The sequence below is a fragment of the Etheostoma cragini genome, chromosome 1, assembly GCF_013103735.1.
Source record: "Etheostoma cragini isolate CJK2018 chromosome 1, CSU_Ecrag_1.0, whole genome shotgun sequence".
NCBI lineage: Eukaryota > Metazoa > Chordata > Actinopteri > Perciformes > Percidae > Etheostoma > Etheostoma cragini.
In genome coordinates this window covers 29,723,894-29,777,319 of record NC_048407.1, presented here as the reverse complement: position 1 = coordinate 29,777,319, position 53,426 = coordinate 29,723,894, and the positions used below count along the sequence as shown (strand labels likewise).

Genomic DNA, 53,426 nt, shown 5'->3' with positions numbered 1-53,426 from the left:
CCACCCACCGCTGCCCATGGATTAGCAAATCGTCGCAATCCTCAGTCCCCTCCTCCCGCTTCATGCTTACACTGTTGCGCATTGCACTTTTTGATTCTGTTGCAGACTGCTAACCAACCCTTCCTTCCTCCTCTTTGATGCTCCCTGCAAGCCTCACTGCAGATAATCTGTTGACAAGATTAATGCATCTGTATCAAAAGTCTAGGGCCGCTTTACTTTGTGTTTTTTGCAATCCCTTTTTCCAGGTCAAGACAGATTGCCTTAACTGGGCTATTATGTTGTCATGGCAAATTGAACAGGCGTGCCGGCAACAGGCCTGGCACCTTTGTCTTACTAGCATCCTGTCACCACTTAGATCAGTATCTAGAGGTCTAAAATGATTCTGGGTGTTTCAGCACTGATTAGTGGATGGATGAATGTAAAATTTAGAATTAATCCTGCTTTGGGGCGCCTTAGCTAGCTCACCTGGTTGAGGGTGGTGCACCCCATGTACAAAGGTTCGGTCTCCAACGCAGCGACCGCAGGTTGGAGTCCAACCTTTGGCCCTTTGCTGCTTGTCATTCACCCTCTCTCCCCCATTTCATGTCTTAAACTGTCCTGTCAAATTAAGGCTTAAAGATCTCCAAAAATAATATTTTTCACTATAGCAGCTTTAAATATATGTTCTGTAATGTCTCAGCAGAGAGTAGAGAAATTGTCTGCATTATGGGTTCCATTCCCGTTGGGATTGTCTGTTTAAAAATGCATGCACATGTGATACACAAATGCACTTTGAAGTACATTCATCCACCATAAAGCATTCATTGTGCGCCACTAAGCTATTCCGATTCAGATGTATGATATATAGTGTATTGATTTATTTTATGGTTTTCCTCTCCTCCATAGGAACCCCAGTCAATCGGATCCCCATCATGGCCAAGCAGGTCCTGGATCTGTATATGCTGTACAAGCTGGTGACAGAAAAGGGAGGTCTGGTGGAGGTTATCAACAAAAAGATCTGGAGAGAAATCACTAAGGGACTCAACCTGCCTACCTCCATCACCAGTGCAGCTTTCACCCTGCGCACACAGTAAGTCTCTGCATCTGTGTCACAAAACACACAATTCATTTCATTGGCTATAGTAGCTATACATTGACCCAGTCTCTTTAATGTTAATCCTATGTAAACTCTAATTTAATTTATGGGAACTAAATAAAGAATCTCAAGTATGTGACTTCTCATCTGGAAACAAACCTTTCCTTTTTCTATGAATATGTGTGGGTGTGTGTGTGTGTGTGAAGTAGACCATGTGGATTTTTGTTTGTGGTATGAGTATGGATGTCAATATTAACCCGTGCCTGTGTATTTATACACATGCGGGTTTGTTTCCTACACCAGGCTACCTTCCCTCTTCACATTCAATCCCTCCGTCCATTACATCTCACATAGCGGCCATTGACTTCCATTGATTTTATTGATGTGATTTGGGTCAGAGTTCACAATGTCTAAGGTGAGGTTTTACTGACAGATTGTACGCCAAGCAATGACTAAAATGCCCTTGCTATCTCCATGGAAGTCCTTCCATAGATGTAACACTGTGTCCACTAGCAGGGCGCCCTAATGAGCCTTTATGTATTTTTAATGTTGGTGGGCTGTTGTGTAGCATTGCTTTGCTAGCTTTATATAATGGACACTGCTCTTAGCTTCTTATTGATCTGTTACTCCACCCTTATGCAGTCAGCATGCACAACACTGTATGTTCATTTTACAGAATGCTCATATGGGAAAATACCAGAGCTGTGACTCAGGGGTAAGGGATAAGAGAAACAAACTTAACACTGCTAGATTTCTGCTGGGGAAACTCGATTTTTCACACTGGATATCCATATAACCAGGTGTGAATAAATGTTCAGGATTTACTTCAGACCAGGATATAAACCTCAACCTGAGAAAAAAAAAAAAAGAAGATGATTCTTCATAGCTGTGTATTTTTTATCCAAAATCAAATCCAAACACTGACTAAAACTGACTCTGACATCAACATAATTTAAGGTAGTCTTTACAAACTAATTAAACCATTTTTACACCTCAATTGGTAGACTATTTGTCCCTCTTTCATTCCTTCAACCAGCTTCTTTCAAAGGTCGGGGTAGTGATGTGTGCGCGTATCCAAAAACCTACTGATATCCAAGTCTTTGATAATGTTTAAAAGTAGATGTGTTTCTCTTTCTTATCAAGCCTTCAACCTTGCAAACTGTTGGCTGGTTGGTGTGTGTACAGCAACCATAGTAACACACAGAACTTAGCATAAGACTTAACTTGGCAGAAACTGTGGTAAAGGCCCAGATTGAGACGCATATTCTGAATGCGCTGTATACATGTTGAAAGAATGCCTCTAAACCTGAATAATACCAGAATATCCAACATGTCTTATTCTGAAAATGCTATATTTGGAAAAAGACCTCATTTTGAATATTCAACCAGATATGCTGTTTACATGACCTGTATCAATATTATTGTCATATTCGGAATAATAGTGGAATATTGGTGTCCATGTAAACTCAGTCATTGATCTACTTTAAACAAGACTACCTTGGTTCAGATATATGATTGGTTAGGTGAGAAATCAGTTTACATATTGGCTGAATGTAAAAAATAAAAATAAAAAAATGTACCTGTTTTTGTCCCATAAACCATTCAGTGTTCAGCTGGAAAACAAACATTTTGAAGGCAGAGATTACTATTCATGTTTTTTACCTGCCAACAGCCAGTATAATGTGCTTGTATATAATGTGCTAGTATAATGTATATTACAGTTGTCATGTCAAAACATCAAAAATACTTTTTGATATTGAATTGATTTGAACTGGTTAGGGTAATGTATTTTGAGCTTGATTGAGCTTATGCGTCAAAATGGTAATTTGAATGTTTTTGTGGTGATCTAATGTATTGCTCTGTGTATGTTTGTGTTCTTCTCTGAAGGTACATGAAATACCTGTACCCGTTTGAGTGCGAGAGGAAAGGCCTCAGCTCCCCAGGTGAGCTCCAGGCCGCCATCGACAGTAACCGGCGCGAGGGTCGTCGTCCAAGCTACAGCAGCAGCCTCTTCCGCTTCTCTCCCTCTCCCAGCACAGCTCCTCACATCCTCTCACCTCCCAAGATGCACCTTTCACATCTGGGGGCAGGGGCCTCAGGGGCCCTCAACGGCCTCCAGGCTTCACCAGGTCCCTCTATGAAGAAAGGTAGGAACCATAGAGTCGAAAACCACACATAAAAACCTTTGGTGGCATGACTAAAACCTCTAGCAACAGTAGAGACAGTAACCTCATTACTTACAAAAGTTTAACAAAACATAGTATAATCTTTTTTTTTTTTTTTTTTTTTTAGAAAATAATCACAAAGCGTCAAAGCAGCATAAAGAGGAGGCTAATCTTTATTTCAAAATTAAAAATGTGTGTAAACGTGAAGGGCAAAGGTTGTTGTGTGTTGCTGGAAAAAAACAAGCATATACGCTCAGAAACCTTTCTCTACATCTATAAGGTTGTATCAAACTGGGTAAATGTTTACTACTGACAAAGCAGCCTCTCTATACTGTTTGGATTGAACCGAAGGGTTTCACTTACAGATGTGCTGAGACTTTGGATGTATTTATGGGGAAATACTGCCCTCTGTCGCAGTTAAGAAAAACTGCACCTAGTCGAGGCATTGGATAAACACATTGATGAAACACTACAATGTGGGTCTAGTTTTAATACTTTAAGGAGGCTTTTTTCTCAGTATACAAAGCATTTAACAGACATTACATATAGGCTCTGATACTAGACCAAAATAATTTTCATCCGTGCACCTGTTCCTTTTTTGTCAAATGTGTGTGAATGTGTTTGCATGCGGGTGCATTGGTATGACAGTGTGTGCATGCAGGAATGTTGGTATGAGTGTGTTCTGTTACATTTGGGTATTGCATTCCCACAACAAGTCATGTTCCTTCCCTTCACTGTATCCCGCCGTGTTCGTGCGTGTGTCTGTCTGTGTGCGCATTGTTTTTTGTTTTTATATGCCCTTGTGAGTGTGTGCATGCCTGGATGTGTGTGTGTGTAGCCCATCCAGGTGTTTTAACAGTCCATGTGTGAAGCCATTTGGCCTCAGGCTGCTGAGAGCCCTCAGCTTTTCTACCGATTAATAACATGGTTCCCACGCTGGGGAGTACACTTTATGAACTTTGAAGCCTTTAGTCCACATCAGTAGGATCCTGTTGATAACTGTCATTACCTCGCTGTCTTAGTTGATGTCACTTTGACTCGACTGGAATGTGTCTATGTAGTCTATTACAACTTAAATCACTTGGAGTTCTTTTAAAAAAAGTAAAATTATGTAAATTAAGCTTCGGGGTCTTAACAGACAGCAACCTTTCATGTGCTAAAATCCTGCCTGAGGTCTGTTTTGTAGATGTTTAATTTTGCTACTTTAAAGAACTTTGGATTAAAATACGTTCTGACCGACATAAAAATGTCAATTGATTAGTGTTGAAATATTGCAATTCTCACATAGTAATTTGTGGTAGATAATGCATCCATTTAAAAAACGTACTTATCCTATACAGCATTGCACAGGCTGGACTACCCCAGCTTACGTTGGGCAAGAGTGCACCCTGCAACAGAGCGGACAAATAGACAACCATTCACCTTCACCCAATGTACACTCACCTAAAGGATTATTAGGAACACCATACTTATACTGTGTTTGACCCCCTTTTGCCTTCAGAGCTGCCTTAATCCTACGTGGCATTGATTCAACAAGGTGCTGAAAGCATTCTTTAGAAATGTTGGCCCATATTGATATGATTGCATCTTGCAGTTGATGGAGATTTGTGGGATGCACATCCAGGGCACGAAGCTCCCGTTCCACCACATCCCAAAGATGCTCTACTGGGTTGAGATCTGCTGACTGTGGGGGGTATTTTAGTACAGTGAACTCATTTCATGTTCGAGAAACCAATTTGAAATGATTCAAGCTTGGTGATATGGTGCATTATCCTGCTGGAAGTAGCCATCAGAGTATGGGTACATGGTGGCCATAAAGGGATGGACATGGTCAGGAACAATGCTCAGGTAGGCCGTGGCATTTAAACAATGCCCTAATAATTGGCACTAAGGGGCCTAAAGTACGCCAAGGAAACATCCCCCACACCATTACACCGCCACCACCAGCCTGCACAGTGGTAACAAGGCATAATGGATCCATGTTCTCATTCTGTTTACACCAAATTCTGACTCTACCATCTGAATGTCTCAACAGAAATCGAAACTCATCAGACCAGGCAACATTTTTCCCGTCTTCAACTGTCCAATTTTGGTGAGCTCTTGCAAATTGTAGCATCTTTTTCCTATTTGTAGTGGAGATGAGTGGTACCCGGTGGGATCTTCTGCTGTTGTAGCCTCAAGGTTGTGCGTGTTGGGGCTTCACAAATGCTTTGCTGCATACCTCGGTAGTAACGAGTGGTTATTTTAGTCAAAGTTGCTCTTCTATCAACTTGAATCAGTCGGCCCATTCTCCTCTGACCTCTAGCATCAACAAGGCATTTTCGCCCACGGGACTGCCGCATACTGGATGTTTTTCCCTTTTCACACCATTCTTTGTAAACCCTAGAAATGGTTGTGTGTGAAAATCCCAGTAACTGAGCGGATTGTGAAATGCTCAGACCGGCCCGTCTGGCACCAACAACCATGCCACGCTCAAAATTGCTTAAATCACCTTTCTTTCCATTCTGACATTCAGTTTGGAGTTCAGGAGATTGTCTTGACCTGGACCACACCCATAAATGCATTAAAGCAACTGCCATGTGATTGGTTGATTAGATAATTGCATTAATGAGAAATTGAACAGGTGTTCCTAATAATCCTTTAAGTGAGTGTACATGTCTACATTTATTTTCAGCCCTTGTAGATGAACTAATCGATCCATCACAATTCATCAAACAAACCCTTAGTTTCTTTCTCTTCCAGATGACCTGACCTCCTCTATCCTGGCAGCCAGACCCTCCATGGCACTGGCCCTAGGGCAGCAGCAGGTTGCTGGTTTGGCCAGAGCCGCCACGTTGGAGCAGCTGAGAGAAAAGCTGGAGACCAGTGGCGGAGGAGAGGGGCCAGAGAGGAAGATGGCCCGCATGGCAGAAGAGCAGCAGCGCCTGATGCAGCAAGCTTTCCAACACAACCTGCTGGCCATGGCTTCCCAAATGCCCATGAACCTGCGCCTGGGAGCCCCCACCATCACCACCAGAGGTCAGTGCTGCCACGTTTGTCAAAATACTGTTGAAAGCACGTGGAAATGATGTACTGTACGTTTAGTTTATTTCAATTGAGTCAAAAGAAGAACTTTGTATTAGGCAAGTTGCACTTTGCCTCAATTCTTTCAACAATGTCAAATTTCAAACTAAATTCTACAAATCAAATACATAAATATATACATACATAAAATGCTAAAACTTGATTGAATAAGTATTCAGCTCTTTTAAATTGGTAAATAGTTCATTTCAAATTGATAGTTATTCGGCAGGAATGTTTTTAAGCCTACCCTTTCAAGATAACTACATCTAAATATAACAAATATGCAAAATATGTTGTCACATGAATACACACACACACACACATATATACAGTGTATATATATAAACGGTATACATATTTGTTTCTTCAGATGAGAAGCAGCAGGACATGTCTCTGAGCATCTCAACCAATGGAAATGCCAGCATCACTGTCTCAGTGGAAGTCAATGGCACAATCTACTCAGGTTTGTATGGGGGAGGGGTTATTAAATATAATTGATAAATGGTAATACTGTGGGTGGGCGTGGAGCCCGTTCACGCTTGTGTCATGTTGATACACTGACAGAGTTGTTGTTGGGGGAGACATAAACTACGCACTATAGCTTGTAAGGCCTTATTTTTTGAAAATATTAAATCATTTGAGGACCTTGGGGTTACTTTGCCCTTGTAGTGATAAAGGCACCATGTCTTCCTTTTTTTTGACAGGAACCCTGTTTGCCCAGAAGTCTGGCGGGGGCCCCGCGTCTGCTGTATCAGCTGCTGCTGGAACCAGCACTAGCTTTAACTTCTCTGCACCCCTAGCTCAGACCCTCAGCCCCACGTCCTCCTCCTCCTCCAAGGGTCCCAGCTCGGCTGAGCCGGCCCCCAGCGGGTCCCCCTAGCTCAGGCTACCCTTTGTACCTGCTCCACAGGCCTCTCTTCCACCGGGAGGCCCAGCAAGAATATACAGTACAATGAGAAATTGATAAGAATAACAAACTGTTGCACAACAAATACCTCATCAACCCTGTCAACCTATTGGCTGTCCAATCATGAACACAAAGCCCAAGAATATTATATGACAGCATGTGCCCAAATGCACAGCTATGCATTTTATTCAACATACAAACGCATACACACACTACACTACAAACTCACACAATCGTACATATACAGGCACACAATCTACACATACACACTCGCGCGTTAATCCTAATGTACATGCTAAACACAATCAGCTCAGCCAAAACCCACTGACAGGTGTAGTCACAACTGAACTTGAAAAGTTTTTATCTTAGAACATTTTGTTTGTTTGTTGCCATTTTGTTTTGTTTTTTGATTTTTGTGTTTTTAGAATGATTTTGTTTTTAGTTTTTCTCTTTTTACATACCTCAAATCAAGTAACCTGCAGTGGTGTCTTTACCTCAGGAGCTGTAGTATATTTAACCTGAATCAACTTTATTTTTATATTCTTTTTGACCTAGTTGCAATCAGGGGAAGTCAAGTAACTCTCACCAGTGGAACCTCATGTACAGAGCACCCACCACTCCGTGGCCGGCCGCCAACCCGGGCCGCTCACGTTTCTCCAACACACTGTAGACTCTTGCTGAACTCAAACTGGTGAACGATCAGATGCTGTAGACCAGCAGAAACCTAATTTCATAACTCCGCCCTCAGTTCAGATCATGTTAAGTCCATTATATTGGTTGGAAGTTGAATGATGTATACACAAACCTCCCAATATGGACGGGATTTCTTGAAGCTGTAAACTCTCACTAGCAATGGATGGATTTTTAATGTCCAACTTTAAAATTATTTCAGGTTTGTACAAACACGTAGGGCACAAAGTTTGGGGAACAGCAACTCCAATCCACCCACAGCAGGCCGAGCAGACCCTGAGCTCATTTCTCGGCTCCTGTCTATGTTACATTGAGGTTGTACCGAATCAGGTGTGAGTTTGTTGTCCCCCATTTTGTTTGTGCATTCTTCTTCCAGCCGCAGCCATACAGCTGAATGTCAAACACATGGCATCATCGCCAATGCATAGTTCTCAGACGTCATACCGGCCTCTCTGCACTGGAGAGCGTCTCTCTCAGGAAGAAATGTGACACCTGTAAGGAATCGCCGTTAATTTAAAGAAAACGAAGGGATTCATACGTGAAGAATGCACAAGTCTACTTGACGGTTCAAGAATACCTCATCTGACTCTCTCAAAAGGAGAGCTACACTACTTACCTCATACAGCGCCAAAGCCATCAAGACTTGTCGCCACAACCCGTGATGGAAATCCTACCTGAACTGAAACTGACGTGAAGTACTGACACACTGCTGGTGGTTTCTGGGGACAAACAGAACCGGGGTGGGCTTGCTATCTCTCTCCTCCCGTGTTCACTTGTATTTTTTTGCTTGCTTCCAGTTCCCTTCTTTTCTTTTTCTTTTTTTCTTTTTTTTATTACCTCAAGTTGTTTTTTCAGGAAAGAGGAAAAGAATAGTTCCTCACTGACACGTATAGATTTGTACGATTGTCTAACCTTAAATTTGTCTGCGATACCTAAATCGCAGTCAATGCGCCTTTTTCTTCACGACAGCGGCAAAATGATATGCATGTGTACAATCATGTGACCAGTGTTTTAACACCCTAATCGCCTGGGTCACGTAAGCCTCTGGTTATTGCACAGCTAGATACCAAAGACTAGCCAGGTCGCTCCTCTTGATCTCTCGTACAATCCTGCCACACCTGCTGGGGTCCCGGCGAGGCAGTGTAAGGTCTCTTTTGGACTTCAAAAAAGAAAAGAAAAAAAGAACGTTGCATAATATCGCATTTATCTGCTTTTTGTGTTTTTTCTTAAAGCAAGTGAAAATCTGCAAGCGGTAAATTCCCTTGTTTCACATTTCACAGCATGACTTGATGATTGAAAAGTTACAATGGAAATAACTAATTTAGAACTGGATATAGGGACTCAAAATCTGATGACATGACATGTACAGCTATTGAACAGCTATTTAAGTTTTGTAATCCAGAACAGTAGCCCAGACGCTGTGCTATAGCTGATGTGCTATCTCCCTAATGTAACACTTTAGGCGCATGCCCTCTCCGCCACTGTGGACAGAGGCCCGCACGTCTGGCCCCTTTCTTAAAAAGCCCACTTTCTGATAATCCAGAAAACACTTGGATTATTCCTCCAATTGTAAGTCTTTTTTTTTTTTCTCCCTTTAAATCTTTTGCATTTTGAAATACAACAAAGGTTAACAATGAATTCTCTAGCTTTATCTGTTTTGAATGTGAGGCATTTTAATTGTTTAGAAACCTCTTTAAGCCCAGCGTGAGCCAAGGTGGGCAGCCTTGTTTCTTTTATTAGACTGTATTTTAGCCATTATGTGTCAGCTTTTGCAGTGCAGATCAGAGTTTAGGGTTTTAGGAGGGTGCCGAAATCCTTTTTATGTATCCTTCAGAATCCTGTATGACACACAACTGTATTGTATAAAGGTGAGAACTGTAGATGCTGCTTTTAAGTAGTTGCTGGTGAACTCCAGCCAGTGCAGTTTTTACTACTCAACTGGCTGGGAAAATGTCTCTTTTTAAGCTTAATCCTTTGGAGAGCAATTACTTTTTATTTTCACTTTTCAATTCAATCAGATACTAGACACCAATTGTCATACAACCTGTTGAGTTTTTGCTATTTATTTGTGTTTTTTTTTTTTTTTGTCCTGATGGACCTTGTTTTTAGTAACAGTTCAGCTTAATACATTAGGCTGTGATACTAAAACATTTTCTAGTTTCTAAGTCTTGTTTAATCTGCTTAGTCAGAGCAATGACTGTTTAGCGTAGCTTCACTGCCTGTGTGTGTGTGTGTGTGTGTGTGTGTGTGTGTGTGTGTGTGTGTGTGTGTGTGTGTGTGTGTGTGTGTGTGTGTGTGTGTGTGTGTGTGTGTGTGTGTGTGTGTGTGTGTGTGTGTGTGTGTGTGTGTGTGTGTGTGTGTGTGTGTGTGTGTGTGTGTGTGTGTGTGTGTGTGTGTGTGTGTGTGTGTGTGTGTGTGTGTTATATACAGTATGTGGTTGCTGTACCTACATACACTTGTAATACCATTCAGAATACTGCAGGTGGCGCCACATCTTATATTGCAGGAGGAGGGGAATTCTCAACATTTTTACCCACATCTTAACTTAAATGGGGGTAGTTCTCCAACATCAGCCTCATTGGCATCCATGGGAAAGGCCCATTAAAGCATTGAGGTCTGGCCATTCCCTTCTCTCTCCCAGCCACCTGACTTGCTGTGTGGATGCGTGGATGCGATGTGTTGTGCCTGTGAGCCTGCATCCCTGTATGTGTGTATGTGTGTGTGTTGTTTGTGCAACTATTAGAGACCGCCCCTACCTCGTCATACCACAATACCTCAGGGCAGTGGGCTGCAGTCCCTGTTGTGTTCGATAATGAAGCTGCGTTGAGGGACGAGTACAGACGGAAGCTGGGGTCACTTCGCCAAATGCAACGTCGGCATTGGTTTCGCATTTCCGGATTTGTGTCGTCAGTGACTGTATGCGAGGTCTCGTCACTCAGGAAGCTGTGAAGTTGGGAGTCTGCAGAGCGTTTCGTCTCTCAGATGATTTTGGAGTTAATTCAGTTTTAAATTGTTTAAAAACTAACATGATCTGTGTAAAAACAGGCGCATATGCAAATGGTTATCGAATACCTCATTTATCAATTTTATGTTTTTGGCTTGTACAATGCTCCGTATATAAATTCAACTGTGGGGTTTGTGCATATTTTTGTACTGTTATTATGGACATGGTAATAATTATATTACTGATATTATAGTTTTCTCTTTGATTAAAGCAAACAAAAAATAGGACAAACACATGAATGCTTGTAAAAACTGGTTTGTGCTGATTGTATTTAAGAGGAGCACTTTTCCAAAGTGGTTTTCACACATTCAGTTTTGTTCATATTAGTAATATAAAGATATGGTTCTCAGGGCTTTAAACTTGTATGTCATGATAAAGTTTTACTTTATATCTTATTCCCATGTGTGTTTCATTTCTAGTTCAGTGTGTGTGTATCCCACTCACATTTCAGAAGCATTTTCACATCCTCTCACGTAGCCTTGTGAGGCGAAACGATCACATTCATTTCCACATTTTTCAAAAAATCCACTGGCAGGTTTCTGTGTAAAAAGTTCAGTAAATTCTCTAAGAAGAATTACAACCTTATCATTGACATTTGTCAATTCTGTTAATCCACAAGCACATTGCTGCAGGTTTTTAATGAGTCATTGTAGCATTAGGGAATGTTGATATTTAAGAGCAATACTATTTCTCAAGAGGGCTGTGACACCCTGATTTGACAGTGGACACGTGAGGAAACCAAGTGGCGCAGCCTTACAGCTGTTTCCTTTCATGACATTTAAAGAACTCAACAGGTTGAATGTAACAATCTACAGTAAAAGGCAGAAGGAAAACAGATTGGAATTATGAAAACTTTTTTATTAACATTCTCTTGCAAAAAGGAAATCATTTAAACGGCTTGAGTAAGTGCAGATCAATTACGGAATATTCTGGAAAATCTTGAATGCTTTACCATTGACATACTTTAAGTCTCAGACATGGATATATGTTGGACAAATCCATCGCAGAGTTTTAAAAGCTATGCATAGCTCAACACCATTTGAGGTAAAGAGATTAATTCATTGAACTTCACATAGATGTAACATGTGATTGTAAACTGAGCCTTTAATGGTAACTATCACAACAACATCTCTCCAATCACTCTCAGACATCTCGTTATGAAATGTAGAGTGCTACTAAGACTGCCTGGAGTTAGAGTAACATTAGATATCAAATGAATTTTGTGTTGAAAGATGTAACCTTAAACCATTTAGCAAAATAACATGCTAACACCAGCTATCTAATGACACAAAAGAGGCACAACTGTGTAATCTTTCTACCCGGATTCAGGCTTCACTGACCTAAAAAAATAAGCATTGCTGCAAAATCCCAGCTGTATTTCACAATATATACATGTATCTTGACAGACAGAGAAGACTTATTTCTTTTTGGTGGCATTTTGGGCATTTATTTTTTGAGTGGAACCCGGGGCCGCCGCATCGAGAGGTAAACCCATTTATGGGTGCCCGCTCCGTTTGCCTGACAAAAAAGTCTTAACAAAAATAAAATGTCCAAAGTCGGTTAAGCAAGTCTGAGGTAGTACGCAAGAGAGGAAATTACAGCTAGGACAGAACAAATTTCACATTAAAGGGAAACGGATTGTATCACACGTATTTTACAATAACTCAAATGCAACGCAGTGCAATGCATATTTTAGGCTACCCTGGCTACCCGCAGCTTTTTCTGCGTGTGAAATCACTTAAATTGATCATTTTGTATTAATATATTCCAGCTATAAGCATCTAGTTTTCTGAAAAATAATATAAACCCCAGAGATTTTTGTGTAGACTTCTACCAGTTTCCAAAGCTGAAGATGTACATGGATTTCTTGATCCAAAGATGATGGCAGAAGTGACATAAATTTCAACTAATACATGAATTGTTCTATTTGGCATGGTCTTAAATAATACACATTCAATTGGTCTGCATCTAAAAAGAACAAGGAGTATTTTACAAAGGTTATGTTTTTAACATTAACTTTTTTTTTTTAATTTACCATTTTTTATTCTGTGACCTTATGCAAATGTGATAATACCAAAGAAGGACCTACTCCCTTTTAACGGATTCAGATATGCTAAATGAGGAATAGTAAAATAGCTTTTACAAACATTTTCTGATTCAGATTGATTTGAAAATATGTATTTGAAGGCTCTGCCTAATTTTTACATTCAGTATTTTTGCTATTTTAATTTCTATTATCAAAAAAAAGTTTTGGCAAGATTACAACATCTATTTTTCATTAACTTCTACTGCACTTGAAAATAACGCTGATGCATAGATGCCAAAAGTTCTGCAAAAATGATTTTGTTACATTAAATTAAAGACAAATAACTATAATTCGGACTAAAAGTTCAAAAGTTCAAAATTTCAGTTATAATGTTGCAGCCCTCATTATGAATGCAGACATTAGGAAGTAGGAAGTGTTGTTTACTGGGACTAACAGGCCACACTCTTGATTAGAACAGCCATTAGACAGAGCCATACCAGTGGGCTTGATGACCAGCCAGCCGCCCTGTTCCCCAGCCGTAGTTGGTACTGGGCCAGGACTCTGCTGTAGCCCATCTCCTCTGAAACACATGTGTAAGTGCCCACCTGCTCAGGACCCATGCTATCAATAAGAAAAAGGCACTGCTGCTCCATTGAACTGCAGGATGTGTTGCTTTCAGGGTGACACCAGGTATACTGGGCGTGATGGGACGACATTGGGCACTGGAGGAAATACTTGGAGTCAGGTGGAAGTGTGATGCTGCCCTTGGCCTTGTCTGCAGTTTTGTCAGTGGAATATCTTGACACTGAGAAAAGAACACAAGGTCTGTTTAGCTTTGAGACTTTATGTAATCTTTATTTAACCAAGGAGGTCTCTCATTTCAATTAGAGCATGACATGGTTTGTGCACATAATAGTGAACCAGTGTAAAATGTTTAAAATGTGTGTAGAAGATGCTTTAGGTTCATATTCAATGGCAGAGTGGAACAACAAGGGTCTCATAGTAAAGGGAGCCGAAAAAGAGTATAATATAAATAGGTAAATCACTCTTACAACATTATTATCATCATATGCTGATGATACAGTTATGTATCATCAGCATACAGGAATATAAAAAGATACCTACAGGACATACACTACCGGTCAAAAGTATGGGCTCACTTACAAATTTCCATACCCCTCCATTATAGACAGAATACCAGCTGATCTGACTGGGTGGCTGATCTTTAATGCAATATCTACATTGCCCATCATTAGCAACAATTCATCCAATGTTCCAAAGGAACATTCTGTTTACTAATCTGATACCATTTTAAAAAACTAACTGAGAAAACATTGAAGAACCCTTTTGCAATTGTGTAATCACATAATGTAATCTGAAAACTGCTGTCCTGGTTGAAAAAAAAACTAAAAAAAAATTCAACTGATCTCACCTGGTATTCTGTCTATAATGGAGTGCAACGGAAATTTCTAAGTAACCCCAAACTTTTGACCGGTAGTGTATTTGTTAGTAGTGTGTTATGTAAACACTGTGTACTGCATTAAGAGGGGACCTTTATTAACGGTTGTACCAACATGTCACATTGGCATGCTGGGTACAGCTCGCTCTAGTATACTCTTGACATGATGCATTCAAGAACAGACGAAGAAAGAGAGACTGGTGGTGTTTAATTATAACAAACTCAAACATTTCAATCATCGATGTAACTTTCAGAATTACTTGTTTTATTGCCAGAAACAGCCTCTACCAAATAGCTAGCTGTTGACAAATGAAGCGTGTAATCTAGCATTGCTGGAGGATGCTACTATGTCAAGGCAGGTGTATTGCTGTTTTGAGTGTGAACTTGTTTGGATGACAGGTACCGGAAAAACTGCAAGTAACAATAGCTAAGGCCAGGGAATTGGCCTGTCAAAACAGGCTCGTTTTGAATTGGGACTGCACTAGTTTATGTAAATGAGAAAAAGAAGGTACCTAAAATTGAGCTTTGTTGTACACCCTTGATGACCAGTTGTGGGGGTGATAAAGGTGGAAAATGGGGGAAGAAATAAGTCAGCAAGACTACTTTAATTCTGAAAGACACGTCTAAGCTGTTAAAATTGCAGAATAACATTTTACAGATGTCTGAGGTAACATCATTTTGGCATGAAGAGCAAGATATCACACACTTCTAGGAAGTGACCAGGTCTGTTTGTTAGTGTCCCATTGGAGCATGCGGTAAGATAATATGGTAAGGGTTCAAATCCACCTACATTTGATGTGATGCAGCAGCTGAAGTGTCAAGGGCTGTTACTTTTCAAGATAAAAGCATCACAACTATGCAAGTCAACTTTATTCCTGGAATTCAGAGACAAGCTGCAAAGAGAGATTACAGTATGTAATCGGACTGGCAGCTTCAGAGTGGGTAGTTGAACTTGAAATACTATAGATGTGATATAAAGTGCACATGTTGGCTGTGGATGATTCATTTCCTTACAGTGTCCCACATTTTATAAAAGCCTGCAGCCTTGAAAGACCTTATGATATCATTAGAGCACAAACATACCACTACCAAACCCAAGAGATAGTTCCTTCCTGCTTCTACTGAGATATTAAGGCAGTAAACTATGTAAAGTTCTGTCTAGTTTTAAATTAATTGCATGATTTGCATGTGTATTTGCTTAATTCAGTGTTATTTGCACAAGGAGTTTTCTTATTATGAGCATGAATACAGGTTTCTTGATCTGTTCGACCCATGTTATCCCAGTGCAGACCTGTTCTCCTGTGTGAATCTTAAGCGGATTTGATCAATTGTCAGTACATTGTGATTGTTAGCTAAGCATTTTAAAGTGGTCAGTGGCAGGGCACAGGGGGACCCACAAGCCAGAACCCATGAAGAAGCATTTGGAAGTTGAGCTTCTGCTCACATAATGGAGTGAGTGAAACTGTTTAAGATGGACAAACAGTAAAACCACACAGCAGAGTCTGCATGCTGTAACTAAAGCTTTTCTACAGTGGCTGAATAAATAGTCGTACTTTAATTGTCCAAACAATAGTATGATAGCGAACAGATCCAACACCATGCTGTTTTGTACATTACAGCTGCTTATCTTGTTCCCCATTTTCTGTTCCGCTTCCACTCATAACCAACTTTAGGTAACTGATCACAGAGTCTAGGGTTTATGCTCCATTTATTTTTCTGCAACACTTGGATGAAGAATGTTGTGAGCCAGCATGGCATTGCGCAAACATACACGCCAACTTTCTAAAGCCGAATGGCGTGTTATCTGTATGTATTTTGAGCCTGTATGTCCACTCTGTATACAGCGGGCGTAAACATACACGCCACTCTCCGCATTAACGTCAATTTTAGGAAGTTTAGGAAACGCGAAACGCAGGACACGAACCCCAGTCTCCTGGGTGAAAGTCCTGTATTTTACCCATCCACCACCCTGACATACCGCCCTGCGTTGAGGATGAGTTATCTTTAATGGTACTAACATTAACAACAACAGACTTAACTTTGACATTTTGGGAAACACGCTTGCATACTTTTTTTTTGCCAAGAATGAGAAGATCGATTCCACTCGAATGTCTGTCTGGTAAATATGAAGCTATAGCCACTAGCAGGTTAGCCTAGCTTAGCATAAAGACTGGAAACAGACTGTAGGATAGAGCAGGTTAGCTGTATCCCTCCGTTTCCCGTCTTTGTGCTAAGCTGAGCTAGCCGGTTGCTGGTGTTTCAAGTTTAACGTGCAGACTCTGTGAAAGAAGATTGACAAGCGTATTTCCCAAAATATCCAGCTACTCATTTTTTAAATGATTAAATATTAACTTCCAATGTCATTGGAACTAAACTGGAAATTTGTTTTTGTCCTAAACGGCTTTAAATGGCTAACAAACATTTTGCTGAAGTTAAGTACATTGATTGTATGGTAAGTTTAGCTAGGCTACAGTTTCAGGGGTTTAGCTGAAGATGAGCTTGTTTCGACACCGCAGATGCATGAAATTAGCACTCAAACATTGGCTTATCTGTGTGTCTTATCCATCTAGTCATCTATGAAGAGTCCAGAATACAGTGACTTTGTGTTTTTCAGTACATCATATACATATATAAGTATGTCAAACTTCTCTGCTGTCTACGTGAACTAAACTATATATCATTGAAAATGCGCTTTCCAGATTGCAATAAACTCATTTAATATCTTGATCTTGGTACCTGCTGGTACCAGTTGCTGGAGCCTTGACGTAGACACACAAATGGAATGGTCCCCTCTGGTCACATCCTGTAGTTTGCCACTGTCAAAGAAAAGGTTTGCTCAGTTAGAAAGCTATACCCCTTATTGTATATCAATGGCATTGTGAGGGGTAGCCAAGGAAAACAGACAGTAAAAACTCATTGCCTAATGAACAAACAGACCTGCCAGCTCATGCAAGTACATCCGACATTTAAATTGACAACAAGCACACACGCACCTAAAAGGAGAAAGTTAAGTTCAGGAACTGGTTTTAAGTTTGCTTTTAGACTCATTTTCCTTTCTGCTGCCAGTTTCTCTGTTTGACTTCAAAATTATTTGGAGAAATAAACTCAAATAGATGTAGTTATGAACCAGTAAATTATTTTAGATACATGTTACATCATAAGTAATATTTCATTATAACTATGTGCGTTTGCCAGATTTTATAAAACAAAAAGCAATCTAAACAATTAAATTGAAGTAAAATGATTCAGCAATGGCAGTCATCTGCATATAATCTATTAGTGTTCGCAGTAATACACTGTGAGGTACATTCCCACTTAAAGTTTTTAATTATTTTTTACTAGGATGCTTATGGTTATAGATCAGTATTTAACAAATCCGGTAACAACCATTCTTCACTTACATCCCTTTCTGGCAAGTAGGGTAAAGTGGGGAATTGACAGGGCTTGCAGTCACTTTGTGAAGTGCTTGTCTATTACATGCACTTCGCTTTCTAATTTGGTCATAATTTTTGTATAATTTCCTTGTGGTAGTGTCAAGGTCGATGTGTCATCAACCACAGGAAGTATGAATGCAGCGTTGCTTTAGGGGTGGAAATGTGTGTGTTAGGGTCGGCTAGGTTTCTGTGCTCAGGGGGTGTAGGGACAAGTAGAGCCAAAGTACACAGACACTTTCTTATTATTAAATAAACATTAAATACTCTGTTGAAAACAGAGGAATGGCACGTGCAACAATTATTACAGAATAAGCAAAATAGGAAGGTCAAAACCTTCCTATTTTTTTCTGGTTATGATGACATAACCGTCACACTTGATCAGACTTTGGTTGAAGGGGCTGTACAGGATGAAGGGGCTGTACAGGATGAGAGATCTATTTTTAAGTTCTATGATAAAAAGGAGAGGACACTTTTTTAAAGTCATCCTGATAGATACAAGTTATAGCTATGTTATGTGAAGTTATGTCTAAGTTATGTGAAAAACTAAATGGCATACAGTGTTTGGCATATCATTTGTTAATGACTATTTTTGTATCAAGCCTTCACTTTTGACAAGACATCTGTAGTTATGAAAGGGGAGAAAGAGAGAGAACGACATGCAGCAAAAGGCCCTCAGGTCGGAGCCGAACCCGGAGCAAAACCTCCACACGTGGGCGCCCGCTCCACCAATTGAGCTATCTGGGCGCCCATATTTTATTATAATGAGAAGCTTTTCTCATAGCAGATTCCGTTATAATAAGATACTTTGTTGGAAGAAACTACTAACATTGGCAGTTCTGTGTTGCTGGGCATAACAACAATAACATGTGACATTGAGGCTTGCCCAAGTCAGATGATTGCTGTGTGACAGCTGTATGCTCAGTGGTGAAACCTTGGCACAAAAGCTTAAAGCTTATTCATTTTGATTGTGCTTTTAAACTGTGTGTGTAAAAAGAACTCATAGCTCTGGAATGAGCATTTGTTTTGGGGAAAATCCTGTCTTAAACTGGTTGGAGGCAATTCAATTACATTTTATTTATGGTATCAATAGAGTCAAGATCAAGACTTATATCAAGACACTTTACAGATCTAGAACACACTCTATAATTTAGGACCCAACCATTCGATTAATTCCCCCCAGAGCAAGCATTTAGGGCAAGGAAAAACTCCCTTTGCAGAAATTAAATTTTAAAGAGACAAGAAAGGAAAATGATTGGAAGTAACTCAAGTCAGAAATGTAAGTAACTCCTGCAGATCTAATTAAATTCCCCACTCTTTTAATGCTGATAATGAAGTTATGTAGTGAAACTGTCCGTCTCCTCCACTCATCTCCTCAATGCTCTCTGCCAAATATAGGCTAACAGGATGCGCATTGTACATTTCTGCCGCTGGTGCGCGATTCCAACGATCAAAAATGAGTGGTAATGCTCCGAAAAAAGAAGCAATGTGCCAACAAGTGTAGTTAAAATTAATGTAGACAATTGACATCTGGAAATAGTTAAAAAATAAATGCAAATGTTTGTTAGACCTCAAGCAAACAAGAAAGAGTGAATGTATACACAGCTTTAGCTAGTTTACAAGAAAAAAAACAGAACACCTTTAAGCTAAGGTTTTATGTAATCTCTGGATGAAATGAAAATGTATGTTTGGATGTGTATATTAAATGTCTCGAGGTACAGATGGGTGGTCTTACTCAGGGGTGCAGTGGGTGCCGTTCCAGCCACAGTAGGGATCTCTGGCCAATACACAATCCTGACAGCTGTTTCCATACTGGGCACAGTTTGCCACATCCAGTTGGACCAGTTCACTTCCCGAGTTCACATACAGCTTCCTCTGAAATGATATACAGTTTTAATTTTACTGGGCCATTACTGATCTTTTTATTAAAACACCAAGATATTATTGGGACAATTTAGACTGAGCCTTAAGAAGCACTACCATTTTCCTTTAAAGTGCTCATTTTTAGGTTCACAACTGTATTTAGAGGTTATGTCAGAATAGGTTTATGTGGTTTCATATTTTAGTTGTACTGCACATTGCTGCAGCTCCTCTTTTCCCCCTGTGTGTTGAGCTCTCTGTTTTAGCTACCGAGTGAGGCATCGCACTTCTGCTCCATCTTTGTTGGGAGTCGCACGTGCGCAGTAGCTAGGTAAGGACTACTAGCCAGTCAGAAGAAGAGTATGAGGGCGTGCCAAGCTAGCAGCTAGGCGAGCATTATAATGTTTCTCACAAAGTAGCATTTGTTCGGAAGTAAAGGCTGGACTACAATAGAGCTGTTTGGAGCAGTTGGTGAACAGTGTTATCTGTTGGAGATGGTGAGTCCCTTTGGGGGGGGGGGGACTTTGGGCTTTTTCACTTTGTAAACCTATAAAACATGCACAAAAAGATATACAAACAAATTAAAGTAAAGGGAAAAGCCAAAAAGCATAATATGACTCACTATAACCTTTTGGCATATGATTTAAAGTCTTTTAAACTCCCCCACTTTGTGTCAGGGTGCGAGGAAATAGTAGGCATTGCAGTGTTACTCACAGTGGAAGGGTTTAGGACCATGTGGAGGATGTGGGCTCTGTGGTTGAAAGGTCGGTACTCAGCGATGACAAACGTCAGATTTTTACTCTGCATCACCTTGTGAATTCCTCCATTATCTGTTCAAAGACAGACAGACTTATATGAGTATATATAAATACCCCACCCTGTATAAAACACACCTCAAGTCTACCCACTCATATTGCATGTTTCATCTCCTCATTGTGACTCTTCCAGCCTGACCCAAATCTGAAAGATTAAGAGTCTTGCTGTGAGCAATGAAAATGTCCCAACTTGGCGGACAGCACCAAGCATGCATTTTGTTGTGGAAGTTTTCTGTACTGCAGGAAAAGCTGTGAAGTGAGACTTTTGAGAAGTAAGTAAAAAAAATGTTGGCGCACAATATCTTTCAGAATAGAATCTACAAAGTTTTACAAATGAGGCCCCAGAGTAAACCCTCCAAGCAGTGTCTATGGAATGTTTTTGTAAAAAAAAAAAAAGGTAATCTTCAAAACCTGTGTAAACCTCTCCTTATTATTATTTTTGTCTTATCATCTTGTTTTACCCAGAGGCCAAAGTGCTATGACTAATCAAATTCCTTATCGGAATGTAAAAAAAATAACACATTTGTCATGAGATATTTCACATGATGTGTTTCTGTTCTTGGGAAATTACAAAAAAAATACTAAAACCAAAAAACCCTCAAACCAAAACCAAAGGCCTGAGGCCTGTACTACAAATCAAGATCAACATGCCCTGGATGTATTTCAGTTAACTGTCTTCACCAAACCTAACCACCACGTCCCACATAAACCGTGTCACAACAGTGGTTAAGAACTAGTTCCATCAAGCCAGGGTTTCCAAATCCAGTGATGCATGCGTTGCACAGCGTGACCAATCGCAAACATCTAGCAGAGCCGCATATTTTACATAAGAAGAGAAAACTATAATTCTACATAAATATGAAGAAGAACACAGACATGGTTTTACAGGCGAAATGCAATACAGTCGCTGCTTCCTAAAACAGGAAGGAAAGCTTGCAAATGAATAGCCAACGCTGTAAATGCGTAAATCCCACGCTTATCAATATCACTTCCCCATCACTCAGGCACAGGATCTGACCATGATTACACTTAGGGTTTCCATAAACTGTGGTTGTTTTAGCTTATCATTTCAGTCGCAACCCTGGCAGTGGGAAGCGACCATGAGAGAAAATAAAAAAAATTAAAAAAATCATAATTCAAACCAATGTTTCTATAAATTGATATCTTTCATAAAAATGGACCGTCTCTAAATGTTTTAACTTTTATGAGCGCACCTCTCTCTCCTCGCACCCAGCTCCACCGGATCTTCTAAGAACGGTGCTTCCGTTTTGATTGGTCAGTAGGCGGTGCTTTTACACAGATTGATCTCTAATCTCAAACATAAATTTGAGATTAGTGAGACAATTGATCCACCGTTGTGATACAGAAAACCCAGTGTTGAACCTTAAGTTAACTCGTTAACACCACTTCTTGCTTTGCAGTACAGGCCTCTTGTCCTCCTCAGACTATTTGGAGAGAGTCATCACTCTGACTGATGTTGGGTGGTTTGAAACGCCCAAGGAGAACCTTCCTCCCTTTCTGCTATGCAGCTGCAACTAGCTTTTAAGAGGTCAAACCAAGTTCAATCTTACAAGAAAAAGTAGCAACCTTTTCCAGGAAGCATTCAGTGAAAAAGATCATCTTTACAGTAAGCCTCTAGGTGATGGTATCATGTATAAAACCTTTGGGTTTGACCTTTCAATAAGTCACAACTAACACCCACATTGGCCCAAGTTGATCAACTCTGCTCTCTCCAACTCCTCTACAGTGCTATTTTCAGCCTAAGCAAAACAGGACTTGGCTAAATCAAGTTGCAAGCGCCTGCAGGCTTTTTTCCCCCAACCAGATACTTGAAATTAGTATTTAGAGCTGCTTCACCCTTAACTAAACTGTTCTTGCTCATTTAAAATGGCAAGCAATAGGTGTTTAAATGCTTTTTCTCCCAAAGTGGCAAATTAAAACAAACCTGTGTGCGTTTTAATCTTCCACTGTACAGCACAATATACTATTCTTAGTATCAACATAGCTTCACATTACTTTATACTCACTTAGAGACAGGAACAGGACGGCGGGGTGATTGTTCTGGGAACTGTCAACGTAGATGTGAGTGTAACTGTGGTGATTAAAGAGAAGTGGGCTGGAGTTGTAAACGGGCCGGACCCATTCGTGCAGCTCAGTATTCATTATGATCAACCTCAGAGCCTCTGAAGAAAGTTTTGTGCTGTCTGCAACACACTGATGAAAATGGCATACATTTGTGTTGTGATGGTTCAGTTACTGTTGTTAATGTCTGTCAAGCTTTCCATTTTTGCACTGCACACATGGACTCTACAATAATAATCAATAATAATCTAAGAACTTAGTAACTTTTTAATGCTTCTGGCTGTATTGTTTCAAAAGAAGAAGCATGTAGAAGCTTTAAGAATGTTCCTAAATATTTATTTCATGGCTACATACATCATTTAGCTTCACACTGACATTAAAACCAAGGATGGAATGGGGAAGCAGCGTCTATTGCTGTCTGTATCTCTTCTGATGCTTCTGAATTTCTATAAATAGTGACTTTAAAATACAAGAAAGATAATAATAAAGCTAATACTTAAATAATGTACGCAAGACTTAAGTATTATATACCTACAGTATATAATTAATTTTACTTTGTAACTACATTTAAGCACATGGTTTGAAAGATAGCACAACAACAGACTTATTTTGTGAAAGACAATGTGTTATATTTGTTATTTCACACCTCAGATGAATTTGCATGACACTCACCTGTCTAGGCCTCTCGGACTGAGTGTCGGAGTCTTTAAAATTGGAGGTTGTGAAGATGTTTTCAATATCTTGTATCGTGTAGACACACACAGCACTCATACCCCTGCAGAGAGACACAGTCAGAGGTCGTCAGCTGGTGTACACGGACATGTCTGCGGCAACAACAAATGTTTGGGCGGTCAATAAAGATTTTGGCCATTCGGGTCAAAAACTTAAAAATGTCTGAGCAGACGGGCTAAGTTTGGAAGTCAGAACGGAACACACTGTGGCAATGAAAGAGGAAACGGTACACAAAGTGTCATCTGGTTAAACAACAGTTCTGTCTGGACTGTGAGCTGTGTACCCAAGTATGTTTTAAAATCTTTCTTCCCATCTCTTGATGGTTGTGGTTATGTACTTTGGTTGGCTAACATAACAAGTGGCTCTGCTATTTTCTTCATGTAAACACCGCATTATCTGCTTTCATAGGATCCGATGTGTTTTCCTCTGTGTGTGCACGTACTTTAAAAAAAAAAAAAAGTACTAAGAACATTTGCATTTCAAAACCTTAGGGAAAGACAGTGGCCGACACAAAAACACACGCCCATTAATTTGATAATAAAAGCAGTAAAGTAGGACATCTTTTAACTCAGGACAGCGTCACTTTTCACAGTACAGATAGGATTGGAGATGTAAAGTTTAACTGACATGTTATTGCGATCAGCAATGTTTCATTTTTAAAGAATGTAGCCTACTGGCTGTGCACAGTATTGTCCGTGGCTGATCGAGCTCCGGAGCGCTTTTCTAGTCTCAACAACTACTCAAAGTGCTTTTACATATCACAGGAACCATTCACCAAGGCTGCCGTACAAGGTGCCACCTGCTCATCAAATAAACACTCACACACATTTACACACCATTGGTGCAGCATCGGGAGCAACTGTGATGAAGTGGACACTTTGACATTGAACCAACAACCTTCCGATTGGCAGGCGCCGCTCTACCACTAAGCCACAACCGCCCATGTCTATATCTGCAGTGCCATGACTCACTCAACAAGTGGGAGGCAACATGGTCTTCATATGGTATTGTATATACAACACAAGGTATGGGCTGGGGGCCGAATTGACTTGTCATTCGGTCCAGATTGCGGACCTTGGTCTGGACTTTGAGAAACAGCCCAAACAAAATGGATCACCAATAAAGTTTGCAATTTTTGGGAAAAGCAACATTTGATAAGACTAATGCTCAACTTATGACTATACTTGAGCACTTATACAGTACTTAATGTTTTAGATAATTTCCTTTACTCCGACATGATTCAAACTTAAATAGCAGATTTAAAAAAAAGAAAAAGAACTTGGAGTAAAGAAAAATTGTGTTTTACTTGAATAAAACTTTAAGATATCCTTTCTACCCTTTGGTGAATACATAAATGATAATGGAGTCGTACCATTCATTTCTGAAGAGTGCATAAACCGTGGTATTTTGCCACTGGTCTGCATGTACAGTGGCCACATCCACCAGTTCAGAGAAGTGTTTTCTGCTGTCAGGGTCTCCGCAGAAGAGCCTGGCTTTCAGCTGGGACGTCCAGCTGAACTGCAAACTGTTCTTGATACCACCACGATCTTCCTAGAATCAATGCACAGTCAAAGGACCAATCACTCCATAATGCATATAGAATGACTTCTACGTATTCGATTTGTTACACTTTATTAAGAGCAGCTTCTTTGTGCATATTTGATGATAAAAGCTAGTTAGTCTAGCTAAACAAATTAAAATTGATTATGTTGGCCTTACCATGCAAACCCGGGTCACAAAAGGGAGCCACATTTCACTGTAAACGCCTGTGTTTTTCTCCTTAAAGAAGGCATACACTTTGCTCTGCATGGGGTCGTCTTCCCGTCTGATGGGCACCAAACCCACATAGTGCTGCTCTAAAGACAACAAAAACTATGTAAATATTCATCTCTAAAGCCTTAGTACATATAAATGCTTAAGTAAACATTATTTAACTAATGTACTGTCTCAAGTCTTTACAGAAAACCAATCTACAGTCTCCATGCAAATACCTTTATCATATCGTGGCGGTATAATTCGGTTTTTCCCAAACTTGAAGATGCCAACTAAATCTTGAGATCCAGAGTATGTGATGAAGAGATCACTATCTTCTGATTCTGCAAGAAATATTTAGGGCATTACAGCAGCATCACTGTTTTTTGGGTTGCAGCCAGCATCAGTTCACCTTTGATATTCCAGACGCCAGTTTCCCTTGTATGGAAAACTGTTTCTAGGTTATGTCTGTTCTGGCTGTGATGCCAGAAGGGAGAAACTGGAGTCTGGAGTCAATGTTACATACAAGCAGGAAGAACCAGTGCAATCCCATAAAAAGCATGGGTAACAAAGGAAACCAAAAAAAAACATTTGAAAAAGATTTGAGCTGAGTAAAGCAGGTAGAGGTGCTTAAGAAGACATAGATGTTCAGCAAACACCTTTCCTGTATGAGTAGGGATTAAAAAGTACAAAGCCAATATGACATAGAAAACAATCCTATGTGTACAGAAACTCACCAACAAGGGCAAACGGTTCGCCTTCCTTTATGACAAATTCTTTTATGTTTTTTTTTATGTTGTCTGTTTTTTCAGAGGGAATGCACACGGGTGACTGCTTTGCTAAATCCTACAGGAAAACACAGATCTCATTATCCTCATTCATGCATACTACAGGTACGTCTGGAAAAAACTTTAATACGCAGAAAGTGTTGTACATCATTTTCTGTTCAAGCAACAGTATGAGTGGTTTCTTTCAAATACATAGAAGAAGAAGGAGAGGCTAGTCACAATGAGCAGACAGAAAGAGCCCCACTGGTGATTATTTCCAATATGTCCCAATGTTACAGCAAAACAGACGTGTTCCTTCCACCTGTAGTGTCGTACCATGTCACAGCAGACTGTGTCCTTGCCATTGGTTCCACACAGAAAGACCTGGTTGTCCTCTGACTTCTTCTGGACCAAAGTGATGTTATAGTTGCAATTCTAGATCACAAGAGCAAGAATGTTTGTGATATTTCAACCAGATCTGTCCAACCTACCACACGCTTTTAATGAATGTTCTTTTACCGCTTTCTTTCTTTGGAGAGGCCCTTTGTCGATGCATTCTGACCACAACACGCTTTTTACCTCAGGAGTCTGTGAAGAGAAAAAAAAGCAGAACTAGAACTATATCCACATCACTATGAATGCACGCTATCGGTTATTTGATTGCAGACTCTAGATATTTATTTAAAGCTATAGTGTGTAGTTTCTGTCCGCCCCCCACACCCATGAGAAATTCTAAATAATGAAACCACGCTGTTGGCACGTCCACATGATACAAGCCTTCCGTGATCTGTGATCGTGCACCACCCCTCCTCCACGGAGTTACAAGTAACGTTTAACCCGTCAAATCAAGGAGGACAGGGAGGATAAAAAAAAAAAAACATGGACTCTTATCTGCTGTTGCCCTTTCTCAGCAGTGACGTAGAACGCGTCAGCTGTGTGAAAAGGCGGCGGACTATATCATTTAGTAAACTGCCCTACTGAGAAATGCAGAGGATGTTTTGTGTAGCCAATAAGTGCTTTAGCATTAAGGCCTGAGTTATGTAATCTACAAAAAGCAGTGGATATGACACAAGCCTTTGGTGTGGGGGAACAAGGTTTGATTGCCACAGCGATACATCAACCAATGCGTCACTGAACAAGACACTTAACCCCTAGTTGCTCCAGAGGCGCATGATATATATAGCAACTGTAAGTCAGTTTGGATAAAAGTGACACATAATGTAATGTTAAAAAAAAAAAAAAATGTCAGAAATGTTCACTACCTTCTGAGGATTATTTTGAAAGTGGAATTCATGGAGGTGCGTTTGTCCAGCAGCTATGACAGTGTCGGGCTCTCTTTCCAGAACCATCCCGACAGGTGCATGGTGTCCAGGTAAAGGTATCCTTTTTATTGAAGTCTCTACAATACAAAAACAATATGAAAGAGAAACATTGGGTGTGCAATGCAAAAATGTCTAATTGCCATTGATTGTACTCAACGGAACTATACACAGTAACATTTTAACCTGTTTTTAGCCACGCTAGGGGTGTGACGCCATGGATGGCAATGTTGGCCCAGACTTTTATAACCTCTTGCATAGCCAGCAATGTCAATATGGTAGACTTTCTAGAAACACCATGTTGTGGTAAGATGAGACAAGTGGAAAACATAGGTAACTACAGGTCACTCCCAGGGGTTGAGCACATCTGGCCATACTCCATCTATCAATTAATTCAAGTAAGATAAATGCGTCTCTCAGAGGTGGAAAGTAATGTTTAAGTAAGAGTTAAGTAAGGGTTCAAACTTCTCTCTCAGCTCTTTTTTTTTTAGTCTGCTCAAATAAGTATGTTTGTCAATTCTCTGGGCAGGCAAGCTTACTCTCCTCTAAAGAGAACCAAAGAGTCTCTGTGTCTGGCGCATTCAGAAATTATATGCTTTGCTTGCTTTAGTTTGTGCTGACGCTAACTGCCAAGAAGTAAAGAATAGAGCTTCCTCATAGACCATAATCCTGCCTCAGACACAAAGACATCAGGGACTTGTAAAAGTGTAGCCTGGCAAGTCAGTCAGATATAGTCTCGCTTTGCCAGACCTGTGTGTGTGTGTGTGTGTGTGTGTGTGTACACACCACGTAGCCAGTCAGTCTACTCTATTACATCGTCACTGTAAACAGGCACAAATAAGATATATAAAAGGTTTCCCTAGGAGATAGATATATATATATATATATAGACATAAATATATATATAGATAGATACTGTATACTATATAGACACTGTAGGTTTACAACATGTAGGATTATAGTTTACATCGCCCCAATTTAAACAATGTCATGTTAGGAAGTTAAAGAAAAGTTAAGAAAAAAGCGAAATGTCCTACCATTCTCTGTGATTGTCATCCTCGGTTGGTTTGACGTCGACTCTGTCAAACTGTAGAGGCATGCCAACAGTAAATATACCGTTAAATGGAAGAGTGCCATACGTCTGGTGTTCTCAGTGTGATATGAAGAAGTGATGAGCGTCACAGTGATGAGCGACACAGCAGCGATCAGGAGGGAGGTCTGGCTGGGCGAATGCTCATACTGCCACTTAAAGTGTGTTTCATCCAATTTATTATTTTTTGGTCTGAGAAAGGCAGCTGACAATCCAGTACCAGGAGTGTTTAATCTGAGACCATTTAACAGCAACACATAAAATCTTACAAAAACCTTTTTAAATGAGTGTCAATACAGTACTCATGGGGGGGTCAGGACATACCGTACAAATCCTTTAAACACATGCTGTCTATTTTGAAATGGTATTATGTATAATTAAAGTAATTTTGTATGTATAAAAACAATATAAAAAGGAAAAAAATGACTTTTAAGTTTAAAAACATCTCGAACCCCCCTTCCTAACCTCACAGTGGTTTGTTCCGTTTGGTGGGAGCAGCGGATTTAAAGAGACGGGTATGGCTTCAGCCTGGAGCATCCCATGTCATACGGTCCCGTCTCGTGCCGAGGTTTGTCCAACGGTAAATTCAGAGGGTCAAAAATACAAAATTGAATAATTTTCCAGATGGAGGTACGGGTAAATTCGTGACCACGTTTGTTGCAGTCGATTGAAAAACGTTAAAAACTGTTAAAGTAACAATTTTGCCATACATAGAGTTTGCTCATTTCTGAATCTTGTTGTTGTGTTGTTCCATATTAACGTAGCCACATTTGATGAAACCTCCATCAGCGACGCAGTCATTTCTGCCAACTAACGGCCGGATTTCCTGAGGAGGGATAACAAGGATCTGCATGCAAAAGAACAAAAATACAAAAATAAACATGTCACGCTTTTTTCAATACTCCTTTTAATTTTATAGCCTACTCTATAATGTCTTCACACTTCACTGGGACATTGCCGCAAATACAATTGCTTATCAGCATGGCGTCAGGGCATGAGACGGGAGAGGCTCCAAGTTGCAGCCATAGAACGAATTTTTTTATTTGCCTAATCTGCATTTATTTTAGAGACGGACATATATTTTTCAATATAAAAAACAAAAACAAATATTTTATTCATTAGCATGTTAGTTGACGCGAGCTTATTTTATTACAGCTGCGACCTTTTGTTATGAAAAGTAGAAGCTTGGGGATGGCACCATGGCGGGACGGCATGAGACGGGACGGCATGACATGGGACGCTCCAGGCTGCAGGTCTTAAAAGAGACTAGTAGTGTACGGTGGCCGGGAAGTGCAACACAACATTACAAAGTGTGAAAAACAGTTTTAGTTTTTTTCTTCGTAAAAGTGTTTTGACTCTTGTTAATTTGTTTTTTTTTAAATGTAAATTTGTTTTGTTCTTTGTGAAAGTGTTTTGCATCTTGTTAATTTCTTTTCTAAAATGTAAGTTTGTCTCGATCTTTGCAAAAGTGTTTCACACTTTGTAATGTTGTTTTGCCCTTCCCGGCCACCGTGGGGGTCTTAGGCCCTCTGGTGGATGGATGGAGAATGGCAGTGAGAGGGCTACATAAAGTTCCTGCAGTCCCAGAGGCAGGAAGCCTACTTATTTAAGAGGTTTATTCCACCCAAATAGCCTACTACATTTGTCCAAATTCTTTTATTTAAAAGGTTTAATAATCATTTATATATTTTTTAAATTGTACAGAGTACAATAAGTACAATTTACACAGGCCTGAAACACAAAGATGCTCAGGTCCCATACATGCAAAAGTTGAGACGGGAGACTTGAACCAGCAAACCTACGGACCAAAACCTCCTCCCTACGGGCTACTGCCATCCACTATCTATTCATTCATATCACCAAAATACTACTATTGTCTTAGTATTTATTTTATTTTTTTTAAATCTTGGGTCCTAGAAGTGCAGTTTTATTGCAGTCCTTAAAGTGCAGCCTCCAGTACTGCAGCTCTGTGGCTGGGGAGGATAGCGACAGACTGTGCAATTGTCAAGTATGGTCAAATGTAGGCCTATTCAATGTATTTCTGTTGCAGGTGAAAACAAAAAAACAAAAAACAAAACAATGAAATATATATTGTGTCACTTTTAGCCTCTTGGGACAAGTGATGCTGGTCTTTGGTCAGCATGTGATCTACACTTATCCACAGATGTGATCCACAGTGTGAAGATGACTTTTCCAGCCTCTGCTCCTCAAGCAAAGGGCCTGTCCCCTTTGACTTATTTAGCCTAAACTTAAATGTAAATTAATGCATTTGCTGTTCACTGCCTAAACGTCCAGTAGACCATGGTGTGGGTTCATCGCTGACTGGAACCATTCATGTTTACAACAAGGAAGATGGCAAAAACTAAATATTACCTCACTAAAAACAACCTAGCTGACCATGTGTTATTGTGACTTGCATGTAACCAAACCTTTTTTTTTTTAAATGATTTACACCATTATAAGACAGGAGAAAGAAATCATACAAATTTCCTTTATAACTAACCTGCTAGGTAGATTCATATCAGGTGGTAGGTGGATGTCCCACATCACTTAAACACACCCTCTAGTCTTCTTAATGGACACTTGAAATGTAGACTTTTTTTACAAGATGAAAATAGAAAATGCCTTTCTACAGGACCCAGAATTTTGTGCTACGTCCCTTCTTATGGGTAAATCAATCACACCTTCAGCCGTAATGTAAAACTCCTTATAAGGACTGCATTTTGGCTGAAAGAGTGTTAGTATTACTGCCATGAAATCAAGACGTTACAGGCTTAAATCACTCTTGTTGAAAAAAGAACTAGGTTTTTCTAACGATTTCCACTTCCCCTATGGGGGCTGAACCCGGGCGGAACTTGGACAAGAGAGTTTACACTTGTGTGTGTCTTTGGCAGAAAGCGGAAAGCTGACTGCAGTTTTGACTGGACGTTGGCCAGCTATACTGTAAATGCTGCTGCAGCACACATGCTGAAAGCTGACTGCAGCTGACAGTGCAGGTGGCAGAGCTAACTCAACTCATACACAATGAACGATGCCACCGGGGAAAAGAACAGAAGGAGTGTATTATATATAAGTAATTAGTGTTACTCGTGCTGTAAGGATTTCATCTGGCAACAGTACAAAAGCCAATGGATGCTGATGCTGACTGTGATGTGGAGTGATGATGCGCAACACATGTGAGTCAAATGTTTTATCTGCGAATGTTGATGGTCCCATGGCATGGTGCTTTTTGGATGCTTTTATATAGGCATCATTGGTCCCCTATTACCATATCTGAAGTGTATTTCCCAAAATTTAGCCTTGGTGCAGAATTGCAGCCAGTCCCACGATGAGCTTTTCTTTTGTATGTGCCATTCCAAGTCTGCAGCTTTTGAGGAGGGGGGGCTTTGAACAACTGCTACTTTGCTTGGTTGAAAGCCATGATGTCTCTGTTATGGGTGGGCCAAATTCTCTGGGCGGGCAAAGCAGAGAAAAGGGAAGTTACTTTGCCCCTTTTGACCTCATAAGGCCCATTTGAGCTTTCATTTTCTCAAAGTCAGCGCAAGATTTCCCAGGCTCAGTTTACACCTTTCTCAATTTCTAGCCACTGGGGGACCATAGGCAGGCTTGGGAAATGCATATTAACGTTAAAAAAACTCATAAAGTGACATTTTCATGGCACAGGACCTGTAACTTTTCCTCTGACTGCATTCCTGCAGATCAACGTTGAATCAGAAACAATGTTAAAGTCCAGGCTCATTGGCTCTACAAACAAACTGGATCCAAGCTCTGCAAGATTGAGGTTTATACACATTTCCAAGGTGATATTGAAAGTTGGTCACCAACTTCCCACAGACCCACAACCAATGATGCCCCGTCCAACTGAAGAGGAAGATCCCAACCATCCGGTGTGGCAGCTTGTCATCTCTTTCTGCTGTAAGGGAATGATCGAAGGCGTCGTACTGCTGCTTCTCCTCTGGCTCCTCATTCAGGTCCTCTTCATTAAAGATTTGGAAGGTACAGACATTTAAAGCAATTCTTGTGTGAGAGCGTGTCCGTGTGTAGGGGGGGTATTTATGACAAAAAAGGTGAGCCTATATTGTTATTAATATTCTATTTATCTGTTTCTTTGCAGCAAAACCACAAGTATAATTTAACATGAGTAACATTTAAGATTTATTTATCAGGACAATGCAACTTGATCAACATTTCGGAAAATTCAGTGTTGGCCCGTCAGCCAATTTTCACCAGTATTATAAGACAGACCACTGATACTGTCATCTTGTCTACACGTCTACACTTCATGTCTAGACATGTCAATACTGTAGTTCTTCTGACAGATGAAATGTTTTTAATGGGACTGTAAAACTGACTCTGTGCTGAATCCAAGGACACACCTTTGGGTTCAACTTTGCGAGGGTTGAGATCTCCACTTTTGAGCAAAATTGAAATTTTGAGCATATGAAACACTTCCTTTCCTGCTGGGTTAATTTTTCTGCACAATTTGTGCCTTTTCTGCATCAAGTTATGGTGCAAGTGTCTTCATTTATTTATAGTTAATTGTAATAGTCTTTTGTGGGATTACACTGGCCAGTTGTAACCCCCCCACCACCCCTGTAAATTACACCTAGGACTGTATCTGTAATTTTAGAGAAAATCTATAATGTAAACTTCCACGAGAATTGTACAAAATAAAATGTATGTTAAACATTTTGCGGTTTTATCAACACACTGACAGATAATGCTAAATTGGGATTATTGGTAGCTCATTCTATTCACATGAGAGGATATTTGACCACCCATGCAAATGAAAAGGACCCTGGGGTGTCATAATGCTTTAATTTGGAGTGACATAAGGCTTCTGTTAAGAGCCCCCTTGGCCAGAGGGCAGCCATATTTATAAATTAATATAATAATGTTCCTGGCTTGTCAGGCATGTCCAGGACCAGCGGGAATACTGTATCTTTGTTGTTGAAGGTGAAAGAGTGTGACAGGGTGTTGAGTTGGGTGACTGGGTGCTCCTTTGAAACAAAAATCTATGTTGTTATTTAAAGCTGCATCAACTTACTGCGCTTGGCGTCAGCGCAACAAGTAAAAAAAAAAAAAAAATGACATGGCGAACATGTTAGCTAACAGACGCAGAGCAACATTATCATTCATTTTGGGTCACCTGATGAATGTACAGGAAGTCCAGTAGTCACTGTCACAGCTTTAAATTAACAATTTTGATCACCAGCCATCATGACAAGTACATTTTTAAAGTTACCGGTCAATCAGATTTTCTACTAGCCACCTGTTGTTTTTTGATTCCCTAGCTAACATTACTTAAATTTCAGCTCCTCTGGTTTGTTTTGCACCCTTCCGTTCATATTCTGCGTTTCAGCGTAGCTTGGCGGAACAAAAAAACGATCAATCTGGCAACACTGACTTGTTGCATCATTTCCGCAGCCTGAAATCAAACAGAAGCAGTGTTATGTGTTTCATTCCTCATCAGCCACATTGGCTAGTAACTTTATAATGTTGCCAAAATACATTTTTAACCATCATCTGATGGGTTGGCGGGTGTGAATTTAAAGCCCAGGGATCTTGTTTATAAATGTGGCGTACATGCAAAACGGGGCTGAAAATGTGCATACGCCACTTTGAGATGGATTTTGCAAGTGTTTATGGAACAATTACCCTCTTAAATCTTTATGATAACGTGGATGATATGGAGTGTAGAAATGTGCGTGAGGCATCAATATTTGAAAATATTACGAGGAATGGTTTTTTCCCACATTTTCTTTCTGCAGTCTGACTTCAGTTTACCACTTCACCATCTGCAGGGAAAACCCTGACAAACTTCTGGCAAATTTGAGATTTGCTCTGCAAGTCAGTCTGGCCAACAGCCCAGTCAAGCCGTAGACAGTGAAAGACATGGAACAACAGATCCCAGACCAGCACTTCCCCGTTCAGGGCTGAGCATTACTGCGCAGCCTCCAACTTCGCTTGTTGACGCAGATGTGATGTGAGCAACCTGTCTGAAAGTTGTAAGTTATCTAGAAGCTGTGCAAGAGAAACGTCAGTCATTCCCAATCTTGACAGCGTAGGTATATGTAAGGAGATAACATAGGCACAGGGTAATCGTTGCTAACTAAAATGCTAGTTAACATTAGTAATTACACTAAAACAACTAATGTAAGAAAACAAAACTGTCTGCGAGCTTCTCCTGACAATACGGTGATTTGTTGACCATGCAACAGCAAGTTGCTTGGTTACGACACAATCATTAGCCAACGGCTTGCCGTTGCAAACATATTTTTATATGTCATGAAATCTGTCAGGCAAGTTGAAATTCAATTTTCTATTTTATTTGTTTTGTTTATAGGGACAAAGGGAGCTATCTCACAAAGGGAGCTATCTCAGGACACTTTACAGACCGAGTAGGTCTAGACCACACTCTCTAATTTACAAAGACCCAACCAATTTTCCCCAATCTCACACCCCCCACCTCCCCCCAGAGCAAGTGTTATTTTGGTGCAACAGCTGCGAGGAAGAACTTCCTTTTTACAGGCAGAAACCTTGGGCAATTTCTTTAAAAATAGGATACTACCTCCACTATCCGTGGCTGCTCGGACGATATGCCACGAGAAAAGTATTGAATTTCGTACTAATATGCGTTTTTGTGTCCCAATTTGGCTACATTTCTCTTTCTGTTTTGTGATTTCTGTAATTTGTCCTCCTAAAGACATAAAGCATAAATCCTACAGGTCTCACAAGTGTAATAAAATGACTGCAGTGCTGGTAGGCTGGACTGTTTGGAAGAAGGCAGTGGACCTTTTCTGTTTCCAACGCACAATCAGTGTGACTTAAATGAAAGCTCAGTCACCGGGCGAAGCCATTGGCTGGAAGGCTTCAGGTCCCTGCGCACTGGCGCCGCGCTCACAAACACCGCTCACACACCGACTCAACACACACGTCAAACTGCATGGGAGCATGTCGCAGTACACTCTGGCAGGTAAGAAAAACCTTAAGTCTTCTTAATTCTAACTTGAACTGCTTTTGCTTGGTCTTGTATGGCGGTTTTGTTTTAATCTGTAGCTTCCTTAGCGCATATCTTTTTTTAAGAAGGAAGAAAAAAATGAAAATATCAGGCCATAGCACATCTTTCATTGAAAAAAAATCTTACGCTGCCAATTTGTCCAGTTAAATTGACCTCGAACGTTAAAATAAGAGCTGTAGTCGAAGGGGAGGAGGCTCTTTTTATTAATGCACTCACTCTGAGGCATGCACTGTGGAGAGGTGCCTCTGTTGTTTGCTTTAGATAACTTTGTATGAAAAAGGACCAAGAGCCTGTAGGCAAATAAAATAGATTATTCTAACGCAGATCAAAAGAAGCTTCAAACACATTCTGCCAATGACAAGTTCTGCACGTGCGTGCGGTTATTACTACAGTACATGCATGATTGAGTGAAGTCTATCGGGACACCACAGCACAGTAGCAAAATACACACACACACACATGCAGAATTGGAGCAGGTCAGGCTGTTGACCAAATACATCAATATCGATTTATTGGCGATATTGTAATGTTTACTCTAGGTGCTTCCACAAAATATTCACACAATGAGATATTAGATGAATAATAATCAATAATGTGGAATGAGTGGGTGAAGTCAAATGATAGAACAGTCAGTGGTAAGTTCAGAAAATCACATCACTTTATGCTGTAAGTCTTTAAAATCAGGAAAAGCGAAGACTTGATCATATTGCAATGTTATGGTATGCAAAATATAAGACGACATTTAGCCTCACATATTAATTTCAATATAAATCTATATTTTGGCCAGCCCTAGTCTGAGTCCTATTTTAGAGTGATCCCATCAGCCTTCTTTTTCTAACATCCACAGCGTCTGAGGAGCTGCCTGCTCCTGCACAGGCTCGTTGCCTGGGCTGAAATGGATCTGCTCTGACAGATAGCACTCCTTTGCTTTGATAGTGATCACATCTTTACAAGTCTACACCTCATGCAGTGTGATCAAAACCTCTAATAAGTCTCTTACTTACTGTGACACAACCCCTCAGATATTCAGAGGGGATTTATGCTTTTGTGTAATACATCCTCCTATGTTTTAGGGTTGATTTATGAGGGGGAAAACAATCATATTCCTCCCTAATAATTTAGGATTTTATAGCATATTGTTTTTTATATTAACAAAGGCACCCAGCTTTTCGTTCTCAGTGGTAGTTTTCCTTGCCATGGTCACTGGTTGAAGCTCACAGCTTTCCAGCCGTGTTTTCACCACTGACCACCAGTGTGTGATGCTGCATGAGTCATCTAACACACCCTCATTATCTGTTAAATGCACACCAGGGCTCGTCTTTAAAGGCTTCAGTCCCAGGAACTCGCTCAGCTCTGTCATGATTTTATAAAGAGTGTGTTCATGCCATTAACACTTTATTTTGAAATAATATTCAATAATTCATGTTTTTTAATTATTTATTTTAATTTAATTACATGTGCTTAAATTAAGTTCAGGGAAATCTGAATAATATAACATATTTTACATTATACATTACATTCGATGTAATGGTGCAGCCATAATGTAATCTGTGACTTGAACAGTAGTGCTGCTAGAACACACATACAGAATACATATGTAGAGTAATAATGTGTGGGAAAATATTTTAAACAACTTATCATGTGTTTTTTTCTGGGAATACTGACAATTTTATAGTTTAACTGGTAAAACTCATAATGCTGAGTATATACACATACACACACGCAAACACCCACACTTACTCCCTCACAATTTTGATTATCAGGGAAACTAACACCAACGCATTGCATGTGCATGGCTCCTGCTTTAGATCAAAGCAACAACTGTGACAATACCGATTCTACAATTATGATAACAACCCTGGGACATTTCCTTTTCATTCTCATCTAGGACGCAGTATGCAGACACAACAAGATAATGTTACTGTAAGACGCAAATGTCCTCTAGATCTTTCATAATGAATTTGGCTTCAAGTCTCTCTTTTATTTTCTTCTTGACTGACAGGTCACTCAAATGGACTAAACTGATTTGATTTGTTAGTTTGTCACAATTTTGTCTACTGTATATATATCTCTTTGCCCGTTTTGTTTCTCCAAAGTTGCTTTCTTTTTCTTGTTTACGCACAGATTCAAGTCTTCACTTCATTAATCCCACTGACACAATGTTAAACTGTGACTGCTTTGTTTTCTGTCTGTCTAGTTCATCTGCAGATCCTGCTGGCTGTGGGTCTGGCTGTGTTCTGCTACTGTCTGGTTCTTGGTTGCATCCTTTGCTGTCGAAGGAGGAAGAGAGTTTCATCAGAGGACAAGGAGGCTGTCTTCTTGTCTCCTCATTCTGCTGAGCGGGTGACTGTGACATTGACTCCGTCCCCATGTACACAGCCTGTCAAGCCGCAGTACGAGCTGCTGGATGGGGACGTGTTGGAATTCCCTTCATCTAAAGGCAGCTGTTCTCCCTCTGAGGATGACCACACTGCTTTGGCCTTTGACCACAGCCCTACCCGATCAGTTGAGCTGGTGCAATCTCCTGGATCCTCTTTTCCAATGCGACGCCTCAGCACCCCGGCAGTTCCCTGCTCACCCAATAAACCACTAGGTCACAGCAGAGCCTCACTTCCCTCCCTCACCAAGCTGAACCTGGTGTCCAGGTCCCGCCGGGCAATGGGTCGCCGCAGCACCGTGAGCGGCGAAGGTTTTCTTTACACCGAGAGCAGTCGACTGACTACAGGTGCTGTCAGAGCTCCCACCCAGCAGGGGGAGCCGTGTCTGTCACAGTATGGCTCTAACTCTCTCTCCATCTCCTCCAAGTCAGCTCCTCTCCTGCACTTCTCTTTGCTTTTCTCCTCTGCCTGTGGCACCCTGATGGTCAACATCCTGGGGCTCTCGGGGGCCAGTCGAAAGCGCACCGGGGTGTTTGTCCGGGCCAGCCTTCCCCCCCTCTGCCCCCGCCCTCAGCAGATGGCCTCTCGGCGCCGCAGCCTCAGCCCAGATCTCAACAGCCAGACCTTTGTGCTGCAGGTGGGCTCTGTGGAAGAGCTGCGCATCTGCACCTTGAGACTTGCTGTCTACAGCAGGGACTTCTCAGGCTTAAGAGAGGCTGCGCTGGGGGTGGTGGAGCTGCCCTGTGAGCAGATGGATTGGGAGCCAGACACCACTACCACCTACACCGAGCAACTCAGCCCAAGTAAAAGCAAGCTGAAAAAGGTATATGGGGATTTCATCATTTCATTTGTTTGATGTATGCATCAGCAACTGGACCTGAGCCCAAATAGGCTTAACAACCAGGCATTTATTGATGCACTGCTTACAATCTAATTTATACGCCTGATGTTTTGTTGCCAAACAACTTTGAAATACCTAATTGAAAAAATATAAGTTGTCTCTTCAGAACTGAAATGTACACAAAGAACAAACCCTCAAAAGCCAGCTATCTCCTGGTCAGAATGATACACTCTTGAAAAGGAATAGTTCAACATTTTACACTGCAAATTATTTGGTTCTAACCAAGACAAAAAACAAAAACTTAGATTTAGAAGTGTTAGTTAATTTATCTTGTTTTACGTGTCAATTTCTTATTTTAAGTGTTTAACTTTACACTATAATCTTGAATCAAGAATGCTTGTCAAGTGAAATCATCTTGCTGCATGGACAGATAATTTCACTTGTTTTGAGTACCTTTTCCCTCCAATTTAGTGTTTTTATCTTGCTTTTTAGACACCCAACATGTGGAGTGCACTCAATCGCCTTAATATAGAGAGTTCGATGTAAAGATCAACACCACTCTCACATCTGTAGGGTAAATATGAAGCTACAGCCAGCATATAGTTAGTTTAGATTAGCTTAGTTTAGCACGAAGTCTGAAAACAGGAGAAAACTACTAGCCTGGCTTTGTACACAGGTACCAAAATCTGATCGGACAGAAACAAGAGTGGTATGGATGCAACACGTGGTGCTGATGTTTTTGGGTCCTGTCAGATCCAGAACTGATTGGCTCAGGTCTCCGAGTTTTTGAGGTGATTGTGTCGCAATCTTAAAGTTTGTGTGGTTCTGTGTTTGTGCATGTGTGTACATCTGTGGCTTGTTAACAAGGGCTGCAACTCCTTTTTAGTCTATGTACAACATAATTTCTTTCAAAAATCTTGTTTTAACAAAGTCTGCTTTTTCAGTTGATTAAACAGAGAGGGGTAGGCAGGCCTATACATAGCACATATCATGTTTTATCCATGAAGGAATGCAGCGTCTAATCAGCTCTCCCATTAGCCATTTTTCCACTGTTGTTAGTCATGGTGACATTGTTGTTAGAAACTGCAGAGCAAACAAGCAGAGTGTAGCAAATTGGCAGGGCGCCCACACCGTGCCCTCGGCGGCTCACTTGAAACACTGCCAGAGGGCATAAATAGCTGGCTTTAGAAAGGAGGGGGTCCTGTTGTTTCAGTGGACATTACTCAATCAGTCACTCTGATTGTTTTTGCCTAAGTGACGTGTTGTGTGCTTGGTAGGGATATCAGTATCATTTCTCCCATTTTACAGTCATGGTGAAAATCAGGTCTTACCTCTGTACCTCCTTTCGTGTCCAAGTATCGTTCATCCCCCCCTACACCCAGCTGCTGTCGGGTGTGTGTACCGGTGTGGATGTGCAACAGAGGACTGCTGGATAACTGTTTAAAGAGTTGGCCGTGCACGGAGGCTGTGCAGTAGGGTCTCCATCTTTTAATGTATACAATTACTGGTGTTGTAATCAGTGTAATGGGACCAGGTCGGAGTATTGATGATTAGTTATCTGCATTACATTACTTGTTTTGACATTTCATGGGAATATGGGGCATGACGCGGCAGCAATTTAAGGACTGCGCATTTTAGCACAAAATGCTTGGTCACGACAGGGCTGCTATTGGTTGTCAGGATGATCCACATGCACTGTTGTGTTCTTAGCTTTCTGAGCATGCAGGCTTTTTATTTTTAATCATTATTACGTCATACTCGGCAAATGCTCACTAACCTCATCTTAATAAATGAGAATGACATTACAAATACATGAACCGATGACAGAACTGAGAATGATGATAACATATTATTACCATATTTTTTACATAAACTGTTTTTGTGATGTGTTCAAGGCTTTAAGAACAGCGCACCATTAGATTATGCCTGCCAAATGTTTACGTGGTGTTAATTTTTGTTCAAGAGCTGTAATAGAGATTATGTTTTGTGTCTCTTATCCCTGCTAGATGTTCACCTTTTTTTCTTGGTCCACTCATTTACCTTGGCTCCACACAATTTCGAGCTAGGCTTTAACGCCAAATTGGCTGAAAGCCGATGCCCTTACAGGGGCTGAGAAGGGGGGTGGCCTCTGGGGGTCAAGTCCTAAAATATTTTCTCAAAAGTCCTAAATCTTTTAAGCCAACTTTACTGTATTTCAGAAGCTATACATGGCTTTGTTTTAAAGCTAGACAAAAAAATAGATAAAGATATTGATATAATATGAAACTAGACAATCATTCCTGCATAAATAATAGTAAGCCCATGGAGATGTTTGTCAGTCTTATATTACTTCCCCCTCTCTCTTATGAGGCGTCCATGGTTTGGAGATCACTGGATGACTCATACGATCAGTTTTAAGGGTCTGTTATGTAACGCAAGTAAAAAGAGTTACCAAATAACAACAGTCTTTTGCAGTCTCATTGCAACAAGAAGATCCACTAACCTTTTTTTTTTTTTTTTTGTCGGAGGCTGAGAATTTTCCTTGTGATATTTTTTAACATGAGGGCAATTTATGTGGGAATTGTTTTTAGTTTATAATGAAACATTTTGAAGATGAGGACAATGTGGTTTTAAAGCAAGGTTTTTAGAACCAGCCTTAACTGAATTACTTAATCTCTGCAGTTAGTTGGTGAAGGGTGCAACACAGTTTTTACTGCTCAATGAAGGACAGTGTTGGAGTGGGGATGCAGGTTTTACTTTTTTATTAGTGTCTTGTTTTTGTTGATAGTTGATAAGAAGGTCTGACGAATACACACTAAAACACTTGGAATCATCCTGAGTTGTAATACCGCCCCTGCTGCGTCCCAACTCTGGTGTACAGCATGTGAAGGGATAGCATTCAATGGACTGAAGGCTAGCGAGCTGAATGTACCTTTGCCCAAAAGCTAATGTTGAAAGGTTTTACCATTAGGAAGCTGCTTATGAAGTGACCAGCATCAGCTGGACAGTTTGATGAAAGGTTGAAACCCTTTACTTCACTGAAAAACAAATGTTGCTATAGCTGATTTGCTTGGTAATGTGTGTTTTGCAGAATAATGTCTCTTCTTTTTAAAGGCAGTGTAAGTGTGGATGACGAGCTCTGAGGCGAATTGGCAGTGTATACTTACAGACAGAGGTAGTGAACCAAAACTCACTTGTTGAATAAAATCGCCTTCACACTCTGCTGCCTGGCTTCAGAAAGCTGCCGGCGGGCAAACACTCAGACGGTGACTCATCGCGCCCCAAACAATGCAAGCTAATGAGATCTGACATGATATCAGATGGAAATTACATATGGTGCATGCATGTCTGTATTGATTAAGAAAGGGTGGTCAATTTGGCAACACAATGCTTAACCCTGACAGCTGTAAATAACCAATATAACAGATTAACATTAAATGATTGGAAATGTGATACAGACTCAGCCCTGCTGAGATTCTCAGGCAGGTCAAATCCACGACATGAGGTGTCTTGGATATATATATATATATATCTCCTTCTGGTGAAGAAAACACTAATACAAATTGAAACTCCTAAACTGCTCCTTTACTTTGGCAGGCAGTGATTCACTGCAAATCCCTATGAAGGGGCACTGACACCTTGATTCTGAAACACCTCAGTCGACTCATTCACTGACAGAACTATGAACGTATTCATAAGCAGGAGTTTTAAATGCTATACAGCTTGAATGTGCTACATTCTCTTGGTTTTGTTCCTTGGTTTTGTTTCCTTTCAATTCCCATCCCTGGATGAAGGAAACATCTGCTCAGTGAAAGAAGACATTGTCCCCCTCTTGCTAAAGTTCTCCCATTTTTTATTTATCTCTCCTTCCACCCTAAGAGTGTGAGTTCCCAGGAAACACTGGGTCATAGGAAGAGCTCGTTGTGCGTGCCACGGGCTTTGGGTCAGCTGTTCATCCTGCTGCAGTACCAGACGCTCGCCCAACGCATCAAGGTGTTGGTCCGAAAGGCTGAGAACCTGGCAAAGCTCACACGGATACCAGGGGCCGCAGGTAAAGACCGAAATTACTTTATATCCAAACAATAAAATGTAGTGGTTAACATACTTATACGTATGCGGGGCATTACATACTTATAATGCCCCGCATACGTGTTACTTGATAATGTTGCACCACACAGCGTGTGTCACATCTGTAGTTAAGGTCTGGTTTAACTAATGGCAACTGCCACCACTAAAGGTAGGTTAGGGAAAGATAGCAATGTTGTTTGGACGAATGACTTGGTAAGTAGAATCCTAAAGACACAATAACAACTGGTTTGGGATGAGTTCTCTCAGTTGCAGATGTTAAGTAAAACTGTTACACATGTGAGTCTTCCACACGGAAATGCTTTTTGGTTGCAAAATTGCAGCTTCGTTTTGCATACTGACATATTGATGATGTCATCGCCACAACCCTCAACCTCTAGCCTTTGACCTCTTATCCCACGACGACGTCTCATAACAACATCAATGGTGGACTACAAGCTTGTGTTCCTGCTGGAGAAAATGTTGAGCCTATTTGGGTAAAATACTAGTGCAAAATAATATGCTCCTTATTGTGTTTTTTGATTTCTTCTTCTACTGTCTGTTTGTATAAAGCTCGCAAGCTTATGCGCATGCTCCGCCTCTTCTTCTCTGTTTTTGGTGAATTTCTGTAACAGAAGCAGCACAATATATAGGCTTGGAATATGAAGTAGCTTGTTGAGTCATTTACAAATGGATCCGTTTGGACGCAAATATTCTTGGACTGATGCCAGCGAAGGACGGGAAAAAGATTGTTTTGGTACGTGTGGACATGGCCTATGAACGGAGTTCTTAGTATTTTGTCTGAAAAGACTTCCAATTATAAGACCTTCAATGTATTTGAACCTTTTCTCAGTTGAGAATGGTAAGCTGCAACACACACTGGTTGACATGTACACTGTCTCATAAGCCTCTGTCTCTATTCTGCTCTGTATACCTTTTTCACAGCAGCCATGTTCACATGTCATAGTAGGAAAAGCATAGGTGTATTCAATACCATTAATAATAGCTGCATTCCACTTAGGAAAGGCACTGGTATTGTGCATGTTGACTCACTGAAATAGTTTACTGGGAAATCTAATGGAATTGAGCCATTGTTAAGGTTATCAATTTCAGCTGTGCTTTTCCTGCTATGACAATTCAAAAAAGTCTGCTGGGAAAAAAGGTCCCTTGCTTCAGCCACAGTCAGACAGATCGGATCCTTTATTGGCTTGTAGTATAATCAGATTAGGAACTGATCAGCCCGGTGTCATTTCCCTTCCTGTGTATATCACATCTCACTGCATCTTATTTTGAGCTCTGCTTTGATGATGCTGGTTTGGAGAGGAGGAAAGAGAAGATTCTGTAAGAGGAAAACCACTTGAATGTTTTGGCTTCCACACACTTAAAGTGACAGTTTGGGGCTACGTGGTCAGTAATTTGGTCTTTGTGCGTTTCAGGATAAAAAATGTTCTGAAATATGTAAACACTGTTCATGCTGTTTGCGGAAGCATGATGCGTATATGACAATGACACGCTTTTTAATTGAGTGAATCTAATTAGCATGTTAAAATGGATTTACAAGGGAAATCAAGTGATGATGCATAGAGTGGAGAAGGGCTCAGAGAGGGTTAGATGCGGATGAGGATGTAGATGCATAGACTGGTCCGCGTGCAGATAAAACAACACACAAGACTGCAGGGATGTGTACATTGATTCACAACAAACCAACCACAACAACCACAAAATTTGAAGATTTCGAACTCATGTTTTCGCTGATCCTTTTGTATATTTTTTACCCTTGTTGGAAGTTCATCAAAAATATTGTATGACATAAATAAATAAAAACAAGTCTGAATTAAATAAAACAAAATCATGACTGTGGTGTAATTGTTTCTCCATAGACCACTACGTTGTCATCAACCTGCGTCAGGATGGGAAAATAATTGGTACCAAGGAGACCAAAGGGGCCAGCGGTGCAAACCCCGTCTGGAACGCTCCGTTCCTGTTTGACTTGCCTTCTGGTGACATCACCCAGCTACCATTGGTCCTTGAATTTATCGTCATGCAGGTAGGAAGTTCTACATTCGTTGGCAACACCCTGACACTGTCTAGCCTACATTACATGTTATACAGAGGAATTATGGAGGTATGGAGGTATTATGGAGCTAGAACAGTGAGAGTAACCTGTGGTATTGAAACTAAAATTTGGCATTGAAACAACAGATATTGGCACTGAAAAATGTAGTTTGTCAGTGAACGCGTTACGCCTGTTAGTGAGTGTGTGATTTGCCTAGAAACCTGTCACTCAGCAGCTATACTTGTGACTGGAGGGGCGTTAAGGTTCTGTGCCAGTGTTAAAAGTAGGTATGGAGAGCGGAACTCGTTCTCTTAATACATCCATGACGGAGCGAATGAGAGCCACAAGCGAGTCAAGCCTCGTAATAACACTGGCCTCAAGCGTCCTAAAGGACAGGAATTACTAAGTAAGGAGTTATTATAAATACCAGATTATAGAAGATAGATTGACATCCCCGGCGGGATACTTAGCTACAATTAGCTACAAGTTAACTGATGTGTGCTAAATTAAGAGAACAGTGCTAACCTCTGCCAAAACAGCACAGCTTAGGCCTACATTAAAAGTTAACACTAAACCAGCCTGCTTCTATGTGAAACAAATGGCACAGATAAACAGACTTACTTGAGATTTGGAGGTTCCAGGTGAACTTGAGGAAGACATTGCAGATATGTGGTTTTAATACATTTGTGAGGATTCCTGTGGACTGTCTCTCGCCAGTAGCCTATGTAAATTACCCACAAACCACGCCCCTTTTGTCCCTCCCCTCAGGCCCCTCCTCCCTACACCAAAACAAGTGGTTGTAAAAATCTCGACAGAGTAAAAAAAAATTGTGACTGAATAGACAGACATCAAGAAAAAATGTAGATTGACATGGAAAAACCCAATCATAATACAAAAAAATGTCAAAGTGAAATAATATAATAGGATTGTGAGATTATTACTTTTTAATGTTTGTGTTTAATTTAGCAATTCAACATTTTCAGTGCCAGTATTTGTTTTTTCAATGCCAAATTTTATATACCACTTGTTACTGTCACTGTCACTGTAGTAACTGGATATTTACACAGTTGTTAATTCAGTTATGTCTATGTATCTACAGGGCCGTCTGTACACCAAGAGCAGTATTCTGGGCCGCGTGCTGATTGGCAGCGATGCAACAGAGGCGGGACAAGGACACTGGAAAGAGATGTGCAGTCGGGGTCAAATAGAGACAGCTCGCTGGCACATCATCCAATCAGATGTCCTGTAGGACTGATTTACAGACTGTGGGACTGCGCTGCTGTACATCAGCTGCCCAGTGAGTGGAACGCAGAGAGGCGGAGTGGGAATAACATGCCATTAGGGTGCACAAGCTTCAAAGTATTTCTTTTTAGTCGTTTTATTTCAGATTTTAGATCTCCATGTTAATCATTATCAATAGATAATGTTCATGAATGAAATAACTGGTGAAGCTATTTTAGGGAGAGACAAACATCTACATGGTCCATGAGTATGGAGCAGGGATGTGCGGCAGCTTTCACCATATCAACAGTATTCTGCATCCCAACATTGCCTTTGTGGTTATTTCCATTGTCAGTTCTTACAACTGTAGTCTGTTTACCTGTATCGTTTGGGTTGTTTGCAACTTGTGCTGGTGTTGTGGTTCTGTTTGTATTGTGCCCAGAGGCTAAAAATGTTGTGTTGAAAGTTATAGAGCATACAGTATATGTTGCTACTCGGGGTTTGCTGTAGTGTATTACTGTGCCATTATTTGTCCACATACAATACTGTAAACACCTATCCTCACGAATATGTACGAGGCCATTGCAGTGGCTTCACTTAGTGTCGCATGCCTGCTAAACCTTTTCCTTTGATCAGTTCCCAGAAGGATTTGTAAGTTGTGTTCTCTTTTCATCCACTTGAAGCTACAATAAACATTGGTTGGTTCACAGATGCCACAGCCCAGTTCGGTTTTTACTGTATACTTACTGTTTTCAACTAAATGCTAAACAGCTAAATACAAGAGTGAATTGCCACTTTACATTTTGTCTGCTGTGTTGCTGTGCAACATAAGGTCTTTAGCCAATAGATTGTGACCAAGCAGCAGAATTGCCAAAAACCATTATTGACTGCCATATACTACTCATACACTGTGGAACCCTTGCTATTGGATTTTATTATTTAAAACAATTTGCAGCTGTGTCTTCTCAATCCAAAAGAAGCCTCAATGAAGAATAGCATTGATCGCATGATGAGTTTAGCATGGACTTACTTTTCTCTGCAGTCATTTTAAAACAGAAACAGAAATTGTCTATCTTGCAGAATCAATATAAGGCAGTCAAAAACCAACAATAAATGAAATCATCTGCCATTCAGTCAGTTAGTCAATCAATGCCAAATTCATCAGATGTAGATATATTTTTGAATAAAATTATGATTTCATTATTCTCTGGGATAGGATTATTATTTTTCTTCCTCGTTAGAGCCACACATTAATTAAACCTTCATTCTAGGGCTTAAACTGACATTTGTCAAGCCTCTTAGCCAACATTAAAATATTCAGCACCCGTCACATATATGGTATAACAAAGACAGAAAATGTCATGTGTTTTTAATATTAATATACAACATTTTTGCTTTCTAGGAAGAAATTGTGTTTGTATTAGTAAATTGACCATGTTGATGCCTGCTGGTGACATGTATTGTCTCAACTGTATATGAATGTCTTTGCTTTCAAAGGGGAACAGTTTCAAATAAATTAAAATACATTGTTATTACATAAAAGGAATTTTGTCAAAGATGTGGATTGTATTGGGTTTTTGAGTATTTTCTTTTTTGAAAAAGATGATTACATTGTATACATACATGTTTGTGAAAAGGATCACGTTAATTTGGTCATTTTGTGCAATCAAATTATTAAAATCTTTGGCAATGCATAGAGAGTTTTCATCCTGCTGACAGACACCACATCACATTCACATAACTGTGAAACAAAATAAGGAGCAAACATGTTCAGTTTATCTAAAGCAACATTAGAAATCCACTGCATTGTGATTTTCATATTTTGCTTGAATGAAAATCTATCTAGAAGGATTTTAGTTATGTTGCAAGGAGGGAGAGGTTGGCTGCCACTCTACTGAGTGCACATGGCTATTGGCTGCTGCATTTGGAGTTTATGATAGTTCAACCTTTTCCCCTTTTTGTAGCCCAACCATGGCAACCAGAGAAGCCACAGCCAGGGAAATCATACAGAAGAGAATTCTATCAGCAAAAGGTTCCCTGAATCCTTTTTACCAACAAAAAACAACTTGCAGCATGACCTTCAGACTTCTTATAGTAATCATGTAATTTTGCCAACTAGCACATGTCCCGTCTTTTTTTAGCTGCATGATTAGATTAAATTACTGTTGGTGGATAGCAGCAGCCTTTGGTGTATGGTACAGGTAATTAGTTGCATAAGAGGTAGTTAGGAGCCATAGTGATGGCATTGCGCCTTCTTGCGTCAATTCAAAATACACTGACACCACCATTAGCAGTGGCTTAAGTAAGCACCTTCAGAGTCTACAGCCTAGTCTAAGAGACAACTGCTGGATCTGGTCCAGAGACGGTGATTAACTAAACTCCTCTGACGTTATGACAGACATTATGGTGATTTTTTAAGAATATAGGGACATTTTCTGCTTCGCAGCTAAAAGTCTTTCACTCAATAAAATGACAGTCATGAAACTCAATTGTCTGTAATATTAGTATAAACTACAACTCTACAAGCCCACAGAGACGCTAGCCTTGATGATCTGATTACTGGAACAGCACAAAAAGAATACAGTTTTAATGCAGAATGTCCCTTTAATCCCTGTTCCTATTCCTGAGACATACCTTTCCTCTGTTTTTTTTTCTCCTGGACTTTTAACCCTGCTCACCTTCAAATCATGTGCTACTGACAGACATGTTGTGGCAACTGTTTGCGTCATAATTTAATATTTAAGTTATTGTTTCCTGTTCACAGTCTGTGACATCCATCAGATAGCTATAAATACTTATAGGATGTGCAATCCAAAGGAGACGTCATCTAACTCCTTGGGTGATCTCATGTCACATCGGACCACCAAACAAATGTGACAATTGCCACACAAATACACACACATCCAAACAGTGCACACACCAATGCACACACCCACACAAAAAGCCAGGGCTTGGGTCATTGTGAGTCAGAAAACCATCACAATTTGTGAAAAATTTATATCTCATGAGCCTCGTTGAAAGGAAAACACATTCTCTCCCTTAATTACACTCATCATATCAAGTCATGCTTGCCATTGATGGCGCCCTTCCTCTCCCTTTCATGTGAACTTTCTCTATTCAGATATGCTTGAGGTTACTCTAAAAGGTCCTGAGCAAAGTTAAAAATAGTTTAATTTGACTGTTGGTTTATTTAATGTATTTATTTGTAAGTTTGCACAGTATTAGAATGTATTGGCATTTTTGTATACCTAACTGTGGACACCCAAAGTATAAACTTAATGATGCTAGCAGTAAAATAAAGTCAATCTATAACCATTATTTGCCAATACTAATAAAGGGATTCATCTGTGATTTCGCAATACTGACATGCAGTAATTAAACTACAACCAAGTTGACACTGAACAGATGGACACTATGTTCTCTCCCACATAAAGACAGAAAAACAAAAGCTAACTCTGTCCAGTCCAGTAAGCACCAGTCAGACCAGCTTATTGGATGGACCAGCTTAATGGAATAAATTACCTGTTGATTTTTAGGTCCATTTCAACTTTTTTTTTTTTTAAGTTTTTTTGACATTTTTTAGGCCTTCATTTTTGACAGGACAGCTTAGACATGGAAGGGGAGAGAGAGGGTCAAGGACATGCAGCAAAGGGCCACAAGTCAGAACCAAACCCTCAGCCAATGAGTCGACGAAAAAGCCTCTGTATGTGGCCGTGCGCTCTGCCAGGTGTGTGTTATTGGCCCTTTTGGCCACCTAGTGGTTGTAATATTTTGATCAATTTATTGTATATGCTCTATCTTTTTTTGTTTAGTTTTTTGTTTCCAACCTGTTGTGTGCACTATACACTGTAATTGTAGTTATATTTTTAATTGTCTCCTTATAAATTTTTCCAATAAAGCTTTATTGCAGATATGTCCATGTTGCACATCATGCAGTATAAAAAAGTATGCAACGGTTGTGGTATACAGTATTGATACCCCCTCCAAAAGCGAGATGCTTAAAATCCTAATAAACAAATTTAAACACAGTCCCTGAACACCCCTCTGTTGGTCTGACTGTCGACTGTGTTTCGGCATGATTAATCCACACTTGCCAGCTTCTCTGCCTGTCTGTGCACCTATCTGAGTAAAGATTAAGTCAGTAATAATTCCACAGTGCATGGATCATACTGACAAAGTTGTATCCGTGTGTGAGGGTGCAGGCATCGCAGATGGCTTGTGTTGGGGGAAAATCGGTTGTTGATTTATAAAATGGAGAACTTAGTGTTGCGTAGAAACTATCATTGCTAACCATTAAATCTGGCTAATGATTTGGGAATGATCTCAAGCCTTACAGATTTCTAACATCCTCCACACTGCACAGCAGGACACATCCGTGACTCACTGTTTTAGTCTTGTGCTTCTCCGGTTGCCTTTTCTAGACCCACGGTCTGACATTTACTGCCTGCCACTCTGCATCTGCTTTCATCTGAGGAGACGGCAGGGCCTTTCTGTTTTGAAGAACAGGGATCGTGTTCTCCACTATGCTAAATTGGATGCAGAGGCGTGCCACCTGCTGAATGCTCATTTCAAAGCTTTTCCAGTGCAGAATGAAAAAAAGTTTTTAAAAAATGTAAAAGTTTCCTTAGGAACACAGAAAAAAGTCAACATAGGAAACAAAATTACTTCCCAACCACTGCCTTACTAGAAAAGATGAAAATGTATAACTATGGAAACAAAATGATAGAGACAACTTGGCATTTTGAAATTAAACTCAGCAAAAACACAAAGGTACATATCATAATCAAAGAGACCTGAAGATAAGTGGGAGTAAATTAGATGTTTAAGTATGCAGTACCACATGTGAGCTTCATTCGAAAACAGATATGGAGACATGAAATGCAGTTGTGGATATTACCTCAGTGTTCTTGCCTCAGGCTAATTCACATGGCTGTCTCACCCCATCTCCCCACTCAGCACCCAAATCATAGCAGTGGAGTACTATACCTTCAGAGTGCACAGGCTGTCAGTAACCTCTTCTGTCATCCTTGAGTAGTCTGTTACATGTATGTAAATGGTTAATGCACTGTAACCCCCAGTTAGAAGAATGCTGCACTGCACAATCCTAGACAGAATAACAACATGAAGTAAAAGAAAAGAAAGTTTCCCCCTGTTGTCTGCTTAAACCTTACTCCAAACGTCATCCAAAACAATCACATTAGTGTATAAACTCGTTGATCAGACAACTCAGCTTCAGATTCATGGATTTGAAGTTTTGATTTATAAAACAATTGTGCTCATACGCGTATATGTCATACTGCATTTCAAATGTGACCAATGTTGTGCTGTACACGGCAATACAACCATGCATTTAGTCAGTGACTTGTAGTACACATACATCACATTTCACATTCTTAAATTGCTTTATGTATTTGCTTTAATATTGAGGTTGATATATAACAACTGAGCAAGCCTATGCATCATGAAAATACAAATTCAAATTTTACAAGATTGGATTTTTGATTTTGGAGCATTACTTCTTTTTTAAATAACATATAATAGTGAACAAAACTCAAATTTTTCATGTTTACAGTAATTTAAGTGCTTTATGATGTCTTGATTTAACAAATGATTTCCTGGCCAGAATGTGTGAACTAGGAAACGTGGACCATGATTCCTAGTAAAACTGCTTGAACGTCGCCACCATGTGGATCTCTGAGGAAAAGCAGCTAGCTGCTGGATTAAACAATCACTGAAGTAAACTAAACAAAACAAGAAGGACTGATATGTGAGGTTAGTTGCAGAAGCATCACAAAAAGGGCTGTTTTTGAGAGTTGTAAGAAATGTCGTGGAAGAAACAGGCAGCTGTGTGTGTGTGTGTCTGTGTGTGTGTGTGTGTGTGTGTGTGTGTGTGTGTGTGTGTGTGTGTGTGTGTGTGTGTTTGACTGTACCTGCATGTGTTGAATGTGTTGAATGCCTGGTTGTGTGGACTGTTGTTGTTAAGATGCTTTAAGTTAATGCCAGCACAAGTGAACGCACGCACGCATGCAGCTATGCACAGACACACACACACACACACACACACACACACACATGCGCGCACAGACAGACACGCAAAGACGTAGGCAAACAGACATATACACACAGACACACACACACAAATAGATGGCTGTAAAGTAAATAGAATCAAAGGCCTGGCTGTCATCTGTGTTTCCAAAATGAAAGCTGCTGTCTCCACCTCAGTGTTACACTAATGCCACATTTGAGCCACATCATGTCAAAACAAACACACCCTCCCTCTCTGCTCTTTGAAAGGAAAATCATGCACATGATTTAACGAAATCCCTTGTGTGTGTTTGTGTGTGTGTGAAAGACAATGTGTGTGCATGGACCAGTGTGCATGTGTGTGTTCCAACTGTCAGCCCTCACATCTGGAGCCCACTACAGACCTGGTGGAGGATCAGAGAACCAAATCGGAGATCAAATCTGCCTCCTTCCCTTTATTAGAGCTTTCTGTGACCATGATTAATGAACGCCCTGTCACGATTTGACCAGCTTTCACGCCCCTTATGCACCAGCTCGGAACTTTAACCCCTCCGGCTCAGGTTGCTCCGGTCTAGGCCCTGAAATCACATCACGGTCAGAGGTCTCGAGTCTATCGGCATTGGATCAAATGGCTGCTGGATCGAAGAAGACAGAAACGCCGTTCTGGTGCCTGAGAGGGTGTAAGTGAGAGACAGGCGAGGAGAAAACACGTAAACTTAATTCTCTTACACACAATTTTTTAAAGGTATACTCAACATTCACAAAGACATTAAGGACTGTATACAAATTATTACTGTGCTGAGGGCGCTGAAACCTTTACTTAAAAAAAAGAAGCAGAACCCTCCCTAGTAAATTTAATATTTTCTTGTGACCCTTCCCTTGATACAACACTTGTATCTCAAAATAATATGACAGGATTAAATTGATAAAAATTTAATAACAATTTAAACGTGAAAATTGTGTACTTTCAATTAAACTTTAGCCACCACATTGTCTGGTATTAACAACAACATTTTGCTCTATTTTCTAAATTGACCAAAAGCTGCAGGGTTGACCACTGTCACTTTTACTTAAATATGAATAGCATCAGATTACTGTATGTTAAAAAAGAATAAAATAAATACATTTTAAAGAGTCAAGTCAAAAGACCCTACCATGCTCTCCAGTTGCATTCTCACCACTGGTTTCTCTTGATATGACATTCCTCAATGAACAGCATTGATTCAGTTTTTTAAAGGCACACGTGAGTCTAAAAGATAATTTAATTCACCTGCCACCATAAGTCAACAGTGTTACCTTCAGACTGAAGCTAATAAAAGAACCAAAGAGTCAGAATGGGCTTTAAATGAAACATGTGTTACACACTCATACACATATCTCCACCACAACAAACTGTCCCTGCTGTGCATTCAGTGGCACAGCATGGTGCAAGACTGCAGCTGCAGGGGAGGGGGAGTGGGAGCTACAATGAAGTTGTGTTGGAGATTGTGAGGCCCAAATATCCCAGAGCAGCTGGACTCAGTGTGCCTCTCTCGTCTCTGTGTAAACAATGGGCCAGGCAACGTTAAGCAAAAACACATGAGACTCGTTTCTATTCAAACTAT

General features: G+C 40.3%; 3 protein-coding genes across 5 annotated transcripts in view; 2 read left to right on the top strand and 1 right to left on the bottom strand.

The window, feature by feature from the left end:
• Positions 1 to 11,299, top strand: part of LOC117945672 (AT-rich interactive domain-containing protein 3B-like) — a 58,542-nt gene extending 47,243 nt beyond the window's left edge. For both annotated transcript variants that reach the window (XM_034873316.1, XM_034873307.1), the window contains exons 5-9: positions 886 to 1,069; positions 2,963 to 3,222; positions 5,983 to 6,258; positions 6,674 to 6,766; positions 7,008 to 11,299. In XM_034873316.1, the coding sequence (XP_034729207.1) occupies positions 886 to 1,069; positions 2,963 to 3,222; positions 5,983 to 6,258; positions 6,674 to 6,766; positions 7,008 to 7,183 (989 nt within the window). In that variant the 3' untranslated portion in view covers positions 7,184 to 11,299. The remainder of the gene's footprint in view (positions 1 to 885; positions 1,070 to 2,962; positions 3,223 to 5,982; positions 6,259 to 6,673; positions 6,767 to 7,007) is intronic.
• Positions 11,300 to 12,457: 1,158 nt separating this feature from the next.
• Positions 12,458 to 28,405, bottom strand: LOC117945663 (semaphorin-7A). 2 transcript variants are annotated; one of them, XM_034873295.1, is made up of 15 exons: positions 28,185 to 28,405; positions 27,091 to 27,227; positions 26,348 to 26,416; positions 26,165 to 26,263; positions 25,799 to 25,907; positions 25,301 to 25,405; positions 25,029 to 25,165; positions 24,682 to 24,860; positions 23,250 to 23,352; positions 22,523 to 22,709; positions 20,395 to 20,510; positions 19,556 to 19,695; positions 17,138 to 17,205; positions 17,082 to 17,088; positions 12,458 to 13,737 (listed from the first exon to the last, which is right to left on the bottom strand). In XM_034873295.1, the coding sequence occupies exons 1-15, from the start codon at positions 28,282 to 28,284 to the stop codon at positions 13,380 to 13,382; spliced, it is 1,914 nt and encodes a 637-aa protein (XP_034729186.1). In that variant the 5' UTR covers positions 28,285 to 28,405; the 3' UTR covers positions 12,458 to 13,379. The 2 variants fall into 2 exon arrangements, with proteins under 2 accessions (XP_034729186.1, XP_034729177.1); XM_034873286.1 differs by lacking the exon at positions 17,082 to 17,088 and having other exon boundaries at positions 12,458 to 13,735; positions 17,126 to 17,205.
• A 6,648-nt stretch (positions 28,406 to 35,053) lies between these two features.
• Positions 35,054 to 46,539, top strand: LOC117947561 (synaptotagmin-5). The gene is made up of 5 exons (XM_034876608.1): positions 35,054 to 35,213; positions 37,456 to 38,459; positions 42,336 to 42,507; positions 44,402 to 44,568; positions 45,677 to 46,539. Exons 1-5 carry the CDS (start codon positions 35,069 to 35,071, stop codon positions 45,824 to 45,826), a joined length of 1,638 nt encoding a protein of 545 aa, XP_034732499.1. The 5' UTR covers positions 35,054 to 35,068; the 3' UTR covers positions 45,827 to 46,539.
• The last annotated feature ends 6,887 nt before the right edge of the window (positions 46,540 to 53,426 follow it).

Coding starts and splice junctions, on each gene's coding strand:
- LOC117945663 (XM_034873286.1), bottom strand. CDS start 28,284: ATGGCACTCTTCCATTTAACGGTATATTTACTGTTGGCATGCCTCTAC. Junction 27,228..28,184: donor GATGACAATCACAGAGAATG/GTAGGACATTTC, acceptor TTTGTATTGTAG/AGACTTCAATAAAAAGGATA. Junction 22,710..23,249: donor AGTCCGAGAGGCCTAGACAG/GTGAGTGTCATG, acceptor CATTTTCATCAG/TGTGTTGCAGACAGCACAAA.
- LOC117947561 (XM_034876608.1), top strand. CDS start 35,069: ATGAAAGCTCAGTCACCGGGCGAAGCCATTGGCTGGAAGGCTTCAGGT. Junction 38,460..42,335: donor GTAAAAGCAAGCTGAAAAAG/GTATATGGGGAT, acceptor TTCCACCCTAAG/AGTGTGAGTTCCCAGGAAAC. Junction 42,508..44,401: donor ACGGATACCAGGGGCCGCAG/GTAAAGACCGAA, acceptor GTTTCTCCATAG/ACCACTACGTTGTCATCAAC.